Raw genomic sequence first — 63,385 nt, 5'->3', positions numbered from 1 at the left:
GTCCACAACTTCAGGTCATCTATCAAGATATACTAACTTTACCGCAATATGTATAATGTATGATATATTAAAGTGCCATAATATCATATTATCTATAAAATTAAAACATTGCTGTGACGTCATGCCTTTGTTCTTGCAGTCTAAAAATTTACCTGTAGCCGTCCGATAATAATAATTACCAGTCTGATAATATATTATCAGACGGCAATGATAACAAAATCGGACGGTATTTAAAAACAAAAAGAAGAGTGGAATAAGTTAAATATTTCCACCAACCCCCGACCACCCCCCCCCCTCCAAAAAAGGAAAAAAATTAGGGAAAGCAATCGCAAGGAAATTAAGTGCTACAAACTAGAAAATCCATGAAAAAATCGAGTTTAAACCATCTTCAAAATTAATAATTCCCATCTTTTAAGTGTTTTTGATACAGCACTTTGTATAATCGAATTTAAATCCATTTTTGAGAAAAAATCGGCAAATTCATTTCTTTTATAAGGATTGTTTCCAAATGGCTGCACTTGTAAAAGCTGAGAATTTCCATTCTATAAACTAAAACTCCAGGATGAAAATTCGCATGTTACTTTCCATGGTGACGGTGGTAATTTCACCCCAAAAAAAATTATGCACAAAATAAATAAAAATGTTCCAAAATAAAAAGGAAATCCTTCCCCACCGGACCCCTGTCCTGCTTATCTAAACGACTGCCATTGAATGAATGAAATGAAACAACAGTTCACCCACTCTTTATCTGTCTCTTTTCTTTTGTCCACTTATTAGACGGGTAAAATACAATTGATGCCTAAACTCCCATTGTGTTATTATCGGACTCCTACAGGTAATTTTTGGACATTTAAGGTCATTGGCAACGCAGGGTTTCCGGAGAACAAAGGTTTATACTTAGGTTTTTTCATTTATAAAAATAGTCATTGAGAGTGATCTCCCGTATGGAATTCTCTAGGCGGTGAAAACCAATAAAGCGTGCGTTACAGACTGAGAGGTAAACAAAACCACGTGTGTGTTTTTTATCTGATATATTCAACTTTAGAGTAATAAAAGAAAAGCAGCGATAGATTTGTTTACATTGGTACAGTCAGTCAACAAGTCGTCATTTAGAGTAAGTGCATGTATGCTGGGAAGTGCAAAGATGTGAAATAATTATGCTAAAAGTGGTGATAGCTAGGTAGACTGAATTAGAGTGATTCTATAGGTTATGTGAAGGAAGGACCATTAAAAGTTACTATAAATCCTTGCCAAAATGTTTAATGACAGTTCCTTTCAAATAAATAATTTATAGAATAGAAACAAATAAGCAGTCTTCTGATCATTATGAATAATAATTAGATGTTAAGGGAAGTAACTCAAAATCAAAGAACAGCGCTTGTATTTCTGTGTTTTGTTTCAATATTTGCAATTTCAGCCAAAGTATATGTTTGTCATCGGAAATGAAGATTCAACAATGTATTTTATGTATAAACTTTATGAAATAAATGGGTTTTAGAAAAACGTATGGTTAAAAATAATATAGGACCATTTTATCAACATTTTACATAGGAAATGCATTGAGAATTGTAAAAACAATGATTTGACAAAATCTTTAAAGGAAGGCTGGCTTGATGGGTAAAAAGGACCTGAATTGAACATGTTTGGTACCATTAAACCTGGTCCAAAATTCTTGAAAAATTCTATACAAAATCCAGAAACGTTGCCAATGTCCTTAAATGGCAATGTTTTAAGTAAGATATATGCCTCATACTATTCTATATGTAAAATTATCAGACAGTTTTCGGCCCTAACGGGCCACAAACAGTCTGATAATTTTACATATAGAACAGTATTCGGCATATATCCATTACGTATCCTTACTTAATAGCAATATTTATAAAGTACAACCATTTTATGTTTAATATGGCACTTTATGCATAAATATTTAACATATATGACCCTGTAGTCGTTAAATCGCTAGAACAAAACGCAATGGATGTTTTATTGTTAGGCATTACAATGTTCATGTATTAAAGTTTTATAAAAATAAAAACGAGTGACGCTTTTCGCAAATTTGCTTGCATTTTCCTATATTGAGGCATATACATTAAAATCAAAATAATTAAGTGCGTCTTGTTGACATGTAATAAAACGCTTGCTCTATTTTTTTTTATATTAATAAAGGTAAAAAAGAGGTAAAGTTGTATCTTATAATGTAAAACATACAATAAAAATGTCCCAAATCCCTCTTAATCTTAGGAAACCAAGTTAATAAATACTTAGACTGTATTGTTTATTATGTAGATGTTTTAATGGACGTACATCTAGTGGAAAATATAATATGTTAAGAAAAACCAATGTATCAAACACATATAATTCCAATGTGTATAGAATACAAATGCATTGCCAATGCATTGCATCTTGTAACTAATAATGCATGCAATTCTGTCGTGCATAGAATATTTGCGAATATATCATACATTGTATCATGTAACCAATGTATCGATCACGCACTGCATCTTTTAATAACAAGTATTAAATATTATGACGTGTATAGAACACCAGTATATCATGCATTGCATCACGCATAGCATCATATAACTGAAATTTTCCGATGTGTATCTATTACCGTGTATCGATAATGCATTGCATCGCGGCGGGAGTGACTAGTCGGCAGGGGATGCTAACTCCCCCATGGCACCTGATCCCGCCTCTGATGTTTTCATGCCTGTGATTGATCTGCTCCTATATTGTATTGTTTTATGGACTTTTAAGTTTGAATACTGTTCCCCCTCCCTATATTTAATTATGTTACTACTAATAATTTCGATGTATTTACATTACCAATGTATCGATCACGCATTGCATCATGTAACTCTACCAACAAGGGCTGATCCAGAACTATGATGTAGACTTGGTTTAGATGAATGGGTCCTCTTTTGACAAATTCTTCTAGAGCCTCCAACATGAACTGCGATGTCGTCCTTATGTTTCCATGTAAAGTCCCTGTGATGAAAAAGAGATGTTATACAGCTGTATAGTTTACATATAATCCTTATATTTCCATGTAAAGTCCCTGTGATGAAAAAGAGATGTTATACAGCTGTATAGTTTACATATAATCCTTATATAATCTAACACTATTCTAAATGAAGATCGTAGCACGGGTTTCGATATCCAATGAATCAAGAATTTCGTTTGCAAATCCTGTTTACCAATGCCGAGGAAAAATACAGAGGTTTTTCTTAGAAAAAAAATTTTGAGGGATGCTTCTTCATGAAAATAATGTCGTCTATAGTGTCTTTATTAATCTATTTAAAGGCATAACTTTGGGTCTTGAGCATGCAGCGTATTCAGCTTCAGTGCGTGAGAGATGGCGATTGTCATCTCACAAACCATATATAAAACAACCGCAACTCTTGGAGCAAGCTGATTGTCTGACCAGAAATAAATCAAAACACTGCTTGATATTAATTTAAACATTAGGACTATAATATGACAGAGATTATTGATACAAATAAATATGTATCAATATTTATATGCTATTAAAAAGTGTAGGGAATACCGTATAAATGGAAATTTTAGCGAGACGCAAATTTAGCGATTTGTCCTTAAAATTGTTTTTTTATTTTTTGCGAGATGTTATTTTAGCGAATTTATAAAGCTCACAAGAGAAGCTATTACAAATAAAGCGCAGTTAATTTTTAGCAATATTCAATTATTCGATCTCGGCATCCTCGCTAAAAATGCCAGAATTAAATCCTCGACAAAAATTCTGCTTAAACAGTATAACAAGGACAATGGAAAGCAGATCCTGAGGTCAGGAAGACAACAAATGACAGAAAACATTTGTAAAATGTCAGTTTATTTGAAAACAGATTTCCAAAAAAAGGTCGACACTAACACAGGGTCACACAAAACATTGACCACCATTGTTAAACATAGTCAGTAAATGGTGAAGCTTCCTCGAGTGGCCTGAAATTTAATCTCGTCTCATTATGTGGTTCCTTCGGCGATAATCCCCGAGTTGATGATGACGACATTATTGGAGTCATGTACCAATGTGACAATCCTTCACACAGGGAATGACACGTGGATGTTGGGTGTGTAAGAAAAATCTGTACAGTCGATTCCTGGTGGTCTGAGCATAATGTCAAAGCCAGAATCCCTTTCAAGATGAGAACTAATCGAAAGAATGTTATTGAGGTGTTTGGGTGATGAGTGTCTTGGAATGACGGTCGACACAAACAGAGGGTCACACCGCACATTGACCACCATCGTGAAACAGAGTCACTACCCAGATAGCATGACTACGTTGGCCCAACGTTGGCTAATGGTTGGACCGTTGGCCGATGGTTGGCGTTATGTTTACAACGTTGGCCCATTGTTGGGCCAATGTTAACATTACACTATTTTACTCAGAGGCCGAGATTGGTTGGGGACACAACGTTGGCCCAATGTCGGGCCAATGTCAACATTACAATTTTACTCGGAGGCCGAGGTTGGTTGGGGACACAACGTTGGCCCAACGTTGGGCCACTGTTGTTGGCTTGTCACCACTAATTTGACAGATTTTGATGGGAGTACAATATTGGCCCAACGTTGGGTCAACATTGGTGAATCACGTTCTTATTTTGTTGTAGTTTGTTGGGCATACAACGTTGGCTCAATGTTAGGTCAATGTCAACATAACACTATTTTACTTAGAAGCTGGGGTGAGGACACTTCAATGTCCCAACGTAGGACCACTGTTTACAACGCTGGGTTTACAACGTTGGCCTAATGTTGGGTCAATGTCAACATTACAATATTTTACTCAGAGGCCGAGGTTGGTTGGGGACACAACAGTGACACAACGTTGGGCCATTGTTGTTAGCTTGTCGCCACTAAGCTGACAGATTTTGTTGGGAGTACATCATTGGCCCAACGTTAGGCCAATGTTGGTGAATCACGACTTTATTACGATACAATATTTTGTATTGACAACGTTGAACCAACTTTAAGTGAAGTCAGAATTCAGGAAACATGTGAACTGTTTGTTAAAAAGTCGGACAAGAAGATGGAAAAGTGAAAGAAAAAGAAATAGTAAATTATGTACATTTAATGTTACATATATACCAAGCACGATTACCTAAAACATGCATGACGATGTATCAAGTAATATAACTTTTATATTTTTAATTTAATGTGAAACTTTAATAAAATATGTGTAAATGTTAATTTAAACACTAGTAGTTCTATAAAGTAAATGTTTTTGAGAATAATATATAACATAAATTTAAATTAACTTGTACATTTTACAAAATATAAGACGAGCAAGCCACACACTTTCTAAAGTGTTGCATTTAGGTGGCATATTCTAAGAAAGAGAACATTTTCTGACCAAACAATTAGGCCAGGGTTTTTCACAGCGTGAGACTGGCCAGTTTCTATGGTAATCGAGATATCTGATAGGACAGGATGGTCAAATCTGCATCCTTTTAGCACGCCTAACATTTTAATCTCGGATGTTTCCTACAGCAGAACGTTGAAGATTTTATGTTAAAAAGAGAGTTTTGGAATGTGTATTCTTTAATGTGGATTAATTTTATAGCTTTGTCCAGACGTTTCACATACGGATCGAAATGTAAGTACTATATTTACCTCTCAAATAACATGTATTTTAGATTTTAGAACACAAAATGCAAAGTTTGTTTCATGCGATCTTTATCTTTTTCTAAGTTTGCTTTAGTTTTAAATTAAATATGTAACTAGATCAGTCGCTAATCACTGTATCCGTTTTGTATAAAACTTATAAAATAAAATGTATTATTGACCTATGTCAATTATTATTACCTTAATCAAAATCTAATTTGTAAATTTAATTTTTGAATATCTTTGAATTTTTGCCTGGGTCACTTTCGTTTCATAAATTTCTCTTATATTTCTACCATTAAGAAAACAAATTTTGGAATTGTTACTTTGTGTTTCACGTGTTTCAGGGAAATCAAATCTCTTGTGATTAAAGTTCTCATTTTATTTAATTAGTATAAAAAACTTGAATGAAGAGGAGAGTATTTACTGCCATAAAAGATATCCGGCTTTTTCAAAGATAATGAGGATTTAAAAAGTAATAACATGTTAAATCTACAAATAATCGAATATCCTATAGTTATGGTTTCGAATACACAGAATCAATTAAAAATACTATAAACATGCAGTGGTGTTAATTAAGTACTGCTTTTTGAGATTTGCTTAATAAAATGGATTTTATTTTTTATTTAAAGGAGCAGTTCGGACTAACCGCTTGTTACCCGTATGCCGAATCAATTTCTATGGAATTTCACTGAGTACGACCATGAAGGAAAAATAAGAACAAGCAGGACAAGAAAGAAGAAAATACGTTCAAAAATACAATGGAGGACAGTGATTGGTTATAAACCTGTTAACAAAAAGTGTATATAAGGTTAAATGAGTGGAAAACTTTTTAAATTTCTTTTTAAATTACTAGATACAAATTTCAATCTAAATCAGGGGCAAATTATTTATTGTTTTAACTGTATCAAAACACATTTGTTATTTTATACTTTCATTTACTTTTCTTGTATAAAAACAATAAATTTAATTACTGATTTATTTGTTATGATAAATTGTAAGAAGTTTAACAAGCCTTGTAAATTTATTTTAGGCAACTTGTATTTATTAAGTAGGATTGGAGGTAGATTTTTTTCTGATTTTAGAGACGATCGGATTTGTTAATATACAAGTTTGTAACAATTAAATGTTTATACACATTGGGACAATGTTGGTCCAATATATCGGGCCAACATTGGGCCAATGAGCAGAATGACATTGGGCCAACGTCATTTGTCAACATCGGCCCGATGTTCTTGATAACGTTGGGCCAACATTGGCCCAATGTCGCATTCATTGGGCCAATGTTGGCGCAACGTTGGGCCAATATCTGCAGAAACAACTCTCTACATTGGGCCAGTTTTCCATAAACGACATCAATCAACCAGACTTGATAATGAGTTATTGGGACCCGACACTCTAAACCACATTGAATGAATTAGGATGATATTGTTATGATTAAAATAATAGTTATAATGGTAGTAGTAGAGTGTTTCGGCGACAGATATGCCTCATCAGGGGCCCCAATAAAGATATTCCATGTTTATTGTAAGCTTGATTTTATCAATAGATCTCCGATGTTTTTATGCTTGCTATACGCAATGATAGGTTCCGATTTGAATAGATCTTTGCATATTGGGTCTGCTTCCAAAATATTCCAGTACTTTAAAATCCGCTTTTTTAGTCCTTTGATGCGAGGGTTAAATTTTGTAACCATGACCTGTGGATGGCTAGGCTTTGTGTTTTTTCTATTTCTTAAAAAGAGTTGTCTTTCCTTCTGTGTTGTTTCTTCAACTATTGGGTTGATTTCTTCCTCAGAATAGCCTCTCTTTGAAAGATGTCCCTTGAAATCCTGTAGAATTGTTTTTAAGAACTGAAGGGTCGTTAGTATTTCTGGAATGTCTTATACATTCTCCTTTGATAAAACCTTTAAATACAGAGGCGTTGTGTGCACTGTTTCTATGAAGGTATTGAAAATTATTAGTTGGTTTTATGAAAGATTTGATATCAAGTTTCTGGCAATGATTAAATCGATTGCCTTTGTAAACCGTTGTGTCCAGGAAATTTACGGATGAGTGAGCTATTTCAAATGCGAATTTAAGATGTTTATGACAGCTGTTGCTGATGTCAAAAAATTCTAGAATTTCTTCCTTTGTTCCGTTAAAAATTATGAATCCATCATCCCTAAATCTGCCATGAAACAGAATTTTGTTCACATGTTGAAATTTAGATTCAATAAACTGCGTAATTTCGTACATTCTCATGTCTGAGATTTCCGGGGATGGTACTGCGCCCATGCTGCAGCCTATGATTTGTTTGTAGAATTTTCCGTTAAATTCAAAGAAATTGTTTTCTAATACGCATCTGAGAAGAAAAATTAAGTCCTCTACATCAGGATACGGGATGTCTGAGTGGCTTTTATCCGAGTTGTTGTAAGCATTCCTGACGGCATTTAGTAGTTCTTCAAATTCCATATTTGTATACATGCTGGTTACATCGTAAGTGATTAGTCACGCATCCGACGGGAGTTCTAAACATTCGATCTTATTGATAAAATCAGTAGTGTCCTTGATATAGGTTAATTGTTTTTGTACGATGGGGATAAGAAAGTAGTCACAATATGCCCCAATTTTCCTCGTTGGTGTATTGCATTGAGCAATAATTGGCCGTCCAGGTGGTAATCGTCTGATACTGCATAGGTCATTAAGGAGGGCATTTCGGACATTGTCTTGTAGTTTGTGTATTTTAGGGAGCAGATAAAATTGGCCGCATTCGATTGACTGATTTTTGTCTTTCAGAAATCGTAGAGTGTGAAAATTAGCGACATCAATCAACCAAACTTGTAAGAGATTTATTAGGACCCGACACTCCAAACCACACTTCTAGTAATTATGATTTTTGCATAGAGCAGATTAATATTTGATTTAGATTATGCAAGTAGTTGTAGAGTGTTTCGGCTATTAAGAAGCCTCATCAGGGGTCACGGACATAAATCATGGTGTTTGTTTTAGGTGAGACTGGATTATTTCGTCACCTATATTCTTGTGTTTGCTGTAAGCTATGATTGGTTGAGAATGAAATAAAGTTTTGCATTCTGGATTTCTAAGAATGGTGTCCCAGTATTTCAGAATTCGTTTTTTCAGTCCTTTAACGCAAGGGTTAAAGTTAGTAACCAGTACTGTAGGGTTACGTAATGAATGTTCTTTAGTCTTTTTGATGATGAGTTTTGATCGGTTTGTGTTGACCGTTTCCTTGATAATAGGATCAATTTCCGAAGTAGAGTAACCTCGCTTTGATAAGTGGGTCTTGAAGTCATTAAGTGTTGCATGTAATATTTCAGGGTCGGTAGTGTTTCTTGCATGTCTAATGCATTCTCCTTTAATGAATCCTTTAAACACAGCTGGGCTATGAGCGCTCTGTCTGTGTAGATACTGAAAGTTATTTGTTGGTTTGATAAACGACTTGATATCTAGTTTGTTAAAATTTTGAAATTTCTGTCCCTTATACACTGTAGTATCAAGGAAGTTCACAACAGATGGAGAAATTTCAAATGTAAATCTGAGATGCTTGTGACAGTGATTGCCGATATTGAAGAATTCTTCTATCTCTGGTTGCGTTCCATTGAATATTATGAAACCGTCATCACGGTATCTGCCGTGGAAGACAATTTTGCTGGCATGACGAAATTGTGCCATTATATGCTTTGTGATTTGATACATTCTGATGTCACAGATCTCTGGACTGGGGACTGCCCCCATACTTGCTTCTATTACTTGTTTGTAATATTTTCCATCGAATTCAAAGTAATTGTTTTCCAAGACGCATTTCAGTAAGAAGTTTAGATCCTCAGGGTCCGGATATGGAATGTCTAATTGCGTTTTATTGGCATGTGTGTAAGCCTCATTTACTGATGAGAGAAGTTCGTTGAATTCCATGTTTGTGTACATGCTCGTCACATCATAAGTAATTAATAATGCGTTTGTTGGCAATGTGAGGCCTTCGATTTTGGTGATAAAGTCCGTAGTGTCTTTAATATAAGTTGATTGTTTTTGTACAATGGGTACAAGAAAATAATCGCAATATTGTCCTATTTTCCTCGTTGGCGTATCGCATTGCGAGATAATTGGTCTACCAGGTGGTAATTTCCTAATGCTGCACTGGCCGTTTATTAGAGCATTGTAAATGTTTGCTGGTATTTTGTGGGTTTTCGGTAAAATGTATAAATGCCCACTTTTGAGTGAAGGTTTTTTATCATTTAGAAATTTGTAAGTTTCTTTGGCCAGTGACCCATTTAAATGGATTTTGGCAAGTTAATTTTGAATGCTTTCACGCAATTTGAGCATGTTGGGTTCAGATACTTGTATATAGTGTTTAGATTGCAGTTGGCGTTGTGCTTCTAAGACATTCTGGTCCTTGTTCAATGACAATTGACAATTGTGTTACTTTTATCTGCTTTTTTAATAACAATGTCATAGTTATTTTTAAGAGATAAAATCGCTTCTCTTTCAGCATTTGAGATGTTTGATCTCTTTTTTACAATTTCCAAAGAGGAAAGTTCCAATTTTGTTTTATCTATATATTCCTCGAGTTCGCTGCATGTAAATGGCGGTTTGTAGCCAGATTTTGTTTTAAAGGGGTGAATGGCAATGTCGTCTCCGGTATCAAAGTGGAATTTGCATCTGAGTTTTCTGGCAAATTCTTCAAAATCTTTGAGCAGCAGGCTTTTAGCATTGTCGCTTTTAGGCGTTGGAATAAATTTTAAGCCTTTGCTTAGAACTGAGAGTTCATGTTGGGATAAGTTGTATCTTGAAAGATTTAGAACAAACTTTCCCCCTGTGGCCGTAGTTTCCTTGCAGTGAGCTTTAACTCCCCGTAGATAATTACGAGTGCGTTTAGCATTTTTGCATTGTTTACTCCGTCTATTTATTCGTCGAGCCATTCAAATAGAGGAGCAGTAGGTGGTAAATTATATTGATTATAGCGAGGCGCTATAGATCAACAGTGAGTATTTTGATGAAATAACGAATCCGTCTAATTATCAATAAGTGTTGATAGATTAGAGGATAAAAAGAGTATGTGGCTTAAGAAGCCGATAGCCAGATTCCGTGATAGATAGCAAACACAAGAATATAGGTGACGAGATAATCCGGTCTCACCTAAAACAAACACCATGATTTATGTCCGTGACCCCTGATGAGGCTTCTTAATAGCCGAAACACTCTACAGCTACTTGCATAATTCAAATCAGATATTAATCTGCTCTATGCAAAAAAACATATCTACTTAAAGTGTGGTTTGGAGTGTCGGGTCCTAATAAATCTCTTACAAGTTTGGTTGATTGATGTCGTTAATTTTCACACTGATGAGGCTTCTTAATAGCCGAAACACTCTACAACTACTTGCATAATCTAAATCAAATATTAATCTGCTCTATGCAAAAATCATAATTACTAGAAGTGTGGTTTGGAGTGTCGGGTCCTAATAAATCTCTTACAAGTTTGGTTGATTGATGTCGCTAATTTTCACACTTGGGTCCCAATAACTCATTATCAAGTCTGGTTGATTGATGTCGTTTATGGAAAACAGGGTCCCAATAACTCATTATCAAGTCTGGTTGATTGATGTCGTTTATGGAAAACTGTGATTTAGGAACAATGTTCCACTGACATCATCCCGCGCATCGCATCTCTATGACAGCGATCGGCTTGGTCGATTTATTGGGGCTTCATCCTCTGACCACCTTGAAGCATCACGTAACACCTCGTTTTACCAAATCTCACATCCGCTTTTTTCCAACAAATTTGTCACTTCAAAGAAATTCAATTCAACCAATCCCGGACGACGCAATTAATTCTACCAAAAGAAGCTCTGTACATTACTCACCTCTCCACAATTCATCTGAACCTAGAATATGATAAAACACTTTAACAGACTATCTTTGAAAAAAATGAATAATCAAATGCCAGACTTGGACCTTGATGATATCCAGGGAAATCAAGAGGCTGCAGCGAGCATCCCGGACCTAGACATATCCATAATCTTGACGGAAGAGCCCAAAAACGTTATTAATTGGAATTCATCGACAGAACTCAAGGAAATACAGGATACTCTGGACAAACGCCTGACCCTCTCCAAAAGAAGAGAAAGCATTAACCATGGCCTCCGTACAGGTCGCTACCCTCCATGGTTCTCGGCCAGGGTCTCATGCAATTTAAACTTAGGAAAAATTTGAGGAGTTCTGGAATCATACTGCCGAGAATAAAACAAAGGAAGCAGCACAGGCCGTAATCGGATACATCAATGACGATATCAGAGAAAAAGTGCGCCATATCCAGACCCTAAGGGAATCAGCTCTAAAAGACTTGAGGAAAATCACACCAGACTTTACCCAAGAACAGAAGAAGTTCGACCAAATTATCATGGACATTAACATCCAGCACACTAAGGAACTGCAGGAATTCCGGGACAAGCTAAACTCGTTATTTTACACCCCCTCTTCCAGACCTCGGAAACAGGAGACCCATCGCCAGTCCCAAGGAAAACCCAAACAGGACCACAAGTATAACCAGCAACGCCGGAACTATACTAGCTATAAGGGTCATCGATACCAAACGCAGACCCTATTAATTTGTAAATTCTATGTGACTACGAAGGACAACTATTGATTGAATTAGTGAAAAGGTTTAATGTACAAATAATGAGCTTACAATGTATGTAATAATACATATGGATATTTACTTTATTGTTGATGGTTTTAAAATTGATATATTTGATATCATACTCTAAGGCGTGACTTAGATCACGTGATACTAAATAAATTGGTATAACCTATGAAGTTCTATCCGCGCATTAGATTACTACAAACCCTCTAACTTATCACACTCTGATAACTAGACGGGCCAGTACAGCTAAACTTTTATAATCTCTATTACAACGTCAACACGTGTAATAGACGATATTCATTTATTAATTGTAGTCTCAATAATCTACAAACTCGGAATCCATTTCCTCTATTAGAATGGCAAGGCGCTTCAATAGACGGAAAAAAGACACTAAAAGTACTAAACGAATCAAACCATACTTTGCCAACCTCAGACGTATCAATAAGTCGAAGCACCTAAATGAGGCACGTAAATACGTCCTCAATCTATCAAAATACCAACTAAATGATAATGAATATGTCCTACTAGCAAAAGGGCTTAAATTCATTCCAACACCAAAACAAAAAAATGTTAAGAGGTGTATCCTTAAAGATTTCGACGAGTTTGCTAGAAAATTGAGATGCAAATATCATTTTGATAATGGGGATGATTCAAAAATCCACCCATTTAGAACTTCGTCGGACTTTCAGCCCTCCTACACATGTAGCCTACTTGAAGAATACATTGACAAAACAAAGTTGGAATTATCATCTATCACAACCAAAACATTCCAAGACAACCTTTCTCATAGCGAAAGAAACGCTCTTTCTTCGCTTAAAAACAATCCCAATGTTGTCATTAAAAAAGCGGACAAAAGCAATACTATAGTTATAATGGACAGGAATCAGTACATATCTGAAGCAGAGCGTCAGTTACTCTCAAAGCATTATATGCAAGTTGAAAAGCCAACCTTGATAAACTTGCAAGATCTTATTCTAACTAGAATAACTGATATGCACTCCAGGGGCTCCATAGATAAATTTACTCTACGATTTCTGAAAGACAAAAATCAGTCAATCGAATGCGGCCAATTTTATCTGCTCCCTAAAATACACAAACTACAAGACAATGTCCGAAATGCCCTCCTTAATGACCTATGCAGTATCAGACGATTACCACCTGGACGGCCAATTATTGCTCAATGCAATACACCAACGAGGAAAATTGGGGCATATTGTGACTACTTTCTTATCCCCATCGTACAAAAACAATTAACCTATATCAAGGACACTACTGATTTTATCAATAAGATCGAATGTTTAGAACTCCCGTCGGATGCGTGACTAATCACTTACGATGTAACCAGCATGTATACAAATATGGAATTTGAAGAACTACTAAATGCCGTCAGGAATGCTTACAACAACTCGGATAAAAGCCACTCAGACATCCCGTATCCTGATGTAGAGGACTTAATTTTTCTTCTCAGATGCGTATTAGAAAACAATTTCTTTGAATTTAACGGAAAATTCTACAAACAAATCATAGGCTGCAGCATGGGCGCAGTACCATCCCCGGAAATCTCAGACATGAGAATGTACGAAATTACGCAGTTTATTGAATCTAAATTTCAACATGTGAACAAAATTCTGTTTCATGGCAGATTTAGGGATGATGGATTCATAATTTTTAACGGAACAAAGGAAGAAATTCTAGAATTTTTTGACATCAGCAACAGCTGTCATAAACATCTTAAATTCGCATTTGAAATAGCTCACTCATCCGTAAATTTCCTGGACACAACGGTTTACAAAGGCAATCGATTTAATCATTGCCAGAAACTTGATATCAAATCTTTCATAAAACCAACTAATAATTTTCAATACCTTCATAGAAACAGTGCACACAACGCCTCTGTATTTAAAGGTTTTATCAAAGGAGAATGTATAAGACATTCCAGAAATACTAACGACCCTTCAGTTCTTAAAAACAATTCTACAGGATTTCAAGGGACATCTTTCAAAGAGAGGCTATTCTGAGGAAGAAATCAACCCAATAGTTGAAGAAACAACACAGAAGGAAAGACAACTCTTTTTAAGAAATAGAAAAAACACAAAGCCTAGCCATCCACAGGTCATGGTTACAAAATTTAACCCTCGCATCAAAGGACTAAAAAAGCGGATTTTAAAGTACTGGAATATTTTGGAAGCAGACCCAATATGCAAAGATCTATTCAAATCGGAACCTATCATTGCGTATAGCAAGCATAAAAACATCGGAGATCTATTGATAAAATCAAGCTTACAATAAACATGGAATATCTTTATTGGGGCCCCTGATGAGGCATATCTGTCGCCGAAACACTCTACTACTACCATTATAACTATTATTTTAATCATAACAATATCATCCTAATTCATTCAATGTGGTTTAGAGTGTCGGGTCCCAATAACTCATTATCAAGTCTGGTTGATTGATGTCGTTTATGGAAAACTGTGATTTAGGAACAATGTTCCACTGACATCATCCCGCGCATCGCATCTCTATGACAGCGATCGGCTTGGTCGATTTATTGGGGCTTCATCCTCTGACCACCTTGAAGCATCACGTAACACCTCGTTTTACCAAATCTCACATCCGCTTTTTTCCAACAAATTTGTCACTTCAAAGAAATTCAATTCAACCAATCCCGGACGACGCAATTAATTCTACCAAAAGAAGCTCTGTACATTACTCACCTCTCCACAATTCATCTGAACCTAGAATATGATAAAACGCTTTAACAGACTATCTTTGAAAAAAATGAATAATCAAATGCCAGACTTGGACCTTGATGATATCCAGGGAAATCAAGAGGCTGCAGCGAGCATCCCGGACCTAGACATATCCATAATCTTGACGGAAGAGCCCAAAAACGTTATTAATTGGAATTCATCGACAGAACTCAAGGAAATACAGGATACTCTGGACAAACGCCTGACCCTCTCCAAAAGAAGAGAAAGCATTAACCATGGCCTCCGTACAGGTCGCTACCCTCCATGGTTCTCGGCCAGGGTCTCATGCAATTTAAACTTAGGAAAAATTTGAGGAGTTCTGGAATCATACTGCCGAGAATAAAACAAAGGAAGCAGCACAGGCCGTAATCGGATACATCAATGACGATATCAGAGAAAAAGTGCGCCATATCCAGACCCTAAGGGAATCAGCTCTAAAAGACTTGAGGAAAATCACACCAGACTTTACCCAAGAACAGAAGAAGTTCGACCAAATTATCATGGACATTAACATCCAGCACACTAAGGAACTGCAGGAATTCCGGGACAAGCTAAACTCGTTATTTTACACCCCCTCTTCCAGACCTCGGAAACAGGAGACCCATCGCCAGTCCCAAGGAAAACCCAAACAGGACCACAAGTATAACCAGCAACGCCGGAACTATACTAGCTATAAGGGTCATCGATACCAAACGCAGACCCTATTAATTTGTAAATTCTATGTGACTACGAAGGACAACTATTGATTGAATTAGTGAAAAGGTTTAATGTACAAATAATGAGCTTACAATGTATGTAATAATACATATGGATATTTACTTTATTGTTGATGGTTTTAAAATTGATATATTTGATATCATACTCTAAGGCGTGACTTAGATCACGTGATACTAAATAAATTGGTATAACCTATGAAGTTCTATCCGCGCATTAGATTACTACAAACCCTCTAACTTATCACACTCTGATAACTAGACGGGCCAGTACAGCTAAACTTTTATAATCTCTATTACAACGTCAACACGTGTAATAGACGATATTCATTTATTAATTGTAGTCTCAATAATCTACAAACTCGGAATCCATTTCCTCTATTAGAATGGCAAGGCGCTTCAATAGACGGAAAAAAGACACTAAAAGTACTAAACGAATCAAACCATACTTTGCCAACCTCAGACGTATCAATAAGTCGAAGCACCTAAATGAGGCACGTAAATACGTCCTCAATCTATCAAAATACCAACTAAATGATAATGAATATGTCCTACTAGCAAAAGGGCTTAAATTCATTCCAACACCAAAACAAAAAAATGTTAAGAGGTGTATCCTTAAAGATTTCGACGAGTTTGCTAGAAAATTGAGATGCAAATATCATTTTGATAATGGGGATGATTCAAAAATCCACCCATTTAGAACTTCGTCGGGCTTTCAGCCCTCCTACACATGTAGCCTACTTGAAGAATACATTGACAAAACAAAGTTGGAATTATCATCTATCACAACCAAAACATTCCAAGACAACCTTTCTCATAGCGAAAGAAACGCTCTTTCTTCGCTTAAAAACAATCCCAATGTTGTCATTAAAAAAGCGGACAAAAGCAATACTATAGTTATAATGGACAGGAATCAGTACATATCTGAAGCAGAGCGTCAGTTACTCTCAAAGCATTATATGCAAGTTGAAAAGCCAAACTTGATAAACTTGCAAGATCTTATTCTAACTAGAATAACTGATATGCACTCCAGGGGCTCCATAGATAAAATTACTCTACGATTTCTGAAAGACAAAAATCAGTCAATCGAATGCGGCCAATTTTATCTGCTCCCTAAAATACACAAACTACAAGACAATGTCCGAAATGCCCTCCTTAATGACCTATGCAGTATCAGACGATTACCACCTGGACGGCCAATTATTGCTCAATGCAATACACCAACGAGGAAAATTGGGGCATATTGTGACTACTTTCTTATCCCCATCGTACAAAAACAATTAACCTATATCAAGGACACTACTGATTTTATCAATAAGATCGAATGTTTAGAACTCCCGTCGGATGCGTGACTAATCACTTACGATGTAACCAGCATGTATACAAATATGGAATTTGAAGAACTACTAAATGCCGTCAGGAATGCTTACAACAACTCGGATAAAAGCCACTCAGACATCCCGTATCCTGATGTAGAGGACTTAATTTTTCTTCTCAGATGCGTATTAGAAAACAATTTCTTTGAATTTAACGGAAAATTCTACAAACAAATCATAGGCTGCAGCATGGGCGCAGTACCATCCCCGGAAATCTCAGACATGAGAATGTACGAAATTACGCAGTTTATTGAATCTAAATTTCAACATGTGAACAAAATTCTGTTTCATGGCAGATTTAGGGATGATGGATTCATAATTTTTAACGGAACAAAGGAAGAAATTCTAGAATTTTTTGCATCAGCAACAGCTGTCATAAACATCTTAAATTCACATTTGAAATAGCTCACTCATCCGTAAATTTCCTGGACACAACGGTTTACAAAGGCAATCGATTTAATCATTGCCAGAAACTTGATATCAAATCTTTCATAAAACCAACTAATAATTTTCAATACCTTCATAGAAACAGTGCACACAACGCCTCTGTATTTAAAGGTTTTATCAAAGGAGAATGTATAAGACATTCCAGAAATACTAACGACCCTTCAGTTCTTAAAACAATTCTACAGGATTTCAAGGGACATCTTTCAAAGAGAGGCTATTCTGAGGAAGAAATCAACCCAATAGTTGAAGAAACAACACAGAAGGAAAGACAACTCTTTTTAAGAAATAGAAAAAACACAAAGCCTAGCCATCCACAGGTCATGGTTACAAAATTTAACCCTCGCATCAAAGGACTAAAAAAGCGGATTTTAAAGTACTGGAATATTTTGGAAGCAGACCCAATATGCAAAGATCTATTCAAATCGGAACCTATCATTGCGTATAGCAAGCATAAAAACATCGGAGATCTATTGATAAAATCAAGCTTACAATAAACATGGAATATCTTTATTGGGGCCCCTGATGAGGCATATCTGTCGCCGAAACACTCTACTACTACCATTATAACTATTATTTTAATCATAACAATATCATCCTAATTCATTCAATGTGGTTTAGAGTGTCGGGTCCCAATAACTCATTATCAAGTCTGGTTGATTGATGTTTATGGAAAAAAAATCAACATTGGGCCGATGAGCAAACTTACATTGGACCAATGTCATTTGCCAACATTGGCCCAATGTAACCGATGACATTGGCCCAACGTTGGCCCAATGTTAGCATGCTATCTGGGTAACTGGTGAAGCTTCCTCGGGTGGCCAGAAAGAGAATCTCGTCTCATTATGTGGTTCCTTCGGGGATAACCCCAGAGTGAATTATGACTACACTATTGGATTCGGGCCCCAATGTGACAATCTTTCAAACAGGGAATGACATGAGGATGTCGGGGGTGTAAGAAAAATCTGTGCAGTCGATTCCTGGTGGTCTGAGCTTAACGTCCAAGCCAGAATCCCTTTCAATTTGAAAACTAATCGAGAGAATGTTATTGAAGTGTTTGGGTTGTGAGTGTCTTTGCATTGGAAATACTAACTCTTTAAGGAACGATATAGCATCAGGGTTAGGGTTATAGTTTCGTATCTCTTTGATTATGTCAACACATTGATAACTAATTATACTAGACTTGGAATAGATTTTCCCGGTGATATCAAACCGTATCAGCCAAATGAAGAGTCTTTAATAATTTTTTTGCATGTATACTTTTGCAATTATTACATATAGACAATATATTTAGTACATTCACATAATTTAACCGATGATGTTGTGGTCTAATTTGGTAATTAAATATTTACCTGTTCCTAGTGCAGGAAATGCTAGGCTTGACAATTTCATTTCTTCTGCTTTTTGTAAACATTTCAGAACCATCTTTTTCCAAGCAACAGTCACTTTAAAAGATCTACTGACAGAAACAGAATCCACGTGGAATATAAACAAACACGGGATCTGTAAAGGGTCACCGGAAGTAGTCACAGCCAAACCTTGCTTATCGATCTCACGACCTGTGGTGTTGGTAAATTAGATTTATATAATTAAAACTGTCAGGTAAATCTAACAACCGATGCATGAAAATAAACAAATTTGAATTAAAAAATAAAACCTTTTAGGCATTATTAGAATACACTGACTTGCAAAGAAAATGATTCCTGTATAACTAGAACTTTTATTTTGATTATCTGATTTGAGGTGTATGTTCTCAAGATTCGTTATACTTTTCTTCATTTTATCGCAATTTTCTTGTTCATAATTTACAAACATACATATCTATTCGTTGATGTTATTGAAATCAGAATGGTTGGCAACTTTTGTATGCTTTAAACTATTAGATAAAAATAAAAAAAAATGTCAAAACCTGTCACTGTCATTGACATTAATTATTGATAAAATTTCAAGGAGGAAATATAAATGTCCCTTAAGGGCGAAATATTATAATTGGTATTAAAAAAACGTAAAAGAAAGACGTACGTTTTTCTGTTGATTTAAGTTCATCTTCCAGTATGGTTCCACCTTTGATTAAAATGTTTTGAGACACCGCACCTAATGATACATAAGTGAAAGATTGAGTGAGATATCGGAGTAAGAATGAGGAATATATCACTGTAAAAGATTGGGTGAGATATCGGAGTAAGAATGAGGAATATATCACTGTAAAAGATTGAGTGAGATATCGGAGTAAGAATGAGGAATATATCACTGTAAAAGATTGGGTGAGATATCGGAGTAAGAATGAGGAATATATCACTGTAAAAGATTGGGTGAGATATCGGAGTAAGAATGAGGAATATATCACCGTAAAAGATTGTGTGAGATATCGGAGTAAGAATGAGGAATATATCACTGTAAAAGATTGGGTGAGATATCGGAGTAAGAATGAGGAATATATCACTGTAAAAGATTGAGTGAGATATCGGAGTAAGAATGAGGAATATATCACTGTAAAAGATTGGGTGAGAAATCGGAGTAAGAATGAGGAATATATCACTGTAAAAGATTGGGTGAGATATCGGAGTAAGAATGAGGAATATATCACTGTAAAAGATTGAGTGAGATATCGGAGTAAGAATGAGGAATATATCACTGTAAAAGATTGGGTGAGAAATCGGAGTAAGAATGAGGAATATATCACTGTAAAAGATTGAGTGAGATATCGGAGTATATTACATTTTCAACAGTGAAATACTGTAATTTATCCATTGAATAAAAATGATATCCTGTCACAGTGTGAAAGGATATCAAAATGATATCCTGTCACAGTATGAAAGAACATCAACCGGAACTACTTTTCATATTTCTATGGAGGAGTTATATCCCTTGATTACTTTTTTCCCCAGTTTTATCATCAAATTTATTATAACACCCATTAGTTTATTTAATAAACAAATTTCAGAAAAAAGGAACTACTTTTTTGTTAATTTGAACATTGAATTATGTCCCTTGATCTTTCTCTCTCTGTCAAATTATCTCCCTTGGCAGAGCTCTTTTGTCGTCCGTTTCAATATTATTGTATTAAAATGGAAAAAACTAATCCTAATGACAAAAATGTTACCACATTGGAAATAAAAGGCATGACAAAGAATGAAAATGACAGAGACAATGACTTGAATGCATTCATTGAAGAGTTGGATGAGGAAACATTAGCAGGCATCAGTTATAACCTAATTGGAGATTTTTCTGTTGAGCTCACTCCAGGAGGTGACCAAGTTTCACAAAACAAGCGCTTTGCTGAGGTCTGTTATGATGATATTGATAAATTTCTGATAACTAATGAGAACAAAAAACACTTCTAAAAAAACTAAATGTGATATTAACACATTCAAAGAGTTCTTACAGGCAAAAGAGAGTTCAGGGTCCCTGAAATAATACCCCCCCTTTGAGTTAAATTTACACATAGCGTCATTCCTTCTCTCAGTCAAGAAAAAGGATGGCACAGAATATGGGACAACCTCTTTGCGGGCCTACATGTCAAGTATCAATAGATACTTGCAGCAAAAGGAGTATGGGTACTCAGTCATCAATGACCTACAGTTCAGCAAGGCTCGTGATGTGTTGAAAACAAAACAAAAACAACTGAAGTCACTCAGAAAAGGGAATAAACCCATGGCTGCTGACGAACTAACAGAAAATGAATTTAAAATATTCTACGAAAAGAAGATATTAGGTCCCTACACACCTACCTCACTTACAAATTCTATGTTTACAATTTGCACCAATCATTTTGGAATGAGGCCCGGTAGAGAAGTTCATGATTTGACTTGGGGAGATATTGAACTGAAATATGATGAGGGGGAAAATTTAGAGTACATTGTTTTCAATCAGGAGAGACAAACCAAAACAAGAACAGGCGCTAATCCCAGAGATGTTAGGAAATTGAAACCAAGGGCTTATGCCACACCAGCTGAACCCGAGAAAGACCCAGTTTCTCTTTACAAAAAATTCTGTGACATGCGACCTGAAGAAACCAAACAGGAAAACTCACCGTTTTTTTTTTTAGCAGTAAATGCACGTGCTGACTTAGGTAAAATTTTAGAATCAACTAAATAAAATTTATATCAACTTTGTTGTAAATATAATTAACATTTTAAATGAAGGAAAATAAAATCATAATTGCAAAATAATTCATATTAAAGGAGATCCAACAAGTTACTGGTATAAGAAAAATGCCATGGGTATTAATAAACTGTATGGACTGGTCAAGGAAATGAATTCCTCTGCTGGGATTGACAGTGACAAGAGATTTACAAATCATAGGTATTTTTAAAAGATGCAGGTCAAATTTAGATTAGTCCGATATATGTATTTTTTGAATTTTTAAACGATCTAAAAAAAGAAAATTAATTTAACATGTTTAAAAATAAGAGATATAACGTTAGTAAAAATAAATTAGACATAAATGTTTTATTTTGCTAGTATGAGGAAACATCTTGTACAGAGGCTATCTGATGCCGGAGTTCCAGCCAACCAGATTACACAAATATCGGGGTACAAAAATGTCAACAGCATTAACAACTACAGCAAAATAAACAACAACCAAAACAGAAATATATCTTCTATTTTGACATCGGCTGATAAACCGACAATCTTGCCTATAAAGGAACATCATTCCGCGTCTCAGACGATTACTCAAACCCTATCGAGCACCCACAATCAAACTATATCGTCGTGCCAGTCCCGCATTGATTCGGATATAAGATCCACCTGTATGGAAACAGTCTTTCGGGACAAGTTATATTCAATATTTCGTACGGGAGCAGCGAGCACATGGCTGACACGTCGTGCATCCCAGCCCATCAAGACGCAAATGAAAACCCTCCAGCTAAAATATACAAACGAATCTTACCTTTAGAAAGTGACAGCGATTAAAAAAAGTCCCAACATCATTGAACAGTTCACTAGAGCAGCTTAACATGCTAAACTAAATTCTAACTTTTAAAACCCCGCTTCGATTTGTTTTCGAGAGTAATTCGTCCCTAAGTATTCATACTCGATATTTTCATCAATTAAAAAAAGAAAAATTATTGTATATTCAATAAGTTATTAATGAAATTACTTTAATTTTGTTAAATTAAAGTTGTTTATTTGTTCAAATTTATTGTGTTGATCATTTTGTGTATCGTTATTACGGAACTATATTTAGCGCGCAATATTGTTTTGGCAGCTGAACAGGGAGATGGCTAATATGGGCAAAACAGAGCTGGGGAAAATGTAATAAACAGAAAATTCAATGTTTTGTTGTTGAGTATGGAATTTATTTCACTCGTGAAACAGGATTTTTTGATATTTTCACTCGTGCTTCGCACTCGTGAAAATGTCAAGAAATCCTGTTCCACTCGTGAAATAAATTCCATATTCAACAACAAAACATTGAATATCCTCTATAAGAATGAAGAATATATCAGTGTAAAAGATTGGATGAGAAATCGCAGTAAGAATGAGGAATATATCAGTGTAAAAGATTGAGTGAGATATCGGAGTAAGAATGAGGAATATATCACTGTAAAAGATTAAGTGAGAAATCGGAGTAAGAATGAGGAATATATCACAGTAAAAAGTTGTGTGAGATATCGGAGTAAAAATGAGGAATATATCACTGTAAAAGATTGGGTAAGATATCGGAGTAAGAATGAGGAATATATCACAGTAAAAAGTTGTGTGAGATATCGGAGTAAGAATGAGGAATATATCACTGTAAAAAATTGGGTGAGATATCGGAGTAAGAATGAGGAATATATCACTGTAAAAGATTGTGTGAGATATCGGAGTAAGAATGAGGAATATATCACTGTAAAAGATTGAGTGAGATATCGGAGTAAGAATGAAGAATATATCACATTAAAAGATTAAGTGAGAAATCGGAGTAAGAATGAGGAATATATCACAGTAAAAAGTTGTGTGAGATATCGGAGTAAGAATGAGGAATATATCACTGTAAAAGATGGTAAGATATCGGAGTAAGAATGAGGAATATATCACTGTAAAAGATTGAGTGAGAAATCGGAGTAAGAATGAGGAATATATCACTGTGAAAGATTGGGTGAGATATCGGAGAAAGAATGAGGAATATATCACTGTAAAAGATTGTGTGAGATATCGGAGTAAGAATGAGGAATATATCACTGTAAAAGATTGAGTGAGATATCGGAGTAAGAATGAAGAATATATCACATTAAAAGATTAAGTGAGAAATCGGAGTAAGAATGAGGAATATATCACAGTAAAAGATTGGGTGAGATATCGGAGTAAGAATGAAGAATAGATCACATTAAAAGATTAAGTGAGAAATCGGAGTAAGAATGAGGAATATATCACTGTAAAAGATTGAGTGAGATATCGGAGTAAGAATGAAGAATATATCACATTAAAAGATTAAGTGAGAAATCGGAGTAAGAATGAGGAATATATCACAGTAAAAAGTTGTGTGAGATATCGGAGTAAAAACGAGGAATATATCACTGTAAAAGATTGGGTAAGATATCGGAGTAAGAATGAGGAATATATCACAGTAAAAGATTGAGTGAGAAATCGGAGTAAGAATGAGGAATATATCACTGTAAAAGATTGGGTGAGATATCGGAGTAAGAATGAGGAATATATCACTGTAAAAGATTGAGTGAGATATCGGAGTAAGAATGAAGAATATATCACTGTAAAAGATTGAGTGAGATATCGGAGTAAGAATGAAGAATATATCACATTAAAAGATTGAGTGAGAAATTGGAGTAAGAATGATGAATATATCACACTAAAAGATTGTGTGAGATATCGGAGTAAGAATGAGGAATATATCACAGTAAAAGATTGTGTGAGATATCGGAATAAGAATGAGGAATATATCACTGTAAAAGATTGGGTGAGATATCGGAGTAAGAATGAGGAATATATCACTGTAAAAGATTGGGTGAGATATCGGAGTAAGAATGAGGAATACATCAGTTAACATGACAAGAAAAGTAAGTCGAAAAAATGTCAATTTAATTTAGCATTTATGTAAATTTTTCAATGTATCTGAAGTCCAGTTTTACAATGCTTTACTATACATCTTTTGCAAAGTAAAACCACATCTCAAATAGTGAAGGGTTTGGTTATTTCTATCATACCTATGAATTTAAATTCCCTCGAATGATTATTTTATCTACCTATTGCTTCAATGAATCTACTGAACAAATGAGAAAAAATCGGACTAAACATCGATACTTCTGAATAAAAGGATTCCACAGTAAATGTTATCTTCAGAAGTAAAGGGTATTAACAATATAATTACTCTTACTTCTGCTACGAACAAAAGCTGCACATACCTTTAGTCAGGTCCAGGAATTTATTAGAGCTGTTGACAATAGCATCCACCCTGGTATCCGTTATGTCCCCTAACATTCCACAAACAGTAATGTCTCCAACAGTGAATTTAAATGATGACGACTGATTTATATTTAGGGTCTTCTTCCATTCACAACCTGGATATATTAAAAGTGGCTACTATTTAACTAATTTTAAGCAAATGAATATTTGTGAGTTACTTTATTGCAGCTAGTTGACCTAGAACCATTCATAAGTAATATTAATTTCATGAATTAAGATATAGCTTAGGCCATAAATTCAAATCAAATAGTGACAAGAATATTTTTTTCTAATTATACTAAACTTAAACCACATTTTTAACTTCAGTTTTACACATGTAATTATATATTTATTGTCTTTATATAAAAAAGATTATAAAACAAGTGCCTACAAATGATTCAAAAGACTATTTTATTGTTTTAGTCGATCATTATAGAATGTGTGGCGAGTCATAAGATATGGTGGTCGCGCCTGTTTCTTTTAAGTCCCCACGTAAGTTTTTGTTTTACACTGCTTTTACATTAAATAATTTTGACAATATAAACTGAAAACTATACAGGATAAAAAGAAGCAAAATATTTCTTTTCACTTAATCTTATTGTCTTTGAAGGAGCTTAACACAAAGTGCAGAAGAGTGAAGGCACCCTAGAATTAAAAATTCGCAACGCTCAATACTGTTTAATCCTTCGTGCAAACGAATTAAGATCAAGACAATTGCTTCTCAAAAAGTTCACACAATTAAAGTAAAAACTTTAATGAAGGTTATTCCATGTATGGACTAGGTCGTCCTCTATATTTCCGGCAGATTCTGCTGCTGGAAAAGCGCTCAATCTCTGGTCCATCTTGTCCCATTCGTGTTCTATAGGGTTGAGATGTGGATGACATTGAAGCTTACCGAAATTGTTTGTACCCAATATTTATCCTACAGTACATAAGGTTTTCTTAAACGCATTCCCCACTCTTCCAGTTTGTTTCTAATAATTTGGATAATTAAGGAGATTTGAATTAATTTTTAATGAGTGCAGGGCAATTGCACGTGCAGATAGGTTTATTCCACAATAGTTAGTAATTCTTATGTAGTAGCCCTGTTGATGTGCCGTTGCAGTACGTGTATATGCCTTGACCATGGGCACTTCCGGTTTCGGTTTGAGTGAATTTCCGGTTAAACTCTAGGGTGGTTAAGTGGTATTTCTTGAAAATCTAGCAATTTTTAATGATTTTAAGGAATACAAGTAAGCTTTGTGCATCTTTCTGACGGTATTTTTAACGATTTTACATAAAATAAACAAATACAAAGGAAGGAAATACAACTTTCTTTTACTACCGCCAGCTTGGACCATGGCAACTTCACATGCATATTGTCGTTCGTACATACACGGCATTTTAAACAACCTTTTTTTTTGTTTTTCCTAAACAACTAAAGATGGAGAACACATGGTAATTTAAATAAATGGAAGATACACCCGAAAACATATGAAACTCGCACTTCATGCTTTTTAACAAAAAGGGTCATGGATGAGTAATTACACATTTGATTTCAATTTGTTTGGCCGTAACAGGCAATCATCCAAAAATAAAGTCAAAATTGTGAACAATTAGTCAATTAATTTTAAGGTTTTTAAATACTTAAAATAATAAAAGTGGGGACTTAGAAATTTTGACAAGTATACATGTATACATATACTTTATATTCATAGTTTCATAATAAGCAATAAGCTATTTTAGTTCGTAATCACTATGTGTAAAAGTATTAATGTATATAAGATATAGGGTAAGGATTTATTATGGCAGATGATCTCATCTCTGATGTTGTGGAGGTTCGTGTTTGTTCCGCTACCATTATATAATGTTTAATAGACTTTGGAGCTCGAGCTATAATATTTTTCGCTATCTCCTCAAATTTCTCTTACAAACATTCAAATACACAGTTGACTGCTTATATTGAATATAAAGGCATTCGAAGTTTATTTATTTATACGTTCCAACTGGAAAATTACGTCTTCAAGACAAAGGGTCCTCGTAATAAAGGAAGAAAAACCATTTACACAGCAAAGAAAAGGGGTCTAAGGTAGACTGCCTTTTTATAGAATAGAGATATATTTTTAAAACAAGAGGCAGTATAAATCAAAATAGCATAAACGACTTTAGGTGCAAAACAATTGTAAAAAGGAAATTCCCTTATGTCTCTTCAATTAAATCAATAAATATATCATAGCTAAATAAAAATGAACCTGATTTAACAGACCACGAAGAAACGTTGTTCTTTAAATGACTCTCTACAATACAGTTCCATGACGGTGTGGACGCCAGGAACTCATCCAGAAAAGAATTTGCAGACATTCTGTGGTCACAAAATATTATGGTTCTTATTCCACTCTCAGGAAAACATTCAAAGTACATTTTAATTGAGCTAACCAAAGCGTTTCACTTGTTGAATGATTGATAGTCCATCAACACAGGTCAAAGCTATGGACCGGAAACGATGTTTCTCCGTCGTACTAAGACAGAGTTGATAAACTGTCTTCAAAGACTCTAATGGGACTTGAGATCCCGCATTTGGAGTTATAACGTGTAACAAAGACAGACAGTTCTTTAAGTTTCCAGCTCCTGTCGACACAACTGTCCACTCCTCCAGCTCACCGGCTTCTGATTTCTTCTTTCTGCATTCCCTCAAAAGCAACTTTCCCCCTGAAATTCAGAGGAATTTTAAATCCATTTATTTTGATTAATATTTTTTTCTTTAATTAAATATGAACAAATTAAGGTCAGACGACACGTTCCTCAATTTTATATAATTTTTTCCAGAAATTTGTTTTTGATTTACTGCTACTTTTACAAGCTTGCTTGCAAAAAATTAGGGTACATTACCAGGCATTTGTGCAAGATACCAGAAGATGGAATTTCCTATATAATCCTATTGAAAATCACTTGAATTGCTGATAATACAATTTTTTGTACACACATATATATATTTATTCTAAATTGTAAGCATTTTCAAAATAGGAATAAATAATATTCATTGAATTTGGTATATTATCAGGCTATTGAAATTTTGAAAAATAATTATCATTTTTCATGAGTTTCAACCTGTCCTTGAGTTATCTCTCTTTATGAAAAAGACAAAATAGGCTGTTGTCAAAAACAATTTTTATTCACATTCCTGTTCAATATAATAAGGGAATCAAATGTCATTACATTCAAATACAAATAAATGCACATACCATAAGAAAATATGACTGATTTACAATACAATGTGTTGTATTCAAAAATTCATTTCAAATTCATAAAATACTGTTGAAGAGAAGAAATAATTCTAGAATTTGTAGTAACTCTCACTTTACCTGTTGCATGTTTGTCAGACAATACATACTTTATTCCATTTACTGCATCTCTCTGATGGGCAAGACAAAGATGCTGAAAATGCAGGCCAGATGATGCAACTTTGTTTGCAGTGAATTTTGACAATACATTGATGTCTACAAGATGTTGTAAAGAACATAAATTTCTGCTGGTCAAATCTGCAAAAGAGTTGTTTTCAAAAACAAACTGAGTGGTAAAACTATGTTTGAGCATCATATCAGATGAAGCTTTTACACATAGCATCAGTTCTTGTAAAGTCTGAGCATCAGACAAAGCATCATGGGCATCATAATGCCTACTACATATGTCTTTAGCAAGATCTGTCAGCTTGTAGGATTTTCTACCTGGGATGAATTCCCTACATAATGGCAGCGTGTCGGTAAATCCAATAAAGAAGTCACTGGCACACAGTCCCACGGAATGAAATAAACGCACAATGACTCTGGAATCAAACACTGCATTGTGAGCAACCAATATAATGTTTGTAAATTGCTTCATCCAATCAATAAATGACTGAAAAGCTTCCTCGGTTGTCTTACTGTGAACTTGGTGTCCGTTCTTGTACATGATGTTGTCTCTGATGGCTAGTCCAGTCACGGCTGTAGCGGAAGCAGAGATTGGTTTTGTTGGAGGAGTGACATATTGGGAAAAGGTTTTATCATCAGTACAAGCACCAATCTGTGTTACTTCACAATCTTTATCTGAAAAAGACAAGATGAAATAAATATTAGAAGTCAAATGCATTTTTATCATCAATTCCTCACATCATGATTCAGGCACAATTTTTACATGGAAATGCATGTATGGTGATATTTACCAAGACCTGTTGTTTCTAAGTCAAAGTATACAAATGTATGCTGCCCAGCTGCTATGGGTGTTGGGATGGGTTTGGTGAGAGGAGGGGGTATTTCTGTAATGCTGTTGTCTACATTATTGTTGATGTCGGCATCAGTTTCATATGTGATCCCCTCTTTCACTGCTGCTGATTCTTGACTTTTCTTGCTCTCGGCTTTTTTCAATGCTCTTCTTCTCTTGTACTCTTCTGTATCTTCTTTGTCTTTGTCTTTTTTTCTTTTCAAGTCTGTTTTCATGGCAATTTTACTGGTCACTTTCCCAGGTGAAAGAAACAATTTTTCATTTACCTGAAATAAAAAAGCTTGACAATTTTATTTCTAATACATGTAATCATATTTACCTAAATTTCAAGCTATAATATTTCAAGTAACATTGCTAAATATAGTATTTCACAAAACAATACTGTGGTTATAATCACAACTTGATGTAGAACGTGTATTTGAAAAGAAAATTCATAATTTCAATGATTTCAATGAATTTATATGAAAAGGTAATGATCCTTCAAGAATAAACATTATTTTCCAATTTATCTGTAATATATATTGATGACCCAAATTTTTTTGTGCAATCGCTGCAGCTACTCTAAAGTCGTTGCTCTCTGAGCCAGAGTAGAATGTTGATTTAGGTGTCTTGCTTGCCACTGTATTATTGAAATTTTCATTGGGCTGGGTACTTCCTAAATCCACCAATCTATCAGCCTGTGAAATGTAAAAGTCAACTATGGATGTCAGATCAACTTTCAGTCCTTCGTCGGCTAGATAGCGGTGGTATGGCAACTGAAGGGGTTTGTATGTTGTCGGTGATGAAAGATACCCACACCAAGATCCACACACGCTGTGATCACCAAATACATGTTTGGATATGGCCTCCAAGTTTTTCCTATCTACGTCATGTTGATTTTGGCTGACACAATATCTGAAGCACTTTGATAAGTGACTTATTGTCTTAGGATTTAGTTCCTTATAGTTTTTACACTTTTTCAAATCATACAATTTGTTCGTAAACTGTTTCAGTGTGTGATTTTTGTCACTTTGTTTCTTCAAAGCTGGGTTTACCTCAGTAAGTGCCCTTGCTATGGTGGTAGTATCATTGTCCATGATGATGGTTCCAACACGAGCATCCTTTTCGCCTAGATCTTTTAGCATTTCAATGCACATGTCTGGCTCCATAGCTTTGGAACTCCCCGTCCAGTTTTTATGGCAGTCATGAGTTGATGGAGTCTTCCCCGTTTTATCTGCACTGTGACATATTCTGCAGTAACCGTTGCGTGTTGCAAAATTTACTATTTTGCCGGTTTCTCTACCTATCATTGCTGCATGACCTAGAAGTATAAACTTACATATGAATTTCACTGTAATATTATAAATTATAAGTATTTCCTTTGTCAAACATGTGAAAATAGACTTTGTATTATTTGAATACATTATCTCATATCTTTCAATACGACTTACCAGATAAACTTGAAAAAGAACGCCCTGATCTCCTCTTCTGCCATCCACCATCAAATGACACCATCAACTCATCATTATTACTACAATACAAAGTACTTAACATCAGGATAAATCTTATTATTAGATTGAGTTCGGCTAGAGTCAACAGCCTAAAATTACATGAAATGCAATTGAACATTTCATTTTCAATGATAATTTACTTTATATTTTTATGTGTAATACTAATATGCCCGTTTATGTATATGCACAGTATTCAGTGTATATAGCTGTTGAAGTATTATCTGCAATTTCATTTTATGCCTTGGATTAGACATATCATAAATTATGAAATAATCCAGCGTCAGTTTTATACTAATTTTAAAATACATTGCTTTTTGCAATCATGGTATAATTTATGTTGTGTACCTAGAAGATTCTCTCTCTGCAGTAACCACAGAATCACAACTTTGCCTTGCAACGTCTTCTACGGCTTTACCAGCTTCTCTCTCTTTAGATTTTAAAGTTGTGTGAGAAAGAGGAGGAATATTCAATACACTCAAGAGCATGGATACCTTTTTCTCCCCTATGCCTGCATGTAGCATTCCTACAAAAACAAATACTTGTGTAAGTAATATGACAGTAAATTACATATTTACTTTTATCCTTTTACCAGATAATATGGTGAAAATTATACAGGTCTATAATAGAGATCTCATACACACCTAAAGCAAGCTTTGTGTTTACATCAAATGCTCTGCTGGTATGGTCATCCAATTGCGAGTGTCTCTTTCCACTTGGAACAGAAGTCACTTTGTTGCACTTTTTACAATTTATTCGCAGTAATGAACCAAGGCCATATCTCACTTCACCACAAATATCAGTTAATTTCAAGGGATGTCTACAAAAGTTACAGCCCTCAATGAGTTTGTTCACAACATATCCTAATTCTATTACACGTCTTCCTGTGAACCATTCTATCTGTTTATCACTTTTACTACTATCATCATCAACAAAGATGAATTCAGTGTCTACTTCATCTTTTCTCTGTGCACAGTCATGCTCATCCAGATAGTATGGTACATGCAATCCTACAAGCTCGTCCACGTCGTTTGCTTCTTGTTGTGAGTGAGACACACTGACATCGTCTGTTCAAAATATATTTATATAGTAAGAAAATATGTCCTAAATGTGTTGTAAATTTATTAAATCAAATATAGCATATGTATTTCTTCAAATAAACATGTGTATAATGAGTGATCTAACTGGTGTGCTTGTGATACAGTCTTGTTCTGGGAAGAATCGCCAGAATACGATTCATTATTTCATATATACATATAATAAAGATTTTTTACCTTTGTCAACTTCTTTATTTCTCTGCTTGTTTTCATCTAAAACATTTGTCTTCCTTAGCATTTCATTAGAAATAAATTTTCCATTTCTACCGCGATTTTTTCGCGGTGTCCCCATTGTAAACAAATTACAAATTTATCTCCAATTGCAAAAGAGCGCAAAAAGGGACATAATCAAATATAATTTTTGAAACCGATTTCGGTAAAAATCCGGATTGTTTTATTGGAACTCTTTATAACGAGGAGATACAAAAAAAATTACTTGAGGAACGTGTCGTCAGACCTTAAAGTAAAATAAGAGGCAGTACCTGCTTGATATACCAATTTTGACTGTCTACCCTTAGGCTTGTGTTCTGTATTTGCATACACAACCATGGCGTCACATCCAATGTATTTAAGACTTCCTGCCATTACAATTATCTTTCTATCCATCGATTCAATGTTTGTAATACATTTTTGGCTGACAACGTCTATTTTACAATCGGTCTTTATCTCTAATGCCAAACACATATCAGTAAAACTTTCCCTATACTTTGAGGGTATTGGCACGTGATGTCGTTTCCATGCAATGGACTTCACAACATCCGCGACTTGATCCCGGAAATGTAAAACAGCCTTACATTTGCCTTTAACCCTCAGTGCACAAAGTTTGGAGTTTGTCAAAGAAACAACATTGTTTTTCTGTGAAAGGGCTTTCATGGCATCCGTTCTTGTCTTTAACAGATGTCTAAATAAACAGGGTCTGTATAGATCCACCACTTCAAACATTTGGCTCCTGGAGAGAATTATTTCAACCTCCTTCCTAACAGTTTCAATGTGATCCACGACACATACAATCCTAACTGCGAACTTCTCTGGGACGTATTCAATTTTCACCAAACCATCAAACCTGCTCTCTGTTTGTCTAAACATAGAACCATACTCCTTTGGACTTATTGAGCCCTCAAAATCACCTTGGATATCAATGTCCTTAACAATTATTGTTGTTTCAAGAAGATTCTCAGATTTATTCAAATCAGTTTCTGTGAATGCAAATAACTTGACTGTATCAGCTGTTGAAGTGTCAATATAACACTGGGCATTTGAAGCCTTAATCTTTTGACAAAGAATCCTTTTGGTGCTTGGGAGTCCAGTCAGATATCGTTGTTCAGGGGACAAGCTACAAACAAGTCTCTCTTTGATGCCATAGCGTTCGTTCGAGATAATCGTACAGGCGGAATGCAAAGCCTCTTCATTTCCGAACAAACGAATTTCATTTCCTGCCAAATTTAATGTTATTTTTATATTTCTCACTTGTTTTGTAATTTCTTTCTCGATGTCAGAATTCATCAGAAGAAAAGCTTCGGAACATGATAACTTGATATTTTTCTGCATTTCTTGAGATAAGTCGGCACGTAAGAATTTTTCGATTTCCATGATTGCTCTTTCGACAAACTCACGTTCGCCGACAACATAGACCCTTCTAGAGTCTTGATCATATTTGATGCGAATCCTTTGTAAACTTTCCAGTCGTTCTGAGATGTGGGAATAATCATGAGACACAAGAGTTACTGAACTAACAGAAATGTTATTAATAAAGTGTTCAAAACATCCTTCTACGTCTCTTTTCCAGTTTAATATGTCTCTATAAAATAAAGACCGATTTGATAGATCTTGGCTAAAAACATCTGTGTTGATTCCTAATTAATTTTAAATAATGATTTTATATCCAAACCTATAATGTATCTTTCATTTTAGGATAAAGTTTATTCAGGGTTTGAGATGACAGCATAAAATACTAATTCAATCATGCCATAAAAAAAGTAAATTGATCATTATCCTCATATAAATATTACACCAGCAGGATAAGGACAATTAAAGTATACAGAGTCATTGATCTAGTTTTTGGAAAGTGTTTAATATAAAAAAAATCTGTAAGTACATTGTACACACGTTAATAAATGCATTTTATTGCATCATTTTTTTTTTCGAGTAAACATCATCTTTAAACTCTAACCCATTCAACAAAATTAATACAACGTAGGAAATATACTAACTGATTTTTCTCAAATATAGTATTTTATCATTATAAAAGAATGTAAGCTAAAAGACTTTTATTCATTTTAAACAACACAATTATGATGAAATGGATAAAATTGTTCTGATTCCTTTTGCACATGAACATTTTTAAACCAAACAGTTTCTACAAGACAAGAATTATTGATGCTGTTAGGATAGATCATTTTGAGCACTTATACTAAAGGTTTTCAATTTAACTTATCTGAGTACGGGTGTACCTGCTGGGATCAGTACATCGTATGTACAGTTCAGTGTCAGAAGAGTCTGGCCACTCCACACAGGCGTAAAACACACGTAGCTCCCTCTCCAGCCCCGCCCTCGCCCACTCACACGACAGAAGAAACTCAAGCTTTAAACTTTCGATTTCCAACGAGATACATCTTGAGGAAAACTGAAGTGGGAATTCACCTGATACTCGGATTGAACCGAATCCATTCATGACAAATACCTTAAAAATCTTTCTTTCTTTCTTTTTTGTTGTTGGTTAGTCGGTTTTGTTTCGATTTCAACAATATCAGTTTATAAATAGAAGATTTGTCTAACCCGGAAGATAAATCATTGTTACACACAAGTAGATAACACTATTGCTATATCTTATCAAGTTTGTATTGGCGGATCACATATCGCAGCGCTATTCAAATATCGTCTATTTTGTTCTTAAGCCTGATATTATTCCATGAATCCCATTATACTTTTAATGTACATACTTATTCGTTTTTTTTTTTTACTTTTTTAACGTCAAGATCTCTCCCGTGAAATACATTTATAATCACAATATGAATACATACTGTATGTACTACAAACAATGTTAAATAAATGAACGTACATTTTTCAATTTATTCAGATTAATTTAATGGGCATTTATCGTTCATATGTTTGAGTTCTTGCCAGCATATGTATAAAATATGAGGTCGAGAAATAGGTATACAATGTCATGTAGTTTAATGTTCTGCCAAAACTCACATCATTTAATCAGAGCCAAATATTGCTTTCTGTTTGGGTTAGGAGAATGACAACTGTTCGGCATCATTATTCGTAAAAATAACATTATCTTTATTAAACTAGTGTAAAGCATTCATTGTGCTGGCTGTCATGATTTAATTATGTACAAACTCTAAAACTTTCTACTATTCAAATGAAACAAAATGACGTTCGTTCGCTTTTCATTTGTGTAAGCGTTCGCGTTTCATCCGTGTAAATGACACAAGCAGGTTTGTTGTTTACCGTTTAGTATTTCGTAAAAAAGTGTAATATTTTGTGTAAACTGCGCACCGTGTCGTGCAAACTGTTTAGAGATCATGCGAAAAGCAAGTGCGATGTGCGACTTTTGAAGAAGAGCGGTGTGAAAACTGATGTAGAATCATATGAATATACATATAGTTTTTGATTGATTAAAGATATCAAACGCACTGTTTGTAACAGATACGAATATTTATTCAAATTGAAGCGTATTTAATCGAATATTCTATAGATACGGGGTTCATAAAAAAAGTTCTTTTTGAAAGTAGTCTTCTCTGATTTTAATGCACATTTGTCACCGTTCTGCCCATGTGCAAATCCTGTGATTCAGGCGATCATGTGCCATGCTCTGAGGAGTTCTGTTCCTAGAACCTAGAAGATTTTTCCGAGTCTTGTTTTTTCACCATGCAAACTGTAAATGTATTATATTTGGCGTGTACGATATTTGGCGGAAATTCAATTTTCAACAAGTTAGCGTAGATTTGATTTAGCTCTCTCTGAATTTGCTACTTTTAAAAGTTAAAATACAAGATGTTTGGCGTTGTACTTGAATCAGCGGACTCTGCTTTCTGCCAAAATCGCTAAATAGAATGCATCGCTAAATGTAATACGTTGACAGTATTAATTTTAATGACAAGAACAGACCATTTGTCAGAAATGGCAAGATCTTAGAAATAGGATGAGTGGATAAGGATTGTATTTAATAGAATGAGAATGGCTACCATCATAACCCAAGTCCTCTATCTTTGACAGAGTCAATCATTTTTTGCCACTTACATATTGACATAATTTTCACATTGTGACATCACAAACATGGATCAAAAAATATGCTCTTTATAAAATATGTGTATGACAATATGTGTGCCAAATTTCATTCTGATCTGACTCGTAGTCTTTTTGTAGACACTCGTAAGCTTTAAAAACTTTTTCTTTTGTTCAAAAAGTAAGTTATAAACAACATGTTCAAAGAATCTTTTTCAAATAGCAATTCATTTAAAAACTATAATCTTATTCTTGTTTTTTTCTAGTCAACTCGATGAATTAAGATAAAATAAATTCATATTTTAAATTTCATCAAGATTGCAGCACTTTTCAATTGCGTAAATATATCTAGTGTTTATGTGTGAAAGCCTATTATGATCTATTGATTGCATGCCCTAATACCAGAAAGATTCATTTAAACACTTGCATTATTCTTGTGAAAAAACTTCGGCCATAATCGTTGAACAGTAAGGGATAGGATTTTTATACTTCACATATGTAATCCTTGTGAGAAGGCCAGGGATGGGGTAAATTACTTTAAAAAGTAATTAATTAAAAAATTACAATTTCTTTGACTTTTTCTTCAATTAAATTACAATTAAATTACAGACTTTCTAAGACACTTAATCAATTAAATAACAACTTCTTAACAAAAGTAATTAATCAAATTACAAATTACATTTTAAATTTTTTGAAATTTTTTAGAATCATATGAATATACAGAACAGGGATCATACACTTGTATATAAGGGCAGCCTTTGCACAAATAATACAAGAAATAATATGGTAGTAGGCATTGTGTATATTTGTGGTTTAGATCATAACTTTTACTCACAAAACAAGTAAAGAAATATTCAAGATCAATTTGATGCAATTTCCTCCACACAAAACCTTTATGTACACAAATTGCATCGGTAATGATATTTAATTAATAGGGTTTTTTAATAGAGTAAAATAAGTCGCAACTATAACCCCTAACGCGCGGTATTCAATTTGTCGGTACGGCCAGGTGTGTTATAGGTCCGAAGACATCCAAAAATATGAATTCAATACCTAATTAGACCTATTGAATAATGGAGGTGCAAAATTTAGAAAAAAAATCAAATTCTATGTTATGATTTGAAAGAAACTACATGATATTTATAAAATAAACTGTCTTCTGTATAATTGAAGGGCTAAGGATATGTTTTGCAATAAAATAAAAGACAGTAAAATGGGGAGTTCGTGGTGACAATACATTATGCATGTGTATTATAATTGAATATAATTATTAAAAAAAGGGAAATTACATGGTATTTTTTCAGTGTAATTAATTAAATTACAATTACAAGTAATTGAAAAAATGTTCAATTACAAATTATATCCAATTACTTCAAAAATGTAATTAATTACAGTCAATTACAATTACTCTTTCAATTACCCCATCCCTGGAGAAGACCCTTTATTAGATACCAAACCTTGATCATAACTTTAAAAGGGTTAGGGCTAGAGCATTCACACTTTACATATTTCATCCTTGTGATAAGACCTTTCTTTGGGTACCACCAAATCTGACCCTTTGACTTTGACCTTGGACTCAAAATGGTTACCTTGACCATAACTTTTGAAGGGTTAGGGCTAGGGTTTCCATATTTCACATATGTATTTTGTGGCAAGATCTTTCATTAGATACCAATAATCTTGACCTTTTGATCTTGGAGATTTCCGTTTTTATGAATAAACTTTAACCTTGACCATAGCTTTTTGAACGCTAAGGGCTAGTGATATCATGATTCAAATATGTAATCCTTGTTACAAGATCTTTCATTTGATATCAAGAATTACGACCCTTTGACCTTGACCTTGGATTTAGAACTACTTTTTAAAATTGGTAACCTTGGCCATAACTTTGAAGGGTTAGGGCTATGGCTTCCATACTTCACATATGTATTCTTTGTGGCAAGTCCTTTCACTTGATACAAATTGCCTTGTCCTTGGAGATTTCCGTACTTGTGATTAAAGTTTGACCTTGACCTATTTTCATATTTTTTCACAATTGTTTTTCCAGTGAGAATGCCCTACTTTGGATACCAATATATTAATTTTGCATATAAGAAAAGTTAAATCTTGCCTATGTTGCCATACGGGGGCATCAGTGTTGCACAAACACATCTTGTTTCTTTTTATTTTTACTGCAACTGCTTTCCAATCAATGCAGACTATCCGGTTTGTTTTACAGAGAGAGATAATTCAAAAAGAAATGAATTTAAGGTACACAGATGAAACACACCCTTTAAGCTTGGTTTGATGGTGGCTTATAGGTCCTTAATGGTGGTTTAAAGGTTGTCTTTAAGTCACCATTAAGCACCTTTAAGTAACATTTACACCACCATTAAGTTAACATTAAGCCATCTCAAAGTCCTTAATGGGTGCTTAAATGTAGCTTAATGGTGGCTTACAGGTCCTTAATGGTAGCTTTTAGACCACCATTAAGTCACCATTAAGCTACCATTAAGCTAGACTTACAGGTGCTTAATGTCCAAACTCCATTAAGCTACCATTAAGCTACCATTAAGCCACCATTAAGCCACCATTACGCAGTCGATATTACTGTTTTTATGGATGAAAAATTATTATATTAGTAATTTGTCATCACAAATTATAAATGTCAAGTTCACACATATCTTGATTTGGTAAAAATAAGGAAAAGAACGAAATTCAAAATAAAAAAAAAACTCCACAGACGGGCGCGAACTCATGACCCTTACCTTAGATTAGATGGCAGCCACCTTAACCATTTGGCTAACACCGCTCTTGGTATCAGAGGGAAAATATTTGATATTTATTTTGCACAAAGTTTGTTTTGGACCAGTAAAAGTATTTATTTTGTTGAACGTCTCGAAAGTCTTGAATTTATTTATTAATCAAAGTATACAATGTTTTATTTATGGATCTTTTTTAAAAGGCTTATACCACATTAATATTTTTAATACTTTCTAATAATTCTAATATTTCTAATGAGTTCGGCTTTTAAATTGTAATGACTTCTTCGCCCGTTATTCGAAGATTTATACATGTAACATTAAATCATGATTGAAATTAAATGAATTATAGATAAAACACAACAAATCTATCATCGGGAAAGACAGATGAATTTTGTTTTAAATAATAAAATAAATATGGATATTAACGATTTTTGTGTCTATGATTTAGGCCTAGTGACAATCCTCGTTTACGAGTTCCCTGATTATGTTTACAAAAACGTTTTTGGAATATCATATTCAGTTAAAATTCTTTTTGTATCACAATGGGTATCAAAATAATTGTCCTTTTACAATGAATCATAATTTTTAATTTGTTATATGCTTGCGTTAAATTTAAATTTTGTAAAAATAATTGATCATCAGTGTACATTGTGTATGTATAGTTTCCTGTTAGTTGACCGGGGACGGTGGAAAAAATGATCCAAGTAATTACAGACCAATATCAATCTTACCGACTTTATCAAAAATTTTTGAAAAACATGTTGCTAATCAAGTACGTGAATTCACCAGAGCTTTTGACCTCATAACAAACTCACAGAGTGGCTTTAGGGAATTCCATTCTTGCCAAACGGCACTAACCAAACTTACTGACAGCTGGTTGCAAGCAATGGATCAAGGGAATCTCACTGGCATAGCATTTCTAGATTTCAGTAAAGCATTTGATTTAGTCAGTCATGATCTCTTAATTGAGAAATTGAGGCACTATAACTTTGATTCACTTAGAATTAAATGGTTTCAGTCTTATTTAAATGAAAGAACCCAAAGTGTTAAAATTGGTGCATGTTCTTCTGATATCTTACCTATCACAGCAGGGGTGCCCCAGGGATCTATTTTAGGTCCACTGCTATTCTTATTGTACATAAATGACCTCCCCCTATGTGTTAATCACTGTAATATTGATATGTTTGCAGATGATGCAACTCTGCATTTATCTGATAACAATGTACATAATATTGAAACATTTTTGAATTATGATTTATGCGAAATTGAAAACTGGTGTTTACAGAACCAAATGATTCTGAACACGAACAAATCAAAATCTATGCTTATGTGTACACAACAAAAAAGGTCAAAATTAGATATTCCAGAACTTAATACAGAAATTTCTGGAGAAAAGCTTGAAAATGTTAATGTTGAAAAACTCTTAGGTGTCTATATAGATCAAAATCTTCATTATAATTATCATGTAGATTCAGTTTGTAAATCCTTAACATGCAAGTTATTCACACTCCGTAAAATTAAGAAATTTCTTCCATTAAATACCAGAATACTTTTTTATAATGCATATATTTTGCCTTCAATAAACTATTGTCTTACAATATGGGGCAATGCATCTAAAACTAGCATTGAAAGAATTCATAAACTTCAGAAACGGGCTGCTAGAATTATTCTTGATGCAGCACCCGACGAACAATCAAAACCATTGTTTGAAAAACTGGGATGGCTAAATGTATTTGAATTAGTCACACTACATAAGTGTATTTTATTGTACAAAACTTTTTATGGTATGAGCCCCGAAAATCTCCAGGACCTTTTTGTTTTTCATAGCAATGATTCCTATTCCTTACGTTCAGAACTAAATTATAATCTTCGTTTACCAAAACATAGAACAATTTTATTTACAAATTCTATTCAATATTCAGGTGTAAATTTATGGAATAACCTACCATTACATATAAAATTATCACCAACCTTACCTATTTTTAGACGAAATGTAGAAAAAATTATAATTAGCCAACGTATGTAAATAAATGTTTGAATATGTCCTTTGTACAAGATGTTTGACTATTACTATTGTTTAAGACAATGTCTCTTGAACAATTAATATTGACTTCCTTATCAATTTTGAATCTATATCTCATTTAGATGTACATTACATTATGCACTAACGAACTCTACATGTTTTATCTTTGATTGTATCATTTTATGTAATATGTTGTTTGAAATTAGAAGGCCCCGGGGAAGAATAGTACCTGGTACTAATCGGGTTACCTTTTCTAAATAAAGCATTATTATTATTACTATTATTATTATTATTATTATTATTATAAACCTAATTAGGGTTTATTGTCTATCCAGCCGGTATACTGTACACTGTTAATCTTAAACCGTTTCCCAATGTGTATAAATCTGGTCGGATGTCATGTTTAATCTGATGGGCTGTTCTTCTGAAAATAAATTATGAAATAACACTTATTGAAGACCGACTAGATTTTGACAGATATTTACCGCTGCATAATATAAGAAAAAATAAAGAAAATTAATTCAAATTTTTCATGATGTAAAAGTCAAACTTTAAAAACTAAACATTTTTATACCTGTGGCCCCAGCCCGTCCTTCCCCCTCCAAAAAAGGAGATTTTTTTCACGAGAATATGACTTTATATTCCTGGGAATTCTGTAGCGGAATATGTTGCTTTTAACACATGAAATGAAAATGCCATCACTTTAAAAAAAGTAATATATATTTTGTGTTCAAGGATAAAGATAATTTTAAGAACAAATTAATTTTCGGTAGTGAGAAATTAAGATATTTCACAGGAGGTTTTCCCCAGCGTGTAATAACATAATTATTTTTTTAAACAAAAATCATATACATGCACAAATCAAAAAAACAACATATGTAATAATTATTTATTTTAAAAAAATCATATGCGGTTATAAGATAAAACATCTTTTTTATTGATACTGTAAATGATTAAAAAAAATATTAGAATCCGGGAACAAGCCCTTGTTAGCTAACTTTATTCTCAGTGCCAGAAATTTTGCATGTTGACAGAAACGTTATATAAAAATGACGCTCGAGTCAAAATTATAGATCACAAAAATATAATTTGCGTAAATGAAAATGAAATAAGTTAAAAAGTTAGATCAAAGATTCGATATAAGATGCGTAAAAGTTTAATGAGGTTTGACTATTAAGTCACCATTAAGCTCGGCTTAAAGGTGGCTTAATGGTACCTTAATGGAGTTTGGACATTAAGCACCTGTAAGTTGCAGCTTAATGGTGGCTTAACGGTGGCTTAATGGAGTTAAATTCTTTAAGCACCTTTAAGTCACCATTAAGCTACCATTAAGTGATTGCTTAAAGGTGGTCTTTCGTCTTGTGGTAGAAAATAACCAAAGAATGTTACGGGCAAAATTTTATATTCAGGAATAAATATTTCATTTTTCTTTCACAAAGTAATATGGAAGCAGGATATATACACATGTAAAGTTAGCCAAAGTAGTTTCGGCTGCTTATTGCAAGTGAACTTCACATTCTATTGATGCAGTTATGAAAAGAATTTTTATCCAAACAGAGTTAGTTATTTTACAGAAATTAAATGATATATGAATTGAATGAAAATACAGGGAATCACAGTCTAAGTTAGTCTGGTGTGTCACGGATAGGTTTTTGTTAAACAATTAATTAATTTTTTTTGTATTTTAAATTATAATCAATGCGGATCCTTTTTGAGTGTTTAAGTTTGAAATACTGTATATTGATGTATTATAATATTGAAAGAGATTGACCAATCAAAATCTAAAAAAATAAGATAGATTAAAATTCTGGCAACACGGTTCTGCAATCGGCTTCTTCTCCCGCCCACAGTCTTGGAGGACGTATGTTTTTTTTTTAAAATGTATTTTTTTTTATTTTATCAAGTATTGGATGAATAAAATTGTTGTTTGTTTATCTTCAAAGAGAAAAAAAACGTCGGTTGTAATTCTTGGTCGATCAATTGTGCGTCGTTTTCACGAATTCCTGAAACATAATGATGACATAAGATGTTTTGCAAATCTTCATCTTGTACTAAATATATTTAACGGTGTGCAGTAGTGTTTATATGTTCTTATATGTTCTATACTTAGATATTGTATAACATCTACTTGGAAAGAAGTAGCGGCAGCCGGGTTTTCCTTGAAATGGTAATTGTGCTTTAAATAGAATTAATTCGTGCTCCTTTTATCATGCTTTTCTATTTGAACAAAGACTGACTGTATTGTATGCAGTTTCTGTGAATACTGAGGAGACACTGGGCTGATTATTTTTGGGGGGTTTTCCATCTACAATACACAACGAACTGATTGCATGGTGTAGATAAAACTTTTTCAGTTGGTAATGAACTGATCGTTTGTTATGTAATTTCTCTATACTTGTATATGCGGAGAACTGATAGTTGTGTAATTTCCCTATATAAGCAAAGGCAATGAAATTGTTTTTTATTCATATCTTCTGTAAGATTTGAAACTATTTGAATAAAACTTGAAATGATTCTTGATTTCTGCTTCCAAAGTACTAAATTGTCAATACATACCCTGAAAGAAAGATTTTTTTGTTCTTAAAAGTTTTCAGTCCCTGGGGCAAATCCTGTTACTCCTAGAAAAGGGAAGTTAAGGCTGGGTCTAGACAGACTGTCAAAATGTATTACAAGTATATCCAGTCAACAAAATTATACTCCCTCTTGCCTCTGCAATTCTGCATTAGGCATCAATATTATATTTGACATTTTAACTCAGTGAAATATATTATATTTAATATTCTAGTCAAATAAATACAATGCATAAAACACCTGTGCATTGAAACAAATACAGATTTATCCCGAAAAAAAGAAAATCCAACTCATAAAAAACACTATGCATTCTCTGAATCACTGATGAATTCTAATGGGGAAAACATTCAGACACGAAGTGGTGTGTAGAATTGTATTTTTTTGTACTTTAAAAAGATATAGTAATAAACTATGATAAAAGAAACGAGTTTCTTTTTTCAAGCACGTTTTCTTTTGATTATGCTGAAAATTTAAGTTTAAATAAGTCTCCATTGTCCATATAAATCTTTTTTTTTCGCCGGTCCCTTATTTATGGAGTAATACATGTAGCAGGGAAGACGGACGTCTTGCAAATAAAATAACAATATAATAAACAAATAAAAGTTGAATAGTTTCTGTCTTTTCATCCTTTTTCTTAAAGTAATGTACTAAAAGGTTCATGGTCAACAAAGCTGTAAAGGAAGCAGTTTCAGATTTAACAGAAGCAGTAAATAAAATTTTATGTCTTATAATGATTAAAAACTTCCGAGAGCAACACGTGTTAAATGTATCTTGGTTGTGTTGAGTTTGAAATAAAAAAATATTCACACTTTTCACAAATTTTTAAACGGTCCTTTTATTTTAAAAACATATAAGCATTCCAGTTGTGGTAATCAGATGTATGTATGTTTAAAATTGACTAAATTGAAATTTAAATGTGAGGACTGTGTAATACAACTTAGATGAACTATATACGAGTAAATAAAGATTACATAAAAAACTTTGAAAAATAATGGAAGATAAAATTGACAAAATATAGACTTCAATTAAATCCAGATAAGATTAAATAAAATAAAACAATAAGTAAAGAAATATGTAATTAAATATATACAATTATTTAAATCACATTGGTAATAGTTCTTGATAGAAGATAGGATACAGATTGAAAGTACACTGGTTTTATTCACGCATGGTCTAAAATAAAATTTTACATCACTGATCAAGCAGAACTTATCCAATTCTTTAACACGCATGGTCTAGAATTAAATGTTGCATCACTGATCAAGTGGCACTCATTCATTTCTTTTTCACGCATGGTCTAGAATAATGTTCCATCACTCAACAAGTAGTACTCGTTAATTTTTTTCACGCACGGTATAGAATAAAATGTTGCATCACTGATCAAGTAGTACTCATTAACTTTTTTCATGCACGGTTTAGAGTAAAATGTTGCATCACTGATCAAGAAGTGCTGATCCATTTTTATCACGCATGACATATGATAAATTATTGCAACAATTGTATCATTGATCCATTGTTACTCATCCATATGCTTTTCACGCACGGTCTAGGATAAAACTTTGCATCCAATCATTGACTTAGTAGTGCTCAGAGGTACAGCTTTAAATAAAAGGATATTTTGACAGACTTTTTAACAAAATTTAATTTTAAAATCAAAAATGTTGAAACTTTCAAACAAACAAGACAGATGATACAAACAATTTTTTTCTGTGTAGGAGGCTACATGTAAGTATCATGTCACAAGTTTAGAAAAGTGGATTAGTCTTAAAAGAAATTTCTCCTAAGAACTGGAAATTGAAATTTACTTGTAAAATATTACTAATATTTCAATAAAAAAAACAAATATGGACAAATTACACCCAGTAAAGGTTTACAGGTGAAAACAAATTTTAGAATATGTTAGATTGGTGCTAAAAATATAAACATTAGAAAAATATACCAAGCCAGGTGAATTTTATTAGGAAAAGCAAAATAGTATAAATCACCTTATATCATATGGGCTGATTTTTACCATTTTGCATTTCCTCATAAAATTCATCTGGCTTGGTATATTATTCAAAAGTTCATTTTACACATTTAGCATCAAGATAAAATATTCTGAAATTCATTTACATCTGTAAACCTTTACTGAGTGTGTTTTATCAATTTGTATAATTTTATTGAAATATTAGTAATATTTACCAAGTCTATTTCATTTTCCATTTTTAAGGAGAAAAAATTCTAAGAATTATCCACTTTTCTAAACTTGTGACATGATATTAAGTCTCCTCAAAAGATAGAATTTGTTTGTATCATCTGTCCTTAATAGAATTCAATAACATTAGATATGTTGGACGTGTTTTCCGTATAGATTTGTAAATGAACAATTATTTAAAGGTATAACAATAGCATTTAAGAAGTTGAATATTTCAAACGAAGAGGACATAATAAAATTTAATAAGGTCAAGAACAAACCTAATACAGAAGAACATGTCGATTAAAGGCCTAGTCAGCACTACTGAGATGTGTCTCTGGGTCGCTAAAGTACAACTCTGTATGTCTGGTAGATGTACCTCAATTTTAAACGGTTGAATTTCATCAAAGCTGAAAGTAAATATGATGACTGATATTACATACATGTTTTACCAGATGGAGGTCAGGATTCTATACAATATGAAATTTCAGCGAAGAAGAAAGTCAACGACCCTTGGCGAAAATAAATATATATGAAACAACTCCTCGTAAATTCAACCAATTTAACATTAAACATTAGTTAAAAAGGAACAAAAAAGGTTTATAAAATACCTGACATATTTCTATGCCCTGGTCCCTGGTAGAATAAGGCAAATGAACAAGTCTGTCTCTCACGATTTCCTAGATTTAAACATAGAATTATTTTCAAAAAGCTGAGGCGGGAAAAATTTTTGTACGAAGAATTTAAGTATTTTTTGCTTGATGTTTCTTGATGTCATATATTGACCTAATATTTGTACATGCATTTCTAAATGGGTTCAGGATTCTATACAATATGTTATTTCAGCGGAAAAGAGAGAAAAAGACCCTTCGCAAAAATGGGTATGTTTGGAACAACTCTTCGAAAACTTAACCAATTAAACATTAGTAAAATGGTAAAAGAAACAGGTTTATAAAATACATGATATGTTTCTATGTCCTGTTCCCTGGTAGAATAAGGCAAACAAACAAGTCTGTCTCTCACTAATTCCTAGATTTCAGGAAGAAGAAAATCTGCAAGCAACTTTCATTTGCTAGATCTTTACCTAAAAGTATTTTTGTATGGTAAAGGGGTTTGATTATTTTTTAATCAAATTTCAATTAAGTTTTTCATCATTTTCATTTTTCTATTATGAATATATAATTATGATACAATGGATGACTCATTTATTTGATACATATTTCAAAAAAAAAAACCTTAGACACTATTCTCACTTCACTGAAACTTTACGTTGCTCACCATTAATTTTTCTCAAAGAAATCCTATAAACAAAAGTTATGTCGTAAAATTACCTCTTAATCTGTTGTTTGATATCATAAAAAGCTAGACTGTTCAAATACCCTGTAAATGTCATCTTTCTGATAAATCATTGTGGATACATTTTGAATAGTGATTGTGTAGTTCCGCTGGATATTAAATAGATAAAGAACGGATCATTTAATTAATATTATCAGTGGTACCAAAATCTTTGTCTAGAATTCTTGTTTATACATTTATTCTGAAAACACGTCAAGTGTCTCCATTAAAAATGATGTACACTCTGAAAACACTTTTAAAAACAAAAGTTATTTGATTTTGTCCCATCTCCACTTTGTTTTCAAAGTGCGTTGAAACAATGGTGACGTCCATCTGAGTGCTTTTTCAATGAGACGGTAAACAACGTACAATGAAATACTACTTGTAAATAGTAATGATTATGATTATTTGTTTAAAGTTTTAAATCAAAATTATCAAATAAAGTTAGCCAAATGTGTACATACAGCATTTAACCATAGAAAGAATCTTCTGCGTGTGTAAATTTATATGTATATAATTGATGGAAAAGGTGACTTATAGGTCCAATGGGTCGGGTGCAAATTCAGTTAAGCGTATTTTGTTTACAATGTATATTGAAATGTCTATAAGCACAATGCCACTATTATAAATGATTACTTACTTACTCACTTACTGTATGCATACCTCACGAGAATCGAGATGGCTGAATACATCTATAAAATACATGTGAGAACAGCACTGATCATAAGATCATGATTTCTAAAATACAAATTCATTATAGATAATAAAAAAAATTTCTGCAGTTTTAAATGATCTCTGCATTAAAAAATGTTTCTGACAGCTACAAAAACGTCTTTCAAAATTAAAATCAACATTTTAAAGATGCGTCGTTTTATAATATTGACATTAAAACAATACTTACATAACAAGGAATAGTCGATTGAAAAAAAGATACTCCTATCAACAACCACATAATTGCCATTGACAAAAAATCAAATAAAATTTGTAAAGCAAACTCTCTTATTTTGCATACATTATATATCAGATGAATTATTGTAAAATAAAAAAAAAACATTTTAAATGGTAAAAGTCTCACAAGGAAAAGGTATATTGCATATTGGAAGAAAGCTAAATTTATTCTGTTCAAACTAAATACATGTAAGAAGATTCACGAAAATTATAAGAATGTATGCTACATCCAAAAATTAAATTAGAACTGATCAAAATTAATCACGCAAAACGAAAAGTTGGTGCTCGCATGCAAGACACCACCATGCATTTATATATACTAGTCAAAATTGCAAAGTTATTTGTATGAGACAAAATTGTTGAGGCAAAAAAAATATTTTTCTTTTCAAAAGTCATGTATGAGGGATTTGATAAAACTGTTACTAAACTAAAAAGCAAATCATTTAAGTGTGATTTAAATCATTTGAATGTGTAAACCGATAAATAAATGCAGTGAGTCATGTCTATTATATTTAGAAACGGTGCTCAATGTTGTTGTTTTTTTTCAAGGATTAAATTTCAGTTTTCTTCTTTGCGTGCCATGCTTGAAATAATAAGAGACTCTATTTATAAAGAACATCAGATTTCATAGGGCTATCTTGAAATGTTGTTTTATAATTAAAATTGTTTAAATTCATATTTACCATTATTGAGTCAAGATTAGAAATGTACATCTCAGGTCAGTGGATGAGGCAAATATGAAAATTAATAATATAAAAGGATAAAAAGAAAACTCTAAAAATATTGTTGCATGTGAAACAAAAATGAAATTAATTCCAATTTCTATAACTTAGTCAGTTTTGAAATATGAATAAGCAATGGCTAACAATGCAATTGAATATATCTAATTCTTACCTGACAGTGTGTAAATTTTTCATTTATTACAAATTTCTTAACTAGAATATAATAAAATATTATACATAATACACTCAATATTACACTTGCTGATAATTTAACTGGGGTTTTGTTAACTTTCTTTCATATCGTTTATATAGACGACTAATTTAAAAATCATATTAAGACTTTAATTCCATTGTATTCCAATTTCCGATTGTACTCGAAATTTTCGTTCTCTAATCTATCAGCTTAAATCGCTTAAATTGCCCTTTAATCTATCAGAGATAACAACTCTCTCTCTCTCTCTCTCTCTCTCTCTTGAAATACCTTTTGTGCATGATTTCTATTCTATTTTTTCTTACCTGTTGCACAGGATGAAAATGATCATTCATTTTAACCGATCGGGCTCAAGCATTGATCCGAGGCGAAAATCACCGTTATTTATTTCGAATGAGTTAAAATCTTCGGATTGACATTTTTACTTTAGGATGCAAAATTCTGCATTTTCTTGCAGCACACGCTGTTTACCGTCATGATAAAATTAAAGTTAGACATACACTGACATCTTTTTAATATTTTAATTACCATAAAATGTAATCATAAGCAAAACAATCACCACCATATATTATGTACTACTCCATTTTGTGACAAGTGACAATCACCGATATCATACGGTCAAAATAAGGACAGAATTTCGTCTCTGTTTCGAAATGGATCAGATTCCATATCAAATAGATCGAACAGGCAGAATTTCGCGCACTACCGCATATACCTAACTAATAGAATGATCTTTTATTTCATTTCAATTCCCCTTTAAAAAAAGAATATCTAAATGAAAAATCAGTAATAATATGAAATAAACATAAATTAAGGGAAAAGATATTTTCATTTTAAAACGCAGTTTGCTGATGTGTATCTTTAATTTTTAAGTTAATCAAATAAATTATATATTTTTCTTTTTGTTGTTGTTTTATTTTAGATTCATCTTGCAAATTGACCATAGACCTGAAATCAAACTTATTTAAAAGTAGACTTTTAAGCTCTCACATTATGTTTATTGCATAATCAATCATTGTTTTTGTTTACAATTGTTTCTTATCTTAATTAGATATACTATCGTACAACATAATTTATCCAGAAAATAGTTGTTTTGTATGTAACAAGATTGATTGAAGATCTGATTAAACGAAGTTCACACTTGATTGTTCAAATAAAAAAGTCTGTAATACCTTGTTAGATTTGCTTTTCGATGAACTAAAAAAAATATTTAGTATTATAAGAGTAACTTGAAATGAAGCGTCTTATCAAGTCGAGTCTTGGGGGGAATCATTTGAGATTCAACGAAACGCTTAGCGTCAAGTTAGTTTGATCTGATGATCCCCACCTGTCAATAAGACGTAACACAGCTCTTCGGATCAAGACTAATGTCCAAATAACTGTACCTCACTTCCATTCTCAATGACCGTGTAGTGTAGGGCAGCGTTGTGAGAATTCCATCGGCATCGAAAGCAAGTTTTTAACTTGCCTAGATAGCCGAGCGGTCTAACGCGCTGTTCCTGTACTGCTAGGAGACAGATTCCGTAGGTCGAGAGTTCAACCCCGGGCTGGGGCGGAAGTGAGTATCCTTGTAAAAGTGAATTTCTCTGTGCTTTCTATATTAATATTCCTTCACTTAGGGCAGTTATATTAGTTTAAGATTTGTTGTAATTTGTGCTGTATAAATAAAATTAATTTCATCACAACATGTATTGGTAACAATCCTCTAAAAACTAATGTCCAAATAACTGTACCTCACTTCCATTCTCAATGACCGTGTAGTGTAGGGCAGCGTTGTGAGAATTCCATCGGCATCGAAAGCAAGTTTTTAACTTGCCTAGATAGCCGAGCGGTCTAACGCGCTGTTCCTGTACTGCTAGGAGACAGATTCCGTAGGTCGAGAGTTCAACCCCGGGCTGGGGCGGAAGTGAGTATCCTTGTAAAAGTGAATTTCTCTGTGCTTTCTATATTAATATTCCTTCACTTAGGGCAGTTATATTAGTTTAAGAGTTGTTGTAATTTGTGCTGTATAAATAAAATTAATTTCATCACAACATGTATTGGTAACAATCCTCTAAAAACTAATGTCCAAATAACTGTACCTCACTTCCATTCTCAATGACCGTGTAGTGTAGGGCAGCGTTGTGAGAATTCCATCGGCATCGAAAGCAAGTTTTTAACTTGCCTAGATAGCCGAGCGGTCTAACGCGCTGTTCCTGTACTGCTAGGAGACAGATTCCGTAGGTCGCGAGTTCAACCCCGGGCTGGGGCGGAAGTGAGTATCCTTGTAAAAGTGAATTTCTCTGTGCTTTCTATATTAATATTCCTTCACTTAGGGCAGTTATATTAGTTTAAGAGTTGTTGTAATTTGTGCTGTATAAATAAAATTAATTTCATCACAACATGTATTGGTAACAATCCTCTAAAAACTAATGTCCAAATAACTGTACCTCACTTCCATTCTCAATGACCGTGTAGTGTAGGGCAGCGTTGTGAGAATTCCATCGGCATCGAAAGCAAGTTTTTAACTTGCCTAGATAGCCGAGCGGTCTAACGCGCTGTTCCTGTACTGCTAGGAGACAGATTCCGTAGGTCGAGAGTTCAACCCCGGGCTGGGGCGGAAGTGAGTATCCTTGTAAAAGTGAATTTCTCTGTGCTTTCTATATTAATATTCCTTCACTTAGGGCAGTTATATTAGTTTAAGAGTTGTTGTAATTTGTGCTGTATATATATATATATATATATATATATATATATATATATATATATATATATATATATATATATATATATATATATACACACAGTGACTTAGATATTTGACCATACCATTACGACGTCAAAGGAATTTTACTTATATTGCACTAGAGATATATTACAAAAAAACGTAGACAGGTCTATTTTATTCCTTTCAAAGTCTTGTCACATGATACCCGCATACAAATATAAAAGCACAACACATCCATTCCAAGGTTAGGTCAAAATTGAAATTTCGTTTTAGTTTTAGTTAACAAATTTTAGTCAAACGCAGAGGGCATAAGGTAATGTTGGTAGCAAAACATCTTATCTATATTTACAGCCCTTGCTACAACCATTTAAAATTTATGGATGAGGTATTTTTGCTAACATCTAAACAGAAAAACATACAGAGAGAAGACCAGAAAAAAATCTATGCATCACCAATCATCGATTACAGGGACATTTAAATATGGTTTCCTACACTACCAATATTATTATTGTTTAATTGTAAATAATAGACTGTTTACTTACAATACTTCTAATTTTGGAAGATCTTTGAAAAATCTTTTGTCTAATACAGTTATTTGATTTCCATAGATGTACCTATTGTTAAAACAAAAATAGTGTTAAAACATTACATATGAAATATTCAAAATGAAAGTGTTTAATATAAACAGGTGACAGAAAAGTTACAAAGAGTTCGTCTCCATGTGTTGGTAAACTTTTTATGTCAATGCAAATTAATGAATGATGTATATACAAGGGCTGTTCGGAAATCATTGAGACAATTACATTTACTCCGTAAAGGACGGTGATAATTTCATACAAATTCATTGACATTTTATATAGAATGAATAAAATACTTATGCAAAATTTCTCATTCCTATAAAAATAAGAGAATTTTCGGTGAAATAATAAACATACATATACCTATCGACCCGGAGCAGCATTGCTATGTCATTTAACGTCAGGTCAGCAGTAGATGGTTTCACGTGTGAAACGACCAGGAAGCCTTTGATACTCTGCTTTCTTTGTTATTACATATAAAATTACAGAAATCAAACAGTATCTTTTCTTAAACTATTCTTTAAAAATGTATGCTGTTGGTACCCCAATGAGAAATTTTCATTTGTGGGAAAGGATGACTTAGAATCATGCAGTGCCGATTTATGCAACTAGGGTTTAATACCGTACCTAAAAACTCATGGTCGTCCAGGGCTTTTAATTTTACTCTGATAAAATAAATTGTAAAAAAAAAATGTATACCAATGAAATAAAAAAAACTATAATACATCATTTTTTCTCGTTGCCATTGTTTTAGCAGGTCGTTCAGTCTGGAAAAGAATTCTACATTGCGCAACACAAAATTGTAGGTATGCTGGCTGCTCAGCCCTTGACGTAAAAATCCATTTTGTCGTTTTTAGCAGATTTCCCTACTGTAAAATATTTTTTGCTTTTATTATTTCTTAGTGTATGTCAAATGTATACGCAAATTTTTACCGAAAGACGTTCATTTGAAAACAAATATACACAATGTCTCAATAATTTTCGAACAGCCCTCGTATGTTGCTTTTCGTCCCGTTTAAAAGTTTTCAACTCATATAAAGACTTCACCATGCACCGATTAAGGGCTTCAAAATATGTTTTTCTATAATCACACAGTGTTATTATTTCTCGGTACCCGGGGTAATTTAGCAGTTAGGTTTTCTATCATGACAACGAACAGTTGTGAAAATCCGAACAGTGCATTCAAGTAAAAAATAAAGGACAATGTAAATTCTCATATCAAAGTTTGATGAAAAGTCGAAATTGATGAAAATTCGAATTTCATAAATATTGTTCAATTTCTATAGTCCCTAAGAGGTTCTACTTTTCCATTTTTCCGTTCGCTCACCGCTCGTTCACCGTTTTTCCCGCGTGCGTTCACAGTTTTTTCACTGTCCGTTCACCGTTCGCTCTCCCTTCACTGTTTTTCGTTCACCGTTGACCGTGCGCTCGAGTTCACCGTTCACAAAACGTTCAGCGTTTGTTCTTCGTTCCGTTTACTTTGCGTTCATCTTGCGGTCTTTATTGCCACTGTCATTCGGAACTCTGAAGTTAAAAACCTATCTTTTTAACGGTAAGAATTTATACTTTTTTTTATTTAATAACTAATTTTCGTTATTTCATCGCAAACTTATCTACGACATTTATATTTTTTTTATAATTTCGCTATTACGTTAATAAGTAAATGTCCCTTGTAAATAAATGTGTTGTAAGCACATAAAAAATTTTCAATTTAGAAAAAGACAATGTACATATACCTCAAGCAAAGTCTATAAAAGATGACAAATCGTTAATAAATAAATAATAATCCAAGTTTTTTAATTTGCCAACTGCAGCATATACAAAAATTTTGTTTCTAACACATATTTTTTAAATGATGCACGAGAACATGTTAGAACTTGTTCTAATATATTATTGTATTAAATTTTCAAAATACGTCAACAGACCTTTGTAAATGTTTTATTTTTTTCATTATTTTGCACGAAATAGCCTTAGCACGGAAATATTTTTATGGTTGTTACAGCCATGGTAGTATATTCATTCTATAAGAACTAATTTTTCCTTCTAAAATCCACTTTGTTTTATTAGTTAAAAGAATATGCACATTTATTTTATGTGTGGATTAATTTTATCTGTTATACTATATGAGTTTTAAAACAATTGCACATTTTTACAGCATAAACAGTGTGTTGTTAAAATGTTGATTTTAAACATCATATGTAAGTGCAAAATAAACTCGGCTATAATGAAGTCACTGGGACCAAAGAAGTTACTTCGCTATATCCGTTATTCCTTAAAATCGTACAAGAAATTCATTAAATTTATATTGCTGGGGATCAAAGTTGACTTTGCTATATCCGTAAATTCGCAATATCTGTGTTCGTGCTAAACGAGTTTTTATTTATGTGTCTATTTATTGTTTATTTATATTTTAGCACCTGACATTAGAATACAATCAAATAGTTTGAATGCAAGGAAAAGATTGGAGGCATTCCTAAAAATAGTTCATCCTCCTTTCACCCAATTTTCACCTTTCACTTTGCGCTCGCGTTTGCGCTCCGTTCGCGTTCTTTGTTCGCTCAACGTTCACCGCTCACCAAGTTGCATTCATCATCAATTGTTCATTGTTCGCTCTGTGTTTGTTTACTGTTTGTTCATCGTTCATTCACCGTTCAGGTTGGAAATGGAAGGTTTCGGGGACTGCGAATGGACAATTTGTGTTTGTTATCAAAGGAACAATGAAAAGGAACCTATGGTTAATCCCTCAAATTTGAGGAATTTGGTAGAATTTTTAACTACTAATACTAATATTTTATGTTTCGTGTTTGCTAATGTCTGCTCTTCTGTAAGAGTGTTGTGAGCGTGTTTTTAAAATTTCTAGAATTTTTTTTTCTTTTTTAACAAATAAAATATTTAAAAGGAGAACGTACCAAATTTGTGACCCTGTAATACTCATATCAGGGGATTTCTTTTTTCTCTTTCTCTAGGCAAACGGAAGAAAAAGGACTTGCATTGCGGTTGCGTCGCATGGTCATGATATTGCTTGGGGAAACATATATAAATTATTTGAGGATAAACCCTATGTTTTATAGTTTATTCTGTATAAAGAAAAAAATTACGTTGAATAAAAATATTACTACGAACTGATGCACCTGAGTCGCTTTTCATTTTAGGCTCAGACCATTTAACTATTTGCTTTGTCCTTCTAATCTCAGTACAGACCGGTGTAACGTTGAATATTGACCCCAGCTGAAAACTGACCCTGGGTTCATTTTTCAACGTTGAATATTGAAATAGGGGTGATTTTTTCCGTTGAAAATTGAGATCATAATTCGTTGAATTTATACCCGGGGTCATTTTTCAACAGCTTGATTACTTGTTTTCTTATCTCGGATGACCTCAACAAGTTGAAAGTTGACCTTGTTGAATATTGACCCCATCTCAGAGTTTGAACATTTTTTGAAATGGGAATTTGTTTTACGGGATTTATCAGTATCTTTTCCCAAGAATAATCCTTTTCAAGAAAAATAGAAATAAGCCTATCATCGCGTGTATATATGTACATTCTGTTTTTTTCTAATGTTAATAAAAACAGCAAATGTTTAGTTCTATTTTTGTTAAATTTTCTTTCTGTTTCTTTTCTTCATCCACTACTCAGATGAAAAGAACAAAATACGGTTGTTACCACTATCGGCCTAGTAAATTCCTCAAAAATAAACAATGATATCTTCAGAAATAAAGTGTTGATATATTTTTGCACGATCAGGTCTATCTGATCACGGATGTAAAATGGCGCCAAAACGTCACACAAACGCTACGTAAATTTCAAAACCATACCATGTATCAATATATTCTCCAAAAATGGCATTTTTTATATCTTTGATCGCAAAATTCACTTTGGCCGCAATGAACGCGATTCATGAAACTTATATATATTTTTTATGACGCAACAATGTTGCAATTTAACAACCCCTAGTGAATCGCGTTTGCTGCGGCCAATGTTATAATTGAGTTTATACGTTATTCCGGATCTCAAGTTGAGAAATCTAATGTGAACTTATTTTTAAATTAAAGGCATCGTAATTGCTTTTAAGGACATTGGCAAGGTTTCTGGCTTTTGTATAGATTTTTTCAAGAACTCTTGAACAGGTGTAAAGATACTAAACATGTTATATTCTGGCACATTTAACCCATCAAGCCACCCTTCCTTATAAGATTTTGTCAAATCAATGTTTTTACAATTCTCAATGCATTTCCTATGTAAAATGTTGATAAAAAGGATCTACTTAATTTTTTACCATAAAAATTTTCCAAAATCCAGTCATTTCAGAAAGTTTTTATATTATAAACATTATTTTATCCTCATTTCCAATCATATCTAGATATCATGACTGAAAACACAAATTTAGAAACATGACACAGATCTACCAACACTGTTTATAATTTTAGAGTTACTTCCCTTAGAATCTAATTCGTATTCATAATGGTAAAGACTGTTTGACTGTTTATGTTAAGTAATTTACTATATTGGAAACAAATTGTCTTAAAAATATTGGCATAGATTTGTTTTTTATTTGTTTACAGTTACGACATGTAAATGGTGCCTCCTTCGCACGACCTCATTCAGTTACAGGTTCTCGGCATTTGTCATACCTTGTGATTGTCCTTCCCCAATCGGAGTTCCTCGGATGACTCGTACCTCGCACATAACCTCGGACGTCAACGGTGATCTTCCATCTTGCTGATTCAGTCATGTTATCTTATTTGAATTTCATTCAAATATTATACTTTTGAAATCCGAGTTACTTTGATGCACGCCCAACACTGTGTTCTTGCTTTCAAAGAATACTTACATTTGGTTGTAATTAGCACGAGGAATTACACAAATCAAGAAACCTTTTCTAAGAACTTTAGGCAGAGCGAAATATTAAATGAGTGACAAGGCAGTTTCCGGCGGAGAAATGTAGCGATCTGATGCGTATTCCTCCACCTATCACATCCGAGGTTTGAATGGAGCCTAGCGGAGTCAGCCGAGGATTGCCGATTGGTCCTTCCCAGCATGGGTATATGGTAAATAACGGTCTGTTGACCACTGTTTATTGTCTGTTCCTGAACACAATGTACAACAAAACGATCACCGTTTTTCTTTCTTGCTGTAGAGATGATTCTACCCGTTGAAGGAAGCACATGTGCTTTTGTTTACCTCTGTGAAATGTACGCTTTGTTGCTTTTCATTTCATTGAGAATTCTACACGGGAGATCACTCTCAATCACAGTTTTATAAGTGAATAAACCCATGATATAAACCTTTTTTCTCCGGATAACCGTGACTTGCCAATATCCTTAAAATAGTTTACAAAATGAGTAATCAAGTCCAATCATAATCATTAAGAACATAGGCTGAACAATAAATTAGGTAGACAATATACTTTAGCCACCCTTCAGGTGAAAATTACCGATAGGGATAACGATAACGATCAGCAATGCTAAGTAAAATTGTTCATCTGGCCCCAAAAACAAAAAAATATAAAAAAGAGAATGATTGTAAAAGTACGCAGATAAGAAAATGAGCAAATAATCAAGATTTTTAGCACTTTTTATGTTTGTTTTGCAACTGATATAATTGTTTGTTTCTCGCCTGGAAATGATTATGAATATTATACAAATATGAATATTACGCAATAAACTCATAGATGACATCACAATAGATCGTGTAAAACAATGTACGTTTTTTTTTCATTTTTTAAGTTGCTGTTGATAATATTTATTTAGAACTTCAAAATTCCCTAGGTAAAGTAATTTGAAAGATATATGACAATTTATAATTGTGAAGAGATCCTGAGATTGTGTGGACGAGAAAAGTTAATTGTTTTCATCATCAATATGTTCAATACGTTCAAGTAAAGTCAATCGATCTACTTATTTGAAATAAAAAATATTGTTTGTAAAATTGTTAACAAATAAATTATTGCATGTTCCTTCTGAAACACTTTCTGAAATCCAGAAAAAGAAAATATGATAGATTTATTTTTTCAAGGTAAGTTGTCCAACAAAAATAGTCATTGTCGCTGTAAATATCAATATCTCGTACACCCGATTGTATAAAGATCATATAAGTGGTTTGAGAGAACGGTTTTTTTTAAACTTTATTTATATATTTTTCTTTGTACAATTTACCTGACTGTATGATAATCTCAAATAATTCCACACGTAACATTCAGAAACGTAGTTTTTGGACTGATTAATAAACATGTTCTTGCCGAAAAAAAAATCTTAACCTATCCCCCTCCTCTCCCCCCGTCCCTTCCCGTGACAATTTGTATGCACCTTGTTTTTCTTTCTACAAACAATACTTTAACTGACTCCGTATTGTTGTTTTTTTCCCCACAAATTGCAACAAAGTTGTAGGGGGTTATTTAAATGAGTTATATATAAATGATATATATAAGTGCCTGTGAATAAACTGGATGAATAAATATTCATTTTCTGGCTTGCACTTGCATTTTGTCTTATCACGACTTGCTTACCTTATTTTACTTAGCAGTTGCATTTTAGCGTCATTGTTCTAAAAAGTTGTGTAAAATCGGATTCGGAATTTTCTTTCGTCGACTTGAACACAGACAGCGGTAAATAAGTAAATACAATTGAATTTCAATTGACCATATTAAAAGAAAATACATAAAAGGGTGGTGTCTTCTATAAATATTTTCAAGAACAATATTGGATGAGAAAAGATTGTTAGACTAAATGTGCGAAAAGCCGACTTCAGATTGCCATTTTCACGATAGACTGAATTAATTTTATTGCTAGAAAAGAAAAAAAACTTCAGAGTGCGATTGTTTCAAACTTTTTTTCATCACACTGCATTGTCAGTAATAAAACGTGTTTTATAATCGTTAAAATTATGAAAAATATTATCGATTTACAGCTTCTTACAGGGACGAGCATTTCCTTCTCGAAAGGGTTTAGCAGGTTTTTCAAAAAACAAAACAAACGGGCATATAGCCATTATTGCAAATAAATATTCTATCCTCCTCTTGATATGAAGTAATGAAGTATAATCTGACCTTGACTGGGGGTACCTACACCCTTCCCAAACACTGTACATAGTTTTGATTTTTATGCCTGTCAAAATTACAGGGAAATAAAATTGTCTTTTCACAGTTTCTCTTTTCCGCGATTCGACACAACTTTTCCGCGAAAAAACATCTGGCGTTTCCAAAACAAGTTTTACTGCTTTTCCGCGATTATATTTTTTTATTTTCCGCGACTTACGGTATTTTACCATGTACAGTTGTGTACCTCTTAATTTCGAGAGCTAAGTAAAATCTGTTTCTCCTTGATCACCACTGTCTTAAGTCATTTTCACATTTTTGAGATGTTTATTATTTTGTTTAAATTGCAGCAATCTCTTTTACATCGGTTTAATTGATCGGTAAGACACATTGACATTCTTCAAATTATTGAACTTTCTAAAAATAAATTCATCGTATATTATGTCTCGTATGTGTATGCATTTGTACATATGTAAGGAGGGAAATGCATATAAATGCAAGTATATTTTGGCAACCGTTTGATGATAAGTGCATTGGCGTCGGAAGCAAATTAATAGAAAGGGGGGGGGGGGCTAAGTGTAAAAAAAAAATTAATACCTTCAAAAAAACCTGACAAGCAAAAAAAGGGGGGAATATCCATTTCCCAAACACGAAATCCCTATTTCGTGTGGGGAGGGGGGTTCGAACTTCAGTACCAAATTTTTGTTTCCAGACACCACCACTTTCATCCATTTTTAACCTATACTGCGACGTGTCTGTAGAAAGTGGGGGGGGGGAGCTAAACCTACGAAGCAATGTTCAATGTCTATACTAAGTATATATTTGGGAAAAAAGTGGGGTGGGGGGCTAAGCCAACCCCACCCCCACCCCAACCAACCAACCAACCCCCCTCCAGGTTCCGACGCCTATGAAGTGCTTACTGTAGCTATTTAAAAATCGCGGAAATTCACAGAATTTATGGCAGGGTTGTGACTTTGCTGTTTGGCGACTTTGCTTCAGGAAGTCTTAGAGCTAGCATCAAGAAGCTCTAAGGTTATAGGACTTAGTGTCCAGGAACGGACTTTGTATTCGCGGACGACTTTAAGAGGTCCAGTCACTCAAAGAGAACTCATGGTAAGCTTAGGGTCCAAGCTTCCGTAAGCGGGGGAGGGGGGGGGGGGTGTAGCGGACAGTATATATGTAACTTATATTGCCTCGCTAGTGAGACAGGTTTCCAGCAATGGCGAGCCTGTTTAACTCTTGGATGGGTGACCGCTTCACGTTACGATGATACATGTGCAATGTACATTATTATAGAAGCATAATAACCGACCCGACTACTACAAATACTTAATACAGAGTATGCGTGATGGTCAAAAGGACAGTGGGTGACATAGCTGTCGTTGTTGGGAATATTTTCTCTTTCAGAGACGTAACATAAATATATTTGTCGGTTCTTTATTTTTTTTAAAAAATATTTAACCTTATGCTTCATATCAATAATGATTATATACTATTCTGTAGTAATAAAACCAAAACAAAGTAATGCATAGATAATGTCTTGGCTAAATCAAAATCTTTAATGGGAAAAACTTTCAAGGAAAATGCTGGCATAAAAACTGTGATAATAATGTTGCAGTCCAGATTTTGTACGCAGTAAAAGCACATCTTGCGCTTTCAAGCGTGCATACATATAATTGTGTATGTATATTCTCGTATATTCTCGTACATGTATATACCTAATAAGTAAAAGGTAAGCATGATTGTATGGTATACTGGTATCTCAAAATTTAATTTAATCGGGAATAGGGACTTTAAACGGAAAAAAAATTTCAATGTATAATCAGCAACATATCTACAATCATACAATTTACTGAAAACAAAGGAGTGGTTCTAGCGCCTACTGATATGATATGGAATTGTTTTGAATTTATATCAATAAAATAAAAAGCATGTAAATTTAAAATGCGATGTCGAACAAGTTTTATTATTCCTACCATGCATGTATTTTCAATGAACTGCATTATATAATTGGCGGCATTACTGGATTATTTTTTCCTTCATAAAAAATGTAAACACAGAAGTAACGTCAGATTAATTTTTTAGAACTTCACGTAAAATAACGTCATTTTGACGTTACCGAAATGACACCAACACCGTGTGCAATGTACATGTGAACGTCATGACGTCATCAGTGTTATTTTCTTAAGAAAACATTGCATTTTTAGTGAGTTGTGTAGGGAAAAGGGTTTGAGATATTTTCAAAAAATAAATTTGTTTAGAACAGGGGTATTCTAGACAAACTTTTTAAATATTATCACCAGATTTTGGGACTAGGCGGATTTTGGTGCCTAACGTACCTTCTTTTTATTCTCAATCTGACCGCCCAGGATGTGACTTCTGAATTCTTGCATTTTTACCGTTTGTTTAATCTCGACGCAAAATGTATCAACGCAAAACGTAAAAATCCAAACATTGTGCTATTATATTATGTGTTATAACATTTTGCTTTGAGTAAAAACATGATGTTAGAACGCAAAATGAAATAATTCTTCAAGTATGTTGTGACATATTGCGGTATTATATTCTGCGTTGTTTTCAAATTAAAATGTTATAAATCAAAATGCAATAATCCCAGATTTTTATTTTACATGTGGCGTTGATACATGTATCACATTTCGCCTTGAAACAAGGCATTGCTTGGAATGCTGTTATCTTGCTGGAATGAAGGGATTTTCATATTTTTGAAAATAAATTCATACAAATATATATTATACAAACAGTCAGTTTATTAGTTTATTTCCATAGTAGTTTCCGGACTTTGTATAAATTAGACTCTTGGTAGGAAATTATAAGCATATAATCAAATGATCATATGATTAATCCATACTCTAATAGAATTGAATGGATTTCGTCGAAATGTATTTCTAGGACCTTAAAAACCTAAACAATTTGGTCAAAATAATTTCTTTCAAATTTTTGTGTACTATTAGAGCTAATATAGTAAAAGATAAGTATTATAAGATATGTGACAGAGGACATTCAAAATTTTGAAAATATAGTCCAAAGATATAATCCGTCAAGCAGGGGTTATGATTTAACTCAGAGGATATTCGATGTCCCGGGTAAAAAAGTTCTTGTATGGCTGTCTTACTAGCTATTTTTTTGCTACCTACACCGAAACGTAGTACTGTCCGCTGATATTTGAACCCAACATGGCACAACCCTCCAATCAACGTATACCTACATTAATATAATTTATAGGCTCAGTCACGGTCTTTGCATTATTCGAATTTTTAACTTATTAAAGTGTCCAATTTTACTGCTAATATAGTGCTCCTTGTCATTATCGGAAAATGACGGAAAAATATATGAACAATTCAGTGTGTGAATAATGGCCTAACAATTGGCATGAAAAAAGTCAGCCAGCATTTGACTTAATGATAATTTGTATTTGTTGACAAGATCATAGTATTGACCATAGGCCTTACAAAATTATGACTTGAAACGAGACTGCTGATATTCTTGTTTCATTTACTTGTTTGTCAATAACTTATCTCGTCATAGAAATTGTTCATACGTAGAGCACGCTCTGGAGTATTGAATCAACTGAGAGATCTAAGACATGAATGCAGGTGATGAGGGTATGTTCCTGCATAAGTTAGGAAAGTTGACGATTAAAAAGTTAAAGTTTCATTACGTTTTTCATAAAGTTTAAATGTTGAATATGAATATATTCCAAGTTAAAAATGTTCAAATAAAACATGTTCTAAACCCCATAGGTTTACACTTGTTTCATAAGAACATGTACTAAATCCAAGCATTAAGTTAAAAAACAAGTTGAGCAGATAAGAAAAACACTATTATCTTTGTTTGTTTGAGTTTGAACTGAACGACTTATTACAGCACTTTACCTGTCAGTCCTCAAATATTAAAAGACCCAAAAACCATTGTGCCTGATGTATTATTTAAGTCTAAAGAAACATTAAGTAGGAAATATTTTTTTTTCATCCTTGGCAGTAGACATTCAGGGCACTTCATCATTCATTCTAGAGAGTCAAATAACCAACTCAATACCTACTGGTCTTGTTTATGTTCAGTATATGCGTCAACATACAGAGACAACATGTATTGTCCTTTACCCAATCTTTGAATTTCTTCACTCTTTTTTTAAAATGTAAGCAAATTGCCTGCCACATCAAATTTGTGAATTTGCTAACAAATAACATTTTCTTTAATTTTACACATGAAAGAATTGATCAAAAACTTACAGTGTCTGTAAATTTGGCAATCCATTAAAGGCATTGTCTGGAATGGTGGTTATCTGGTTGACACCTAGGGATCTGAAATAATATTTACCAACTCTGTGAAATGT

At 33.4% G+C, this 63,385-nt stretch overlaps 4 protein-coding genes and 2 long non-coding RNA genes across 6 annotated transcripts in view; 1 reads left to right on the top strand and 5 right to left on the bottom strand.

The window, feature by feature from the left end:
* Window positions 1-2,788: 2,788 nt before the first annotated feature.
* Window positions 2,789-27,337, bottom strand: LOC134254113 (protein mono-ADP-ribosyltransferase PARP14-like). The gene is made up of 5 exons (XM_062736665.1): window positions 27,164-27,337; window positions 24,893-25,048; window positions 19,566-19,637; window positions 18,896-19,102; window positions 2,789-2,988 (listed from the first exon to the last, which is right to left on the bottom strand). The coding sequence occupies exons 1-5, from the start codon at window positions 27,330-27,332 to the stop codon at window positions 2,789-2,791; spliced, it is 804 nt and encodes a 267-aa protein (XP_062592649.1). The 5' UTR covers window positions 27,333-27,337.
* Window positions 21,694-22,443, top strand: LOC134254116 (uncharacterized). Its single transcript, XM_062736667.1, has 2 exons — window positions 21,694-21,848; window positions 22,008-22,443. Exons 1-2 carry the CDS (start codon window positions 21,763-21,765, stop codon window positions 22,441-22,443), a joined length of 522 nt encoding a protein of 173 aa, XP_062592651.1. The 5' UTR covers window positions 21,694-21,762.
* An 865-nt stretch (window positions 27,338-28,202) lies between the features above and the next one.
* On the bottom strand, window positions 28,203-30,457 carry LOC134254112 (uncharacterized). Its single transcript, XM_062736664.1, has 3 exons — window positions 29,729-30,457; window positions 29,110-29,434; window positions 28,203-28,993 (listed from the first exon to the last, which is right to left on the bottom strand). Exons 1-3 carry the CDS (start codon window positions 30,455-30,457, stop codon window positions 28,203-28,205), a joined length of 1,845 nt encoding a protein of 614 aa, XP_062592648.1.
* Window positions 30,458-31,665: 1,208 nt separating this feature from the next.
* On the bottom strand, window positions 31,666-34,423 carry LOC134254111 (uncharacterized). The gene is made up of 3 exons (XM_062736663.1): window positions 34,203-34,423; window positions 32,248-33,550; window positions 31,666-31,722 (listed from the first exon to the last, which is right to left on the bottom strand). Exons 1-3 carry the CDS (start codon window positions 34,421-34,423, stop codon window positions 31,666-31,668), a joined length of 1,581 nt encoding a protein of 526 aa, XP_062592647.1.
* A 10,008-nt stretch (window positions 34,424-44,431) lies between these two features.
* On the bottom strand, window positions 44,432-46,190 carry LOC134254115 (uncharacterized). Its single transcript, XR_009989259.1, has 3 exons — window positions 46,108-46,190; window positions 45,778-45,906; window positions 44,432-44,922 (listed from the first exon to the last, which is right to left on the bottom strand). It is a non-coding gene; the product is annotated as an uncharacterized LOC134254115 (long non-coding RNA).
* A 5,771-nt stretch (window positions 46,191-51,961) lies between these two features.
* Window positions 51,962-63,385, bottom strand: part of LOC134254114 (uncharacterized) — a 14,879-nt gene continuing 3,455 nt past the window's right edge. The window contains exons 2-3 of the long non-coding RNA XR_009989258.1: window positions 63,282-63,353; window positions 51,962-52,033 (exon numbers count right to left, since the gene is read on the bottom strand). This is a non-coding gene — a long non-coding RNA (uncharacterized LOC134254114). The remainder of the gene's footprint in view (window positions 52,034-63,281; window positions 63,354-63,385) is intronic.

Source organism: Saccostrea cucullata, unplaced genomic scaffold, assembly GCF_032062105.1.
Source record: "Saccostrea cucullata isolate Sc308-1 unplaced genomic scaffold, CSIRO_AGI_Scuc_v1 ctg7640, whole genome shotgun sequence".
Classification (NCBI taxonomy): domain Eukaryota; kingdom Metazoa; phylum Mollusca; class Bivalvia; order Ostreida; family Ostreidae; genus Saccostrea; species Saccostrea cuccullata.
The sequence above is the reverse complement of the archived record's forward strand: the minus strand, read 5'-3'. Positions and strand labels throughout refer to the sequence as shown.

Coding starts and splice junctions, on each gene's coding strand:
- LOC134254116 (XM_062736667.1), top strand. CDS start 21,763: ATGGGTATTAATAAACTGTATGGACTGGTCAAGGAAATGAATTCCTCT. Junction 21,849..22,007: donor AAGAGATTTACAAATCATAG/GTATTTTTAAAA, acceptor TTATTTTGCTAG/TATGAGGAAACATCTTGTAC.
- LOC134254113 (XM_062736665.1), bottom strand. CDS start 27,332: ATGTACTTTGAATGTTTTCCTGAGAGTGGAATAAGAACCATAATATTT. Junction 25,049..27,163: donor TTCGTGGTCTGTTAAATCAG/GTTCATTTTTAT, acceptor TAATATATCCAG/GTTGTGAATGGAAGAAGACC. Junction 2,989..18,895: donor ATTTCCTGCACTAGGAACAG/GTAAATATTTAA, acceptor TTTTCATCACAG/GGACTTTACATGGAAACATA.
- LOC134254112 (XM_062736664.1), bottom strand. CDS start 30,457: ATGATAGGTAGAGAAACCGGCAAAATAGTAAATTTTGCAACACGCAAC. Junction 29,435..29,728: donor CAGAGAGCAACGACTTTAGA/GTAGCTGCAGCG, acceptor TTTTTATTTCAG/GTAAATGAAAAATTGTTTCT. Junction 28,994..29,109: donor CTTAGAAACAACAGGTCTTG/GTAAATATCACC, acceptor TGTCTTTTTCAG/ATAAAGATTGTGAAGTAACA.
- LOC134254111 (XM_062736663.1), bottom strand. CDS start 34,423: ATGAATGGATTCGGTTCAATCCGAGTATCAGGTGAATTCCCACTTCAG. Junction 33,551..34,202: donor CGATGTACTGATCCCAGCAG/GTACACCCGTAC, acceptor TTTATTTTATAG/AGACATATTAAACTGGAAAA. Junction 31,723..32,247: donor AGGGTAGACAGTCAAAATTG/GTATATCAAGCA, acceptor TATTTTGAACAG/ACGATGTCAGTGTGTCTCAC.